This window comes from Lissotriton helveticus, chromosome 3_1, assembly GCF_964261635.1.
Source record: "Lissotriton helveticus chromosome 3_1, aLisHel1.1, whole genome shotgun sequence".
Taxonomy (NCBI): domain Eukaryota; kingdom Metazoa; phylum Chordata; class Amphibia; order Caudata; family Salamandridae; genus Lissotriton; species Lissotriton helveticus.
Window position 1 is genome coordinate 949,536,218 of NC_136061.1, and position 72,089 is coordinate 949,608,306.

At 44.4% G+C, this 72,089-nt stretch overlaps 1 protein-coding gene across 1 annotated transcript; it reads left to right on the forward strand.

Annotated features, from left to right (window-relative positions):
• The first annotated feature begins 34,109 nt into the window (after positions 1–34,109).
• LOC144823119 (putative methyltransferase DDB_G0268948) lies at positions 34,110–47,395 on the forward strand. Its single transcript, XM_078681313.1, has 7 exons — positions 34,110–34,228; positions 35,558–35,686; positions 38,477–38,637; positions 39,043–39,256; positions 40,903–41,003; positions 41,583–41,720; positions 46,860–47,395. Exons 1-7 carry the CDS (start codon positions 34,154–34,156, stop codon positions 46,948–46,950), a joined length of 909 nt encoding a protein of 302 aa, XP_078537439.1. The 5' UTR covers positions 34,110–34,153; the 3' UTR covers positions 46,951–47,395.
• The last annotated feature ends 24,694 nt before the right edge of the window (positions 47,396–72,089 follow it).

Sequence of the window (72,089 nt, forward strand, 5' to 3'; positions counted from 1 at the left end):
TTGGTGGAGTCCTTGTCTAACACTAGGATCAACTCAGTATCATCAACATAAGAGGTGGTTTCAATGCTGAAAGATGATATCAATGCTATAAGGGTGGGGGGGCATATGTATATTGAACAGAGGGTGGATCCCTGCCAAAATCCTGTGCTTTTTAAGATTTCTGGTAGTGTCCAAGAGTAAGTACTTGCCTATGGATGGTAAGGAAGGTCTTTAGCCAGGCCAGGGCTAGGCGGGAAATACCCCAAGTCTTCAGACAATGCACTAGAATATCGTGGGAGGTGGTATCAAATGCAGCTGATAGATCTAATAAAATTATTACTGCATTTGGACGGGATGTATGTATATGATATGTAATGTTATGTAGCGTGGTAGACATGAACTTATGAGTTTAAAATATGACTACATTTCTCACTTTTTCAGGTCTGTGAAACATCAAATGTCTCATGACCATAGCATTTACATGTGGACACACAGACCAAAGGAAGGGAATCCTTTACTTCAACATGGTGTTTGGACATGGCATTTCACATTGTGTTGTATTAGTGAGGCTCTTTCAAACAAATTAATTCACACACAGGGCCTCATGTAGCAGTTGTCACAGGGTAGCACTGGAGGTCATCTGACTATGCGGACCTGCATCCAAAGTGAAGAGCTGGAATACAGCATATTCCTAACTTACAGCACATCCATGGTTCATCCCCATACACGCAATCATATATTACTGACTAGCACCAACACCCCTCCTTGCACCATCGTGCACATGTGTCTTCAAATGACTCAATGGTTTCAGGACACATTCCTGACACAAAAGCAAAATATCTATGCAGTTTCCTCATTCTATGGGTCCTGTGGAATCATGACACAGTAAATGGACATGACAAACAGACATGTAATTATATATCCGCATTTCAGTCCCCCTTGGAAGGCACACTATTTGCAAAGTCCCTGATCCTTTGATATTTCAAAATATGTGAGATCTTCATTGGTGTTACATAGGAAAAGCCACCGCAAGGCCCATAGAACACATACTTAATGTAAGGCGCATCAATACTGCACTATGCTCTGGCTTGCCTTACTACAAATCTATGAGGCCATGCAAGGGTAAGGAGACAGACTTTGCATTGCATCATTGATATGAGTTGGAGACATGCTCCAGAATAGCATCATGACCAGTGATACTCCAGCAGAGCAGTTCAGTTGTACATGTGGCCCACAGTGGCCTAGGTGGTCTCAACATGTGACTTGTAGGATTGTGTTGCACATATGCCACGGTATGGCACAAGTATGTAGGCCCACAACAACTACGTATGCACTGTCTCATTCAACCCAAGACTAATATGTCAATGTATTCAAACATATTTCACTGTCATGTGGTCTGTTTTGTGCTTGAGAAGTACTTACCAACCGAAAGGCCATTCCCATATGTCCCATTCTGGAAGTACTCATTGATGGTGGAATGACGGGAGATGAAGGAATCATGAGCACTGCCTGGCTACTTTGTGAGGACACTGATGAAGAGGCACAGATGGTCCACGATTGCCAGCACATTCATGGAATGTGTGCACTTCCTATTGCAGTACAGGAACGTGTTGCACATGTGTGCAGTCCATTGCCCCCAATGAGTAGAAATCCTGCAATGGCATAAAAGCCTTGCTTGTTTTTTGGTTGGTTCTGAATTGTGCTGGGGTGTGTGGCTGCTGCTCCTGGCCTCCCCCGTGCCCTACTCTCCTGGATTTCCCTGGCCCGGGAAGCCAATAAGCAGGCAGAGACCTGAAGAGTTGAGTCAGCTGCACTGCATAAGAACCCCTATAGTGCTCTGTAAGCTGGACCCATACCAGCCTGCGCTGGAACGGGTGGTGTGGTCTGCGGTCGTGGGGGCTGCCGCAAGGCTGATTCCTTGGGTGAGTTCCTGTGGGGCAATTGACTCTGCCTCCTGATGGGCACGAAGCGCGGTGCTGTGCTCAGGCAGGAGATTGCCAGACGGAGCCTTCAATCAGGCCCCCGGCTTGGAGCCATAACCGAGGCACAGGGGCGAGAAACTGGGCCACCACGCTTTTCCGGTGGGGGCTGTAGTGGCACTCCTAGGTAAGAAGCTAACAGTCTGGACTACCCTCTAGGCCCGAAGCAGCACCACAATCGAGGCGCGGGCGCAAATCCTCTACTGGAGGGCTTGGCTCCTCTACATCCCAATGCCTATCTGCCTTCTCCTTGCCTGGCCTCACTCACAGTGGGGGGTGTTTAATGCTGGCCCTTCCCTGGAGGTGGCCCCTATTGGCATCCTGGAACATAACCGAATAGATATCATACTATAAAGTGCGTAGTGCAGAGAGTAAAAAAATCTTGATACAAGCGCAGACTTTAGACAGAAATAGAATCAGATTAGCCATAGCAGCAAATGGGAAACACAGGGCTCAGGCCTCACCAAGTTCAGTGCTTCGCATAGTGACATAACACAGCACTTACAATTTTAACAAATCTCATATGAATATCTACCCTCACAGGGCAGGGGCAGATTTAGGGACCTAGAGCATAGCCACATAGCTATCATACTATAAAGTGCATAGTGCATCACAAAGTGCTAGCTGCAAACAATTCTGCTGCTGGCCCTGATATTTGTGTATCTGTCCGGTGGCCCGTAACAGTGTTCGACCAAAATAAATTACTGAATTACAAAGACATAAACATGATAAAATAACACAGGCTAGGGTACATCTGACCAATCTTAGCAGCAGTTAGTGTACAAAGGGGTTAGGCCTTGTCATGTTAAAACATCAAAGGGATCTCTATCGCTCATCATAGCATGGCCGCATAATAATTAAGGCATAAATTGACAAGTGACTAGATATAAAAGATGACCAGCATAAAGGGTTTAAGAGCGCCCAGTGGATCTTTGCACCCCAGCAGACAGAAAAGGGGCCACAGTTCCTCTCGCTCACCAGCCTCACACGCCCCTAGCAGCCCATCATTCAGGAGTCTGCAATGCCCCTGCTGCACCAGGCTGTTGGTGCCCTTTCTGGATTATGGCATACCGGGGCCCTGTTTGAAAAGTACCTTTACCCTTGTCAGGTCTTCACAAATGTCAAGAAACTCCACCAGCTGAATGTTCAACTTGATGTTTTGGGGTTTAAGGACTCCACAGTCACTGGCCTGCAGGTTCTTATTCCTAGGGCTAAGAATTCTTGATGTAGCAAGGCCCTCAGGTGCCCCAGTAAACTAGGGCAGAGGCAAAGCATTTGCTAGAAAGTCTCCTTTGCCAGGTTACATAAACTGGGAAACAAAGGACCACAGCTCCAATAACTGTATGAGACATATATTTCACACCTGGAGAGATTAAAAAAGAAACTAGTTAGAACAGAATTACATGCCAAATTTCTAACTGGTTGCCTGACTACAAATATCATCCCTACAGGGCCCCAAATTAGAAATATCACAATAATTTTTACGGAAGACGAAGACTTTAAAGTGGGTTTCAGTTTTTCAGCAAATAAGTGTTCAAGGGCATGGATGGTCCTGAGTATTGAAACAGCACTGAAACTCATTAAGACACTATTGAAAGAAATCGAAGAACTTGAAAAGAAAAATAGCTCCGACTCTTCAATTCATAATTCTAAGAGATTACTAGGCAATGTTACATCAACCATAAGAGAATTTCAATAATTCAATATAAATAAAAAGACAGATAAATTACAAAAGGATATAAAAAGATATAATAAAGAACCCACATATCCTTATTTAAGAAAAAACTTCTACGAAGCATCTGGCCCGAATTCTATTTTCACCAAAAGAATTACATTCTCAAATACAGTGTCTGACACAGATAGTGACAAGCCCCTAAATAGGTTTTATCCATCAGAATACCAAAACCAACCATTTATTTACCCCAATCTTTTTTAGGATTGCCCCACAGAGGATCAGGTTGGTTTCAGAACCTATAAACCCCAGGTCAAGGACAAATCAGAAACCAATATTACGAATGGTAAATGACAATATGACTATTCCAATACTTAATGACAACGGGGTCGATTCACAGAACTAACTTACAACAAAATCCTAAACTTACTACTTTTGGTATTCACAGAAGGCATTTAGGGAAACCGCAAACCTAGTGGGGTATTTAAAAAAAAGAAGAGAAGCAAAGTGGGGAAAAGAAAAGGAAAATACAACCCAGAGGGGGGAAACCTGAGAAGTGGCCTAAAAGACAAGAAAGAAAAGAGAGAGAAAGAGAGTGGAGAAACTATTCACTCCTTCCATTTACTGTGCCAATGACCCTAATATGCACTTCCCCTGCACAATAGCATAAGTACAGCACAGATCTCACAATACTAACCTACGATTTACATTACACAGGCACACTTACCTGCTTTTCTGTTTGCATCAAGGGTGCTGGCAGAGCGAAACTCCAAAGGACCTAAAGAGAAGATGCTGTGATCTGCAGGTCTAAACTCTCATCTTTGCCAACAAGAAACTCATATTCATACTATCAATAAAGTATATTATTGAACCCTGTACCGATCTTTAGCACTCCTTTAGTGTTGAGACCTCTGGCCCAGTTACAAGCTGTGGAGAATGGGGCATAGGCCATCCAATTGTAAAAAATAGAAGCCTTAATTGAACATTTGGTTTAAAGACAATGTAAACTTGAATGGGTTCTAGAACGCCAGATGACTTCCGCTCAGGCTGACAGACAACTGCTCCACGATACCCTAAAAACCCAGACAGAACAGTTGGCTAAGTTAGCTCAAAAACATGTTCAGGTGACTTTGGGTGGACTGAGCTACAAAACAGTCCCACCCAATGCCCCAATGATCTTGACGCCTTTCTTACAAACTTTGAACGCATGGCGAGAGCATGTGCATGGCCTCTAAAAGTGGTCTCACTATCTTGCTCCATTGTTAAACGGGGAGGCACAGGCAGCATATCAAACTATCACAACAACACTTCAGATAGTGTCAAGCTTCGGTACCTGATCCTGTGCTTCCACAGGAGCTGAATGACTGAAGTCTGACTTAGATGAAAATGTCCCAACTCCCCTAGGTCTCTAACCCCAAACTCTCTGACCTCAGAAATGAGGGGGAAAGGGGAATGGGACAACAAGAGAGACTGCCACACAGGTGTCTTCACTGGTATATCTCGGAAGGATATCTGCACCTGTAATAAAAAACAAAGGATTACTAACTTTCTAATATTTCAAATGAACCCATAAAATGTTACCTAAAACCTTACCATCTTGTTACCTGACTAGTTGTGGAAATGTGCCTCTCTCTTTTATTGGTTGCAAAATAAACAACCAAAATATTAATCATGCAGTCTTTTCTTTATCTTTCAGAAGTTCCTGCCAGATTCCGACGATGTAGCTCCACCGCTGGTTGAATATATATATATATATTATATATATATATATATATGGGTAGGAGGAGCCCTATAAAGACTTGATGGGAAAAACTGGCGAACTGTAGCATTTGAAAAAGGCTCCATGCCGAAACCGGTCATGCCGATCGCTTTTTTTAATAAATGTTCTGATGAGCCCCGCTGTGTCCCTCACTTCTTTTGATGGACGGAAGTTCTCGTGGCATATTATGGTATACACCCGTTACGACGCAACTTTTACTCCGCACTACCATTACAACGCGGGCATTACAACGCATGACATTACAACGCATTGCGCTGGGGGGCGCTCTAGGATAAGAGGTAAGTTTAATTTACTATCCAACACCTTCCCTAGGGTCCACGGGGACTGGAGTTAGAATAGTAAATTATACTTACCACTATCCAGCACCCCAAAGCGCTATGCGTTGTAACGGTATTCGTTGTAAATACCGCGTTGTAATGGTACGCGGAGTAAAAGTATGTGTTGTAACGTCATACATCCCATATTATGCGTGCAACCTGTAGCGCGCTATGAGGGACCCTTCCTACAAGTTGCTGTGAAGCTTACAGGACGTCAGGAAACTGATTTATCTCACCGAGTTATCGGATCTGCACAGCACGCCTCCCTGAGCATGTTTTTCAAGCAACTGCTGCCAGCTGACATTCCGAGACTTCTCGGAGGGGCGCATGCACTGTCATTGTACCTCCAGTCTTGGGGACTCAGGGAAAAGGAGGCTTGGAAGTAGGGGACATATAAACATTTATTCCCCAGAACTTTTGTAAGATTTCCCCCACTGCAGCGCATTGGATACCAGCTAGGTGCATGATGGGATCAGCAGTCCGTGGTAGAGGCTGTTGAGCATCGGCACGTAAATGAGCTGCAGCTGGGCCCTTAACCACTGGGTAGGAGGAGCCCTATAAAGACTTGATGGGAAAAACTGGCGAACTGTGGCCTTTGAAAAAGGCTCCATGCCGAAACCGGTCATGCCGATCGCTTTTTTTAATAAATGTTCTGATGAGCCCCGCTGTGTCCCTCACTTCTTTTGATGGAAGGAAGTTCTCGTGGCATATTTTGCGTGCAACCTGTAGCGCGCTAAGAGGGACCCTTCCTACAGGTGGCTGTGAAGCTTACAGGACGTCAGGAAACTGATTTATCTCACCGAGTTATCGGATCTGCACAGCACGCCTCCCTGACCGTGTTCTTCAAGCAACTACTGCCAGCTGACAGTCCGAGACTTCTCGGAGGGGCGCATGCACTATCATTGTTCCTCCAGTCTTGGGGACTCAGGGAAAAGGAGGCTGGGAAGTAGGGGACATATAGACATTTATTCCCCAGAATTTTTGCAAGATTTCTCCCACTGCAGTGCATTGGATACCAGCCAGGTGCATGATGGGATCAGCAGTCCGTGGCAGAGGCTGTTGAGCATCGGTACGTAAATGAGCTGCAGCTGGGCCCTTCACCACTGGGTAGGAGGAGCCCTATAAAGACTTGATGGGAAAAACTGGCGACTGTGGCATTTGAAAAAGGCTCCATGCCGAAACCGGTCATGCCGATCGCTTTTTTTAATAAATGTTCTGATGAGCCCCGCTGTGTCCCTCACTTCTTTTGATGGAAGGAAATTCTCGTGGCATATTTTGCGTGCAACCTGTAGCGCGCTAAGAGGGATTCTTCCTACAAGTGGCTGTGAAGCTTACAGGACGTCAGGAAACTGATTTATCTCACCGAGTTATCGGACCTGCACAGCACGCCTCCCTGACCGTGTTCTTCAAGCAACTGCTGCCAGCTGACAGTCCGAGACTTCTCGGAGGGTCGCATGCACTGTCATTGTACCTCCAGTCTTGGGGACTCAGGGAAAAGGAGGCTGGGAAGTAGGGGACATATAGACATTTATTCCCCAGAACTTTTGTAAGATTTCTCCCACTGCAGCGCATTGGATACCAGCTAGATGCATGATGGGATCAGCAGTCCGTGGTAGAGGCTGTTGAGCATCGGCACGTAAATGAGCTGCAGCTGGGCCCTTAACCACTGGGTGGGAGGAGCCCTATAAAGACTTGATGGGAAAAACTGGCGAACTGTGGCCTTTGAAAAAGGCTCCATGCCGAAACCGGTCATGCCGATCGCTTTTTTTAATAAATGTTCTGATGAGCCCCGCTGTGTCCCTCACTTCTTTTGATGGAAGGAAGTTCTCGTGGCATATTTTGCGTGCAACCTGTAGCGAGCTAAGAGGGACCCTTCCTACAAGTGGCTGTGAAGCTTACAGGACGTCAGGAAACTGATTTATCTCACCGAGTTATCGGATCTGCACAGCACGCCTCCCTGACCGTGTTCTTCAAGCAACTGCTGCCAGCTGACAGTCCGAGACTTCTCGGAGGGGCACATGCACTGTCATTGTACCTCCAGTCTTGGGGACTCAGGGAAAAGGAGGCTGGGAAGTAGGGGACATATAGACATTTATTCACCAGAATTTTTGCAAGATTTCTCCCACTGCAGCGCATTCGATACCAGCCAGGTGCATGATGGGATCAGCAGTCCGTGGCAGAGGCTGTTGAGCATCGGTTTGTAAATGAGGTGCAGCTGGGCCCTTCACCACTGGGTAGGAGGAGCCCTATAAAGACTTGATGGGAAAAACTGGCGACTGTGGCATTTAAAAAAGGCTCCATGCCGAAACCGGTCATGCGATCGCTTTTTTTAATAAATGTTCTGATGAGCTCCGCTGTGTCCCTCACTTCTTTTGATGGAAGGAAATTCTCGTGGCATATTTTGCGTGCAACCTGTAGCGCGCTAAGAGGGATCCTTCCTACAAGTGGCTGTGAAGCTTACAGGACGTCAGGAAACTGATTTATCTCACCGAGTTATCGGATCTGCACAGCACGCCTCCCTGACCGTGTTCTTCAAGCAACTGCTGCCAGCTGACAGTCCGAGACTTCTCGGAGGGTCGCATGCACTGTCATTGTACCTCCAGTCTTGGGGACTCAGGGAAAAGGAGGCTGGGAAGTAGGGGACATATAGACATTTATTCACCAGAATTTTTGCAAGATTTCTCCCACTGCAGCGCATTCGATACCAGCCAGGTGCATGATGGGATCAGCAGTCCGTGGCAGAGGCTGTTGAGCATCGGCACGTAAATGAGCTGCATCTGGGCCCTTCACCACTGGGTAGGAGGAGCCCTATAAAGACTTGATGGGAAAAACTGGCGAACTGTGGCATTTGAAAAAGGCTCCATGCCGAAACCGGTCATGCTGATCGCTTTTTTTAATAAATGTTCTGATGAGCCCCGCTGTGTCCCTCACTTCTTTTGATGGGAGGAAGTTCTCGTGGCATATTTTGCGTGCAACCTGTAGCGCGCTAAGAGGGACCATTCTACAAGTGGTAGTGAAGCTTACAGGACGTCAGGAAACTGATTTATCTCACCGAGTTATCGGATCTGCACAGCACGCCTCCCTGACCGTGTTCTTCAAGCAACTGCTGCCAGCTGACAGTCCGAGACTTCTCGGAGGGGCGCATGCACTGTCATTGTACCTCCAGTCTTGGGGACTCAGGGAAAAGGAGGCTGGGAAGTAGGGGACATATAGACATTTATTCCCCAGAATTTCTGCAAGATTTCTCCCACTGCAGCGCATTGGATACCAGCCAGGTGCATGATGGGATCAGCAGTCCGTGGCAGAGGCTGTTGAGCATCGGTACGTAAATGAGCTGCAGCTAGGCCCTTCACCACTGGGTAGGAGGAGCCCTATAAAGACTTGATGGGAAAAACTGGCGACTGTGGCATTTGAAAAAGGCTCCATGCCGAAACCGGTCATGCCGATCGCTTTTTTTAATAAATGTTCTGATGAGCCCCGCTGTGTCCCTCACTTCTTTTGATGGAAGGAAATTCTCGTGGCATATTTTGCGTGCAACCTGTAGCGCGCTAAGAGGGATTCTTCCTACAAGTGGCTGTGAACCTTACAGGACGTCAGGAAACTGATTTATCTCACCGAGTTATCGGATCTGCACAGCACGCCTCCCTGACCGTGTTCTTCAAGCAACTGCTGCCAGCTGACAGTCCGAGACTTCTCGGAGGGTCGCATGCACTGTCATTGTACCTCCAGTCTTGGGGACTCAGGGAAAAGGAGGCTGGGAAGTAGGGGACATATAGACATTTATTCCCCAGAATTTTTGCAAGATTTCTCCCACTGCAGCGCATTCGATACCAGCCAGGTGCATGATGGGATCAGCAGTCCGTGGCAGAGGCTGTTGAGCATCGGCACGTAAATGAGCTGCAGCTGGGCCCTTCACCACTGGGTAGGAGGAGCCCTATAAAGACTTGATGGGAAAAACTGGCGAACTGTGGCATTTGAAAAAGGCTCCATGCCGAAACCGGTCATGCCGATCGCTTTTTTTAATAAATGTTCTGATGAGCCCCGCTGTGTCCCTCACTTCTTTTGATGGAAGGAAGTTCTCGTGGCATATTTTGCGTGCAACCTGTAGAGCGCTAAGAGGGACCTATCCTACAAGTGGCTGTGAAGCTTACAGGACGTCAGGAAAATGATTTATCTCACCGAGTTATCGGATCTGCACAGCACGCCTCCCTGACCGTGTTCTTCAAGCAACTGCTGCCAGCTGACAGTCCGAGACTTCTCGGAGGGGCGCATGCACTGTCATTGTGCCTCCAGTCTTGGGGACTCAGGGAAAAGGAGACTGGGAAGTAGGGGACATATAGACATTTATTCCCCAGAATATTTGCAAGATTTCTCCCACTGCAGCGCATTGGATACCAGCCAGGTGCATGATGGGATCAGCAGTCCGTGGCAGAGGCTGTTGAGCATCGGCACGTAAATGAGCTGCAGCTGGGCCCTTCACTACTGGGTAGGAGGAGCCCTATAAAGACTTCATGGGAAAAACTGGGGAACTGTGGCATTTGAAAAAGGCTCCATGCCGAAACAGGTCATGCCGATCGCTTTTTTTAATACATTTTCTGATGAGCCCCGCTGTGTCCCTCACTTCTTTTGATGGAAGGAAGTTCTCGTGGCATATTATGCGTGCAACCTGTAGCGCGCTAAGAGGGACCCTTCCTACAAGTGGCTGTGAAGCTTACAGTACGTCAGGAAACTGATTTATCTCACCGAGTTATCGGATCTGCACAGCACGCCTCCCTGACCGTGTTCTTCAAGCAACTGCTGCCAGCTGACAGTCCGAGACTTCTCGGAGGGGCGCATGCACTGTCATTGTACCTCTAGTCTTGGGGACTCAGGGAAAAGGAGGCTGGGAAGTAGGGGACATATAGACATTTATTCCCCAGAATTTTTGCAAGATTTTTCCCACTGCAGCGCATTGGATACCAGCCAGGTGCATGATGGGATCAGCAGTCCGTGGCAGAGGCTGTTGAGCATCGGTATGTAAATGAGCTGCAGCTGGACCCTTCACCACAGGGTAGGAGGAGCCCTATAAAGACTTGATGGGAAAAACTGGCGAACTGTGGCATTTGAAAAAGGCTCCATGCCGAAACCGGTCATGCCGATCGTTTTTTTAAATAAATGTCCTGATGAGCCCCGCTGTGTCCCTCACTTCTTTTGATGGAAGGAAGTTCTCGTGGCATATATATATATATATATATATATATATATATATATGTATATATATATATATCATTTGTTCCGCTTTCCTTATGCGCTCTGGAATCTCGCCAACCAGCCAGCAAAAAGGACACGGACCATTTAGGTGCTGAAATTTATTGCGTTGCAGAAAAAGTCATATATATATATATTTATATCTACAATAGCAGTCGCAGAGGTTGAAATATGCTGAAGCGAAAGTCTCTCAAACTCTCAAAGAACTACCAGGGCAATGTATAGATTACTAACTGCGTGATAGTATAGTCTTGTAAAGTCTAATGAGCAAATGAATGTTCTAGCAGAGCTTGGTAAGATACTTTTCACTCTCTCACACAAGTTAGTTAGCGATCCTGCAATTCTCGTACAATATCGTTCACAAAATGCTGGAAAGCTGCCAGGGCATTGCACAAGCCAAATGGCATGACGTGGTACTCAAACAGGCCAAATCGAGTTCAAAATGCTATCTTCCACTCCTCTCCTTCAGCCGTTCGAACCAAATGATAGGCCCCTCTCAGATCCAATTTAGTGTAGATTTTGGCATGTTTTACTTGGTCCAGAAGTTCTGAAATTAAAGGTAATGAGTATTGATTCTTCTTGGTTACTTAGTTGAGTGCGCGATAATCAATACACATTCTCAGACTTCCGTCCTTCTCGGGAATAAAAAAAAGAGGAAACTGGTGATTGTGAAGGTCGAATGAACCCACTAGCAAGATATTGATCCAGATACTCTTTTAAATGTTTGTTCTCAGATTCTGATAGCGCATAAATGGGACTACACGATAAAAATGCTCCTGGTTCCAATTCAATCTTGCAGTCGTACTCCTGATGAGGGGTCAAGGCCTCTTTCTTATTAAAAAGTGCATCCAGGTCTTGATACTCTTCAGAAATGCTTTGCACTTTCACGGTACAGATCATTCAAGTCTGCTCGGCAAAGCAAGAAGACGGAAATGCCCAAGATTCACTCATTACACGATGAAAACAGTGTTCCAAACAATACTCTGAGTTCAGTTTGATAGTTCTTTTCGCCTAATCAATTCTCAGATTGTGTTCTGTTAGCCAAGGTAATCCTAAAATCAACTGGAATTGAGGAACATCAATGAGACTGAAACTTGAAAAACGTTGATGTTTTCCAGGACCAATCAAGGTAATTTCTTCGGTATCGTAGGTAATGGGACCAGAAGAAAAGATTGGTGCCATCCACTGCTCTCACTGGTTCCGGCTTTTCTTTTTTGAAAAAACAAATTCCCAGGGATTTGGCAAATTTGAGATCGCAAAAATTTCCAGTGGCTCCTCAGTCAATCATAACTGAAACTTCTTCCACCTCAACTTCTCGAAACATTATCTTATTAGAAATTATTAAGTGCGGGGCTGACGCTTGCAGAGTGTTCACTAAAAGCTGAGTATTTGGAGTTGTCTCGTGAGCAGCTCCCACCAGAACAACTCCTTCTACTGGTGGAGCCTGTCTTTTACCCAAGTGTTCTTGGGTTTCTTTGGGCGCTCTTTGATTGAATGGCCTGAACCACCACATTATGTACACAATTTGCTTAAACGCCTTTTTTCTCTTTCTTCCTTAGTAAGAGGACGGGTTCCTCGCTCGGCCCAACTTCATTTGTCTTTGTCACTGAGGTTCTGCTCCTATCAAATCGAGGCCGAATCTGACGTGTTTCCTTCCGAAGCTCATTTCTTCTTTCAAATTGCCGTTGATCAATTTGCAGAATCAAATCGATTAACTCAGACACTTCTGTGGGTCTCTTCCGGATTTGAGCCAATTCACCCTTCAAGTCCTCTCTTAAGCCTCTGTAAAAAATTGCTGCTCTTTTTGCCTCAGGCCAATTTTTTTCTACAATCAATTTGTTAAATTGTGCCAAATATGCCACCAGCTCTCGATTTCCCTGTTTCAAGTCTAGTAGCGCTTTGTCTGTTGTCTGCGAGATTGTTCAGCGATCAAAAATTTGTAGGAATTCTAACTTGAACTCTTCAAAATGATACAGAACAGGATTGTTGGTAGTCACAAGAGGCATAGACCAAGCCACTGCATCTCCACTCAGGTAAGACAGTATGAAAGCAACCTTAGATTGATCCTCCTTAAAAATAATAGGCTTGCATAGAAAAATGTAAGGAACACTGTGTGAGAAATATCTGGGCCTTATGAGGATATCCCTGGAATCTCTCTGGAGGAGCTAAAGGAATAGTTGGGGACATGGCATGGATTACTTGAGTGGTTAATTCTGATGATGAAGGAGATGGAGAGAATGCTTGAGTCTTTTGCTCCCTAAAACTGGGACTAGGACTAATAGTTAGTTCATCTAACCTTTGGTGCAGATAACTAGCTTTTTTATTAGATTTTCTCACCTCCTCCCTAGTCTCACGTAATTGTTTCTGTAACTCTTCTAGGATAGACGCTAAAGCCTTGACGTCTAAACCTTCAGCCTGACAGGGTTACAAGCAGCCTTACCTGTAGGATGCCTGTAGAAGATTTCGCAGAGACGTTATGGACCAACTTCCCCAAATTCTAGGCAATACCTAGTGACTGTAAATTCACACAAAGGTAGTTAAATAGAAATCAGGGAGGTAGGCCGGATCGTGGACGCTACCTGCTTCCTTGATTGTCGACCTGCGAAGCAATAAGGAGAACTTTTGTAATTACTGATTATTACTCTATCTATCTTGTCCTAACTGGTTTCTATGAGTGACTTTGGGCTTTAACGAGTCCTACCTGCGACTGGTTAAGATTTGGCGTCGCGTCCGTGTTGTCGTCGTGAAGGGAGGGTTGGGCAAGATGTCGAGTTGTGTAGAAGATGGCTTGTTCTGCGTTAGTTCTCTGTAAGGAGAATATTCAAAAGGGAATGATGAGTTACTGCTTTACTATAATGTTTGCATTCTTCATACGTCCCTTCAAACTCTATTTAACTTACTCTGACTTAACACCATGCTGTTCTTCACCTTCACGTCACTAATAAGAATCAAATTAAAACAAAAGACAAGAAAATGGCAAAACAAACTTAAGTGTAAAATATCATCAACATTCTCTCTTTGATAATTCTCAAAGTCTCTATTTCTTTTCCAAAGTCCTGGTAATTGTTCTTATCCTCGAGATTTCTATAGATTTGGAAGTTCTAAGTCTTTCCAGGTAAGTTTCTAGCTTTTTCTGGATGCTTGCTTGCGTGGGGCGCCAATAATCCAAACAGAAAGAAAAAACGGTAACTTAGCTTTAAATGTTGTCTTCTTTCTTCCAGGTGCTGTGCGCGGTGAAAGGAGACCTTCAAAAAGACAGCAGACCTTCAAGCTGAATGCTGTCCTATCCGGAATGCAGGCCGTCGTGGAGGGAGCCAAGGAACATCCTTCGGTGATGCACGGAGACTGAAGGCAAAGCGTCAGTTTGCGCTGGGTGTGGCCTTTTATAGGGGAACCACACCCAGCCACACCCAAGGAAGGTTGACGCATCGCGCGCCAAACCATGCGTGCCGTTTTTCAGCGTGCGCGCTGAAAACGGCATCTCCACTCTCAGCTCTCTGTTTCTCCTGCGAGGCGAGTTCAAAACCCTTCCTGCAAAGATATCTAACATACCCTGGCAATAACGCTTCAGTACGAGTATTAGGCTCACAACAAAAACTCGTGCCATGAATCCAACAACCCTTGGTAAAGACAAAGAACATTACAGTTAAATACATGAAAGAAAGACCTGAATAAAAGTATAATCAGTTTCTAAGTTCTTGCACAATCACATATTTACATATTGGCGTGCTGGCTGCACGGGACAGGGGTGGGTTTCAAGAATGGGAAGTCTACATTTGCATGTGTGTGCATGTATGTTCAGATGAGGGGGGGGTGGAATCATGACAGTACTCCCCTCTCAAGATCCCTCCCAAAACTTGTGGTACAGGTTTTGGTTTATTGGGATAACGTAGATGAAAGTTCTTGATCAATCGAGCAGAATTTTGAACGTTGGAAAGAGGTTCCCACGTCCGCTCTTCGGGGCCATAACCTTTCCAATGTATTAAATAAAATAGTTTACCTCGGATTCTCTTTGCATCTAAGATCTTGTGAACCTCAAATTCAGGAACACCATCAACAAGGATGGGTGGTGGATTTTTAAGAAACCTAGTCTTAGAATTACAGGGTTTGATCAATGATACGTGAAATACCGGGTGGAACTTATACCTACCAGGTAGGGTGAGTTTGACACTGACAGGATTTATGATTTTTTCTATTACAAAAGGCCCGATATATTTGGGACGTAGTTTTTTGCAAATAGTCATTCTCAAATTTTTTGTAGATAACCAAACTCTATCTCCGATTGAGTATTCAGGTGATGGTTTTCTACGTAGATCTGCTGACTCTTTTTGACTCTCTTTTGCTTGAGCTAAATGAAATTGAGCTTGTTTCTGAACATGGACCAATTTAGTAATGTGTTCCTCTAGTGATGGTATGGCTGATGGGATGCTTGTGTTTTCTGGGACATTCTTAGGGTGGAAACCATAAATGCAAAAGAAAGGTGATAGACTAGTGGAAGAATTGTCTAAATTATTGAAAGCGAATTCTAAAACCCACAAGATGTCTGACCACTCTTTTTCGTTCTCTGCTAAGGCACACCTAAGAAACTGTTCTATAGTTTGATTCGTCCTTTCGGTTAAACCATCAGTCTGAGGATGATAACCTGAGGACATGCGAATGTCCATGTTCAAAGTCTTTCCTAATTCTTGCCAGAAATGAGAAATAAACTGTGGACCTCTATCAGAAATAATTACAGAGGGGATCCCATGTAACCTAATGATTTCCTTAGAGAAGGTGTGAGTCAATTCTCTAGCGGTAGGGATGCCTTTTAATGGTATGAAATGAGCCATGCGAGAGAAATGATCCACCCCAGTCAAAATGGTGTTGAAACCCTCTTTGGTCTCTGGAAGCTCCACGATAAAGTCCAGCGATATCGTGTGCCAAGGTTGAGGCGAGATTGGGAGTGGTAGCAAGAATCCACTAGGTGCTTGGTGTTGTGGTTTTTGTTGGATACAAATCACACAAGTTTCTACATAGTTCTTTACATCATTCAACAAGGTTGGCCACCAAAACCTTCTTTTGATTAACTGACTAGTTTTAACAACTCCTGGATGTGCACACATAAGAGGATCATGATGCAAATGTATTACTTTCCTTTGCAATTCTTGCGTTGGTACAACTATTTGCTCATTCAAATACATTAATCCTTCTCTATTTTGCATTAAAGGATACAATGTTTTCCATTCTTGAAGGGTTTTATCCTGAATTTCTAGTTTAATGTCTTCTACAACATCAGTGACCACCACTCCTACCTTGAAGCAAGTCTCAGGTAATACTGGTTGAATTTCTTGGAGAGAACTCTCCTTCTCTTCAATAGTTCCCAATCGTGACAATGCATCTGCTTTTAAGTTCTCTCTTCCCGGACGATAAGTAATTACAAAATTGTAATCATTAAAAAACATTGTCCATCTAAGCTGTCTAGCCGTGAGAGCTTTCACAGAGCGTAAAAATTGTAAATTCCTGTGGTCAGTGTAAATGGTTATTGGATGTCTCGCCCCTAACAAGTAATGGCGCCATTCTTCGAAGACTGCTTTTATGGCTAACAATTCCTTGTCAGCTATGGCGTAATTTTGTTCGGTGAGGGTTAGCTTTCTAGAGTAGTATGCGATCGGGTGCATTTGACCAGTGTCTTTGTGCCTTTGAGATAAAATGCCCCCTATAGCAAACTGTGAAGCATCAGCCTCGACAATAAATGGATTTGAGGGATCAGGGTGCATTAACACAGGTGCTGAAGTGAACTGATTTTTTAGATTTTGAAAAGCTTCTTCAGCCTCAGTATTCCAATTAAATTTTGTGTTCTTCCTCAGTAACTTAGTAATTGGGGTCACCAATTGTGAAAAATTACGTATGAAACGTCTATAAAAATTTGCAAACCCCAAGAAGCTTTGAACCTGTTTAACTGAAGAAGGGCTGGTCCAATCTAGAACTGCCTGAATCTTCTTAGGATCCATTTCAATACCATCAGGGCTCAGGACATATCCCAAGAAATCCACTTTGGTGGTGTGGAAGACGCTTTTTTCCAGTTTTATGTACAAGGAGTTATCAAGTAGTTTTCGGAGAATGGCTCTTACTTGTTGTACATGTTCTATGGTGTTTTTAGAATAGATGAGTATGTCATCTATGTACACAATGCAACAGATGTCCAAAAATTCCCTCAAAACCTCATTTATGAAAAACTGAAAAGCTGCGGGAGCATTACACAGTCCGAATGGCATGACCTGGTACTCGTATAAACCAAATTTAGTACGAAATGCTGTCTTCCATTCGTCGCCACTGCGGACTCTAACCAAATGATAAGCTCCCCGCAAATCCAACTTAGTGTATATTTTAGCATCTTTTAATTGATCCAGAAGTGTCGGAATCAGAGGGAGAGGGTATCTGTTTTTGATGGTGACATTGTTTAGGGCTCTATAGTCGATGCATGTTCTCAACTCTCCCCCCTTTTTCGGAATAAAAAAGAGGGGGGAGGATACAGGAGATTTCGAATGTCGGATAAACCCATTGGCCAGATATTCGTCCAAATATTCTCTCAAGTGCTCGTTCTCTTTTTCGGTTAATGCATAAATTCTACTACACGGCAATGTAGCCCCCGGTACCAAATCTATCCGGCAATCGAAATCCCGGTGAGGGGGGTAGAGTGTTAGCCTTCTTCTTGTCGAATACGTCATGGAGATCAGAATATTCTTCTGGGATCCCTTCCAATAAGAGTATACTCTTTGTAGTCAAAGGAAAATTATTTCCCAGAATCATCACTTGGGAGTCTGATGTGGTTAGACAAGAAGATACACAATGTTCCGAGTCAAATAACAAAGTTCTTTCTACCCAATCTATTTTAGGATTATGTTTGACTAACCAAGGTATCCCTAAAATCAGGCGAAACTGAGGAGCATCTATGACGTCAAATGTGATGTTTTCCTTATGTTTTTGTAAACAAGTCATTGATAGTACTTCTGTGTGAAATTGAATTAGTCCTGATGATAATTCCTTGCCATCTACAGCCTTAACCACTTCAGGATGTTGTTTGGCTTTAGTTTTGAACTCTAACTTCTGCAGAAACTTAGTATCTATGAAGTTGCCTGTAGCTCCAGAATCAATCAAAGCATCAACTGTCCATTCCTTCCCCTTATCGGTTTCAGATTGTAGGGTGACTGTAATACTAAGATGATGGGAAGTAATCTCAGGAGTTGTGGAGGCCAAGCTAGATACCTCACTCGACAATCTGACCTCTTGATTAGTCGAGCCGGTTAGTTTTCCGACTGTTGTACTAAAGCCACCTCCGAATTCTTGCTTTTAGGTTTATTTGGGCGTACTGGACATTCCTTAACGAAATGACCAGGTTTGCCACAATATAAACATTGATTCAATTTTCTTCTTTTGTCCTTCTCTTCCTTGCTCAAGGGCCCTTTAATAGTACCTATTTGCATTGGTTCGACTCCTGAATCACCCTTTGATGAACCTTCAGATCTTACTGAGTTGAACCTTTCCTTAAAAGTGAAGACCTTGACTTCTGTTTTACCTTTTTCTCCTCTGCGTTCTAAAAGTCTATGATTAAGCTTTACTACCAAATCTATAAAGTCTTCGATGGCGTCTGGTGGATCTAGGATCTGAGTAACCATATCCTTTAACTCATCTCTAAGCCCTTTGTAAAAAAGGGAAACTCTTTTTTCCTCTGGCCAGCGAGCCTCAATGACTAGTCTATTGAACTGGGAAATGTAATGTAATAAGTCCGAAGACCCTTGTTTAAGATGCAATAATTCATGGTCTGCGGACTGGACAAAAACGTGTTTAGCAAATAACTTTTTCATAGTATTCTTAAAGAGTCTAAGGTTATATAAAATCGGGTCTTCGCGTTCTACAATCGGCACAGACCAAAGGGCTGCATCCCCCCCTAGATATGACAAAATAAAGGCTACCTTAGAGGAATCATCTGGGAAGGCAGCGGGCTTAGCGATGAAATGCAAATGACATTGATTTAAAAAGATCGAAAACTTATTACTATCTCCCAAAAATCGTTCAGGAGGTGCTAAGGGCACTGTAATAGGAGTAACTACCTGAATCTGAGTTGGAGCAGAGGAAGAACTGGGGCCTGAATGTAAGGTCTGAAGTCCTGGCTGAAACGAGGCTGGTTTCAGTACCGGTTTTTGAGTTGAGGGATACCCCCACTGACTAGAAGCAGCTCGCATATTGCTCTGAATATCTGTGATATCTCTACGGAGGGCAGCGTTTTCGGCTTGAATAGCCGTTAACACGTTTGCAATATCTTGCAAAGAACTTGTGATAGAAGGATCCATAACGTCTGGGCGAAAATATCGTCGTGGGCTTTGCCTTCTGACAGGGTTACAAGCAGCCTTACCTGTAGGATGCCTGTAGAAGATTTCGCAGAGACGTTATGGACCAACTTCCCCAAATTCTAGGCAATACCTAGTGACTGTAAATTCACACAAAGGTAGTTAAATAGAAATCAGGGAGGTAGGCCGGATCGTGGACGCTACCTGCTTCCTTGATTGTCGACCTGCGAAGCAATAAGGAGAACTTTTGTAATTACTGATTATTACTCTATCTATCTTGTCCTAACTGGTTTCTATGAGTGACTTTGGGCTTTAACGAGTCCTACCTGCGACTGGTTAAGATTTGGCGTCGCGTCCGTGTTGTCGTCGTGAAGGGAGGGTTGGGCAAGATGTCGAGTTGTGTAGAAGATGGCTTGTTCTGCGTTAGTTCTCTGTAAGGAGAATATTCAAAAGGGAATGATGAGTTACTGCTTTACTATAATGTTTGCATTCTTCATACGTCCCTTCAAACTCTATTTAACTTACTCTGACTTAACACCATGCTGTTCTTCACCTTCACGTCACTAATAAGAATCAAATTAAAACAAAAGACAAGAAAATGGCAAAACAAACTTAAGTGTAAAATATCATCAACATTCTCTCTTTGATAATTCTCAAAGTCTCTATTTCTTTTCCAAAGTCCTGGTAATTGTTCTTATCCTCGAGATTTCTATAGATTTGGAAGTTCTAAGTCTTTCCAGGTAAGTTTCTAGCTTTTTCTGGATGCTTGCTTGCGTGGGGCGCCAATAATCCAAACAGAAAGAAAAAACGGTAACTTAGCTTTAAATGTTGTCTTCTTTCTTCCAGGTGCTGTGCGCGGTGAAAGGAGACCTTCAAAAAGACAGCAGACCTTCAAGCTGAATGCTGTCCTATCCGGAATGCAGGCCGTCGTGGAGGGAGCCAAGGAACATCCTTCGGTGATGCACGGAGACTGAAGGCAAAGCGTCAGTTTGCGCTGGGTGTGGCCTTTTATAGGGGAACCACACCCAGCCACACCCAAGGAAGGTTGACGCATCGCGCGCCAAACCATGCGTGCCGTTTTTCAGCGTGCGCGCTGAAAACGGCATCTCCACTCTCAGCTCTCTGTTTCTCCTGCGAGGCGAGTTCAAAACCCTTCCTGCAAAGATATCTAACATACCCTGGCAATAACGCTTCAGTACGAGTATTAGGCTCACAACAAAAACTCGTGCCATGAATCCAACAACCCTTGGTAAAGACAAAGAACATTACAGTTAAATACATGAAAGAAAGACCTGAATAAAAGTATAATCAGTTTCTAAGTTCTTGCACAATCACATATTTACATATTGGCGTGCTGGCTGCACGGGACAGGGGTGGGTTTCAAGAATGGGAAGTCTACATTTGCATGTGTGTGCATGTATGTTCAGATGAGGGGGGGGTGGAATCATGACACAGCCACTCCGTTCAGGTAGAAGTCTTGATAGAGGGCACTTCAATCTGTCAAGCTTCAGTACCTGATCTTGTGCTTCCACAGGAGCTGAATGACTGAAGTCCAATTTAGATGAAAATTTCCAAACTCCCCTACGGCTCTAAGCCAGAACTCTCTGACCTCAGAAATGAAGGGGAAAGGGGAATGGGACAACAAGAGAGACTGCCATATAGGTGTATTTACTGGTATATCTCAGAAGGATATCTGCACCTATAATAATAAGCAAAGTATTACTAACGTTCTAATATTTCAAATGAACCCATAAAATGTTACCTAAAACCTTATCATCTTGTTACTTGACTAGTTGTAAAAATTTGCCTCTCTCTTTTATTGGTTGCAAAATAAGTATTGTGAGTTGAATTGAAAGGGGGGAAAAATAAACAACCAAAATAATAATTATGCAGTCTTTTCTTTATCTTTCAGAAGTTCCTGCCAGATTCGGACGATGTAGCTCCACCGTTGCTATGTACAAATATATATATATATTTATATTTACAATAGCAGTCGCTGAAGTTGAAATATGCTGAAGCGAAAGTCTCTCAAAGAACTACCAACGCAAAGTATAGATTACTGACTGCGTGACAGTATAGTCTTGTAAAGTCTAATGAGCAAATGAATGTTCCAGCAGAGCTTGGTAAGATACTTTTCACTCTCTCACACAAGTTAGTTCGAAGTCTTGATCCAAAAATTCCTTAATTGCATAAAGTCAGAAAGCTATATAGAAACTTCAAGTTCAAACTTTAAACATAGCGTTTTCCAAGAAATGGTAAGACGCTATAAAACTTATTGAGAATACTTGAATGGTTGCACTGTCAAAGAGGATTGGGATTTACTTTGGAAAGGCAGCTATGAAGCAGTACAAACAACCGCTACGCTGATATTCTCAACACAGAGTCTCTGAATGAAGCGAGCGAAACTACTTTTTCCTCGCTAACAATCTTTCTGAATCTCTTCTGAAGCGCTGACTGGGGACACGTCTCCTCAAGACAATTCAACGGTTGAAGTGTGCCGCATCACAGGTGCGAGCGCACGATACCACCGAACTGCTAATGAGAAGGAGTAAAAAGACTAGAACCCTACTTACTGCAGACGTTCTCCATGTTGCTTATCCTCATTGTGAATGGTGTCAGTGACAGGTGAGTGTTGGAGAAATCACTTTGCTGCCAGCTGACTCCATCCAATTGGGGAATGTAAGAATGTATAACCCTGATTGATCTTGAAAATAGGGCCAGCATACCCTGCACTAGGTAAAAAAAAGTCTGCATCAACCTGACAGATAGAGGGTCTAAGAGAAAGGTTTAGAGACCAGCACAGATTCAATCCCCAAATACAATACATAAACAAACCAAAGAAAAGCATAGACAGTACAGGTTTATGAGTCCCTCTTAAATCTGAGGGGAGTCCTTATAGAGGACGGAATCCCATCACCCACCGAAGTGGCATGCTTCATCATCTGGGATCTCCTCTTGGTTGCAAAACCTAGTGCAACAAAGGGCTACAACCCCCTCCCTTGGAGGGAGGAGCTCAGGGATGTTTTCAGTGATCAAGATTTGGATCTACTAAAATCCCCTGGAAGCGAAACAATATGGATGTTTCGGGTAATGGTTGCAGTGCATAAAGTGATAAAGTAAAAGGTGATTTAAAATAGGCTACCAGGAAGAAAACTCCGTTATTTTGATCTATCCTGGTGTCAAATATAAAACCAGTGCATATGCAGCTTAGAACAAATACCTGCATTAGTCCGAAAAAAACAGCTCTGCATGTTTCAGCCGTATTGAACAGGATATGGTTTGGCCTTCCTCAGGACCTAGATATTTTATCGCTACTACAAAAAGAGTTGTGGAAAAGTATACAAATATAAGTGTCCAATAAATCAATATATGTGGTTGGATTCAATATAACCTACATGGTCCTGTGGCTTCAAAGGTTGGAAAGATGTCACAGGACTTTAGACGACAAATGTAAGAGAAGCACAGACACACCCTGACATCAAGGTCATGGCACAGTGGAATCAATAAAGTAAAATTAAAGCTAAAGTGAAAACTAGTACTGTGGTAATGTGCTCTACGATGGCGTTATATTGACATCGATAGATATCCATATGTATATCACATACCCATTGGTGTATGTACTCAAATGTAGTAAAACAAGTATATGCTTACCCGTTGATATACGGGTGCTCTCCTCACCTCACCTGGCAACAGCTCAAGACGTGAGGCACCACTTTATTCAAAAGAAAAAAAAAATAACCATAATCACAGATCCATCTGGCAGTCTGTAGATATGGCTAACTAATAGTTTTCTGCTGTCAACAGTTTGCATAATCATGATCAAATAAAAAAAGAATGGAAAATTTCAGGCCATGTTATGGCTCACAAGGCATAAAAGACACTATTGTTGGTGATGTCTCTAACTACCCATTGGTATCAACAATTCAAGAATTATTTTGGTTCAAAAACGGCTGTATAATATCAGCTTTTTTGCTCAGGGGCCAAGAAAAGTGTATCAGTGAAAAAGTTAGTGCCTCGTCTCTCATGCGGTCATCTGGTTCGAATGGCGCACTCAGGGAATCTTCGGCATCAAGCAGAGCTGAGGACAAGCAATGCATTGTCAGGTAAAATGCGCTGGTTCCGATTGGTGCAACGGCAGCGATGTGTCAGCAACGAGAGTTGCAGCACAGGAAATCTCACTTTCAGGGGCCCAGGAATGGATTGGCACTGTTGAAAATGGCAATGTATGTGTACATAAGCGGCGTTCATTTGTGTTCACTGTACCCCTTGTTGTAAGCAGAACGAATAATTACGAAACACTGACTGTGTTATCCCGCCAGCATAAGACCCATGCACATATGTACACGACAGCTATTTTAGGCACCATGGCCTCTCTGACCATTTGCTAAACCCCCGACACCCCTCCCCGCGCGCACTGCTCATGCAACGGCCACAAGACCCTCTCCCTCTGCGTGACCCTGCTCTAGAAGTAGCACTCCTGCTTGACCCACACCCCCCCATTTCCTCCCAGGAACACCCTTCCCCTCAGCTGACAACCCCCCCCCCCCCCGGCTGCACTTGACCTCTCGACCCGGTCCCAAGTCCTAAGACCAAGCCTTGTGGATGTACACCCCCCTTTTCCCTGCCCAGCATAACAAAACCGTGATACACCAACCAAGTGTCCGACCTTATCACCTGACCAACCTTTGACCTGATCATACCCTCCTGCCCTCGTGCCTTGTAGGAATGTCCAGCTGAGAGGTCACAATCTCTTGTTACATTCAGGAGGGGAGGATGACATCTGAGTGACTGGTATGGGAATAGGCCTGAAGCTGGGATTCCAAGCATGCCTTTTCCCACTTCAAAGCGTCTTTATTGTAATAAGGAATGTTTGTGCATCATAAACATGTGTATAAAAGACGAAGCCTCAGAGAACTTGTTAGAGCACCTCCTGAAGACACTATGCGAGTGTCCGAAATGACAGGCTCTCCTCATGAGAAATAAAACTCTATTCTTGTCTTCCTGCTTCCAGCGCCCGTCTCTTTATTTGGTAATTGTTCAAGATGGGAACTAAGAGGCGTCCTGCGCCAGCAGCCTGGGCATCAGGTGTGTTATGGGCTGACTTTTCCTCAGCACCGCTTGGCAGGGCAGGATCTTACAGCTGGCAGAGTCCAGGTGCTGTTGCAGGGTTGTAGGAAGTCGTTGATGTTCCTGAGATGTCAAAACAGGGAAAAAGCCATCAGAACCTTGAATTCATTCTGAGTTTCAAGTGAGATGGGTCCAGTCCTTCCCCTCAGAAGGGCAGAGGGTAGCAGGCAGCAGGGCAGCACCGAAGAGCAGAAAAGAAGTTCTTCCAGAAAAGCAGTCCAGCAGAGTGGCAGTCCCTGTGGTGGCACATTATTCCTTCATCCTGAGTTTGTCAGATGTTCAGTAGTGTCTGATTTGGTGGAGATCAGAGACCGAGTACTTAAACCCAGTTGTGACTTTTTGCTCGGGTGTGACTCCAGCTGGCTTGCTGATGGAATAGGGCGGTTCAAATGAGCATTTGAACAAGCACACCGACCGGAATTCCTTGAATTAACATGACCGCTATATTGTAATATTTTACTGGATCAATTTCTAGTGTCTGTATTATGCACACTCTATCTGGCCTGACTTCTTCTTCATAAATTACCTACCCCAACACATCTTATCGACTGTGATTTTTTGATATGCCATCAGAGTGCGATTTCATGTTTGAGCCTTGTACTCGTTGTGCCCTTTCCTAATTAAGGGGCCTATTAGGATGGCGGACGGACCTGCGTCCGTCCGCCACCCCAGAGGTGGAGGGACCGTCCGCAGGGGCAGCGGCGGTCCCTCCGTGCGAATTAGGATGGGACCGCCACCCTGGCGGTCACATCCTGTATTTTTAACATTGCGGCGGGTGCTGCTTCAAGCAGCACCCGCCGCAATGTTAAAACTGCAAGCAGTGCATTTGCATGCACAAAGCGGCAGGCACCGCGCGGTGCCTGCCGCTTCGTGCATGCAAATGCAGGGGGGTACCATAGGTACCCCCGATGTGCACCCCCCCTTCACCCTGGGGGCCTGCAACTGGCCCCCAAAGAAAAGACCGTATGCCTTTTCGTGGCGGCATTGCCGCCGTGGAAAGGCATATCACAGGGCAAATCCTAATATGGCTGGCGGTGTCTGATAGGCACCGCCACCATATTAGTGCTTTTACGCTGCGGTCTCGCGGCGGAAAAGCGGCGGACGGTCTCCCCGTTCGCCGATGACCCCCCAGCCATCCTAATATGGCAGGGGGTCTTTACACACACCACAGCGGTGAATCCGCATCCTCCGGGCCGGCGGGGGCTTCCGCCGGCCCGGAGGATGCGGATTCACCGCAATCATAATCGGCCCCTTAGTGTGGATGATTTTTCCTTGTGATACAGATATTTTATTGAAGTCTATTTGACGCTCTCATTTTTGATGTTTTGTCCTGATGATAGCCCTTCAAGTTCTAATGGGTCGAAACCCTATTGACGTTAAGATGTGGCTCTAATTGAAGAGGACGCATTTTTTCTGCTGTGTGTTTTTGTTTTGTCTTGAACTTTGCTTTTGTATTTTTCCTCAGCCACTTTTTGTTTGATTACACATGATATTGTTTGTATTTGTTTGTATTGTTTGTGCACCCCATGAGCTCCATTATCGCTGTTTGTATATATTTGTGAAAGATTATCTGAATAATACATTTTCTAATCGAAAGAAATTTCCTGTACATGGGTACTATGTGCCTAAACTTTTGGCACTATTCATTTCTTTCTTCCTTTTTCTTCTTCTCCCTTTTCAATTGTAAGCTCTATTACGTTAATGTTTATCTTCTTTATTTTTCTTCTTTAAATTCTTTTTTATCTCAAGTGGTTTACTCAGTGGAGTGGTGTGGCTCACTGGTTAGAGGCAGCAGACCCAGAAGCAGAGAACGGCCCGGGACCAGGGTTCCATTCCCGACGCGGCAGGGTCGTGGACCAGGGTCAGCGGACTCGATAATTCTCGCCTCGGTGCCTACTCTAACCAGGGATCACACTCGGCAACTCTGGGCATTAGCTTGCCTCATTTCTACAATGGTCCCCAGTAGGGACTATCTCACAGGGATAGCCAGGACGGGTTCCCCAGCGGTCTACAGCGCCACAACGCCTCAGGGCAGCAGTGTGCTTTACAAGACATTTACATTGAACCATTGTTTGGATTCTAGTATTATTTAGCACCTAGTTCATCTTTTAGGGCTGCCCCTGTTGTGTGCAATCATTTTCTAAAAGTGGCATTTCTAAAATAAAAATGTTAAATCCACCTTTTCCAGTAAAGAGGATTTATCATTACCTTTCCAAAGATATGACACTCCTCTCTAATCAGGAATCACAGCTTAAAAGTGTATTAAGGAATTCCCAATGTTAACAGCACCAGTGTCACTGCACCTTCAGCACCAATTAATGCTATGCCTATGTGTTACAGTACAGTGATTTGGTGGACAGCAATATGGTGCATCAAAACTATGGTATATTATGCTGGGTTCCTGGAACTGCATGCAATCCGAATGTTAGTATTGAGTGAGTGAAAACTGTTGTTTAGTTTTTTAATACACTATACCAAACGTCATCTTGTATTTGTTGAACACTGATGGTAATCACAGAAAAATACTATACAATTGATTATGATTACTCACTATACGAATACATGGCCATTTTCATCAACAGTCCAATAGACACATGCCAGACTGCCATGATACAAGGTGCCTGTGAAGCCCATCTGCTTCCTGATCTGCTGATACATTATTCGACTGAAGCAGCAATGTATGTGACTGTAGCTGGGTCAATATCTTTCCAGTCCAATCACAGATCAACTCCACATTTTGGTGAAGACCCATGCAGAGCTTGTCTTAATGAGGTTTCCTGTTCCATATTTTCTTCTGCCATTGGTTTAGAAGCAGAGATTCCAGAATGAACGGTTTGAAGGGCATGTTTGTTGAAAGTTGGATATTAGACAGATGTTCTATCTCCGATGTTCCGGAAATGTTTAAAACGTGTTCTATTTCCAGCACCAGTTGAGCAACAGATAAATCGAGACGCTGCTTCCGCACAACTATTTATTATCTCTCTAAATAAATCATGTAGTCAAGAGGCAATGCCCGCACCTGCAGCAACCTCAAGGACGCGCATCACCTAAACCTCCACCTATGTGTGTTTTACAATTCTAAATTTTTTGTGCAATGGTGTAAGAGAACTAGGCAGTGCTCAACAGATCGGAGGTAATAGCTTCATATTAAGAAGAAAGTATGTGTCGCAATTCTGTATTTTCCGGGAAAAGAAATCTAAATGAGTTTGTTGTTCATGTTTGTCTTCTTTAGAGTTACAGTGGGATGTATGATCTTATGGTATACTTAATATTAAAGAGTGTTGGATCAATGGGTGAGTTAATACTGTGGAGCAAGATAGTCTGTTTACTTGGGGACTTTCAAGCACACATGACGGGCCCAACAGGAGATGGATGTAGCCATGAGAGTAGCAGGATGCAGCTGAGGCAAAGAGCTGACAATGTTGATACTGCAGTGCAGTGGCCAGTGTGCGCAAATTCCCAGGTGAGGATCTGGCATGGATCAAAAACGGCCCCAACTTCAATCAGCCTGCGGCTCTCTGAGCCTTCCTGTAGTCTGTAATGAAGATGCTGCAGTCTGGATTGACTGATCTTGAGAAGCACAGATGCGAATGATAAGGGACACCATGGCAGTTGTTTGGGGAGGGCAGATATCAGTTGGGAATGATTTTGAGATTAGATGTCCCGCTCTCGAAATAGCAGCAGCCACTTCGGAACCAAGTGTGGAGAAATGCACGATATGAGATGACTGAGGAAGGGTGTTTTTCAAATGAACCTCAATACGTGAGAAAACAAAAACAGACAGATCATGATTTCAACACACCTTTAAAGGATGGAATTAAGGTCAATTGTGTTAATTGTAATCCTTGTTTTTTATGATTCTACACTCAGATTAATTAGAGTTCTGTTTCCTGGGGCACTTGAAGGCTTGGTAGATGGCGTCCAGCCCAAAAAACATCTACAAAAACAAGACGGTTCAGATTTCTCCTCACTTAAGAGAAAGCAACTTATAAAAAACGTTGCTGCTCTTGCCTAAGGGCGAACAAGGCCACGGTTGATGTCTGTTTAGGCCTGTTCAGGCCAGGAAGAGCCTGCGATCAAAATCTCCATCCTTCGGAGAAATCTATTAGCACATATATTGCATTACTCAACTGACCCATCTTCACACACAGACCATATAAAAATCAACACCCTTCTGCACACATACAACCAATATCCTAATCTATATACCGTTCACCAAAACATGCATATCATCTAGAGTAAAAGCACTGCAACTCTTGCTCATTAATGCACACTTGATGTTCTAGACATACACCGTAAAACCTATATACAATTTTCATAATAGAGGCATGGTTCACATACACCTCCAACGGATGTGTGACATCACAACGCATGCTTTTACTCCGCATACCATTACAACGCAGTTTTTACAACGCAAGTCGTTACAACGACTTGCGTTGGGGGGTGCTGGATAGTGGAATAGTTTAATTTTCTCTTCCAACTCCAGTCCCCGTGGATAGTAGGGAAGGTGTTGGATAGAAAATGAAACTATTCCCTATCCTACAGCGCCCTCCAGCGCAAGTTGTTGTAACGACTTGCGTTGTAATAGCTGCGTCGTAATGGTAGTGCGGAGTGAAAGTTGCGTTGTAAAAGATGTTCCCCCCTCCAACATACCCTCAACTTCCTGGAGACTATAGTATCCAACATTTAGCGCAGAAAAACAAAATAAACTTGATGTGTCACTTTTACACCCTGTTCTCCCTCCTCCACCTCTACATCCCAAAGGACGCTGTCCAAAATTAACTCAAACATCAAATGTCAACACATTCCACGACTCTGAAAAAGAATGTAGAGCTAACTCAATGCTCCATTGAAAAATTGGTCAGCCGAATTGAAACCCTCAGCACCATGGCACTTACAAGAACTCTCCATAAAGTGTGACATACCAGAAAAGACAAGAAACGTAGGCAACCTCATCCAAATCACAGGGCTATGTCCTGCATGCAAATCCATCCTCACCACAGCCTAATCCGCATGCTAGTTTCAACAAGACTTGCATCAATAAAATGATAAATAGATGCAAAGGATTCTTTAAGGTGGTCAAGCTGACCAGGCTTCATTCCCTTTATCAGTCACAACAGTGTCATTAATCCATTGTTTGATTGGGTCTTAAATGTTAGTGAACACCATTGGCTTTTATCGGTTTTTTTCTGATCTGCATAAGGAGATTCAGTTCCTGATCCCATAGAAAGTGTTTACTCAAACACGTTAAATAACAAATGAATGCTGTTACATACTAATAATGGTCCATTTCACAAAGAGGCTGCTGTGGAAAGCATACATTTGGGGTATCTCCGATGTTTCAATACAGTTTCTTACTGCCTGAACTATCAACGAAGTCTTAAAAACTACAGTAGTGCAACATTTCCTGGAATACATTTCTGCATAAAAATTATATATTTAACCTGGCGCAGAATTCTCATGCAGAAATGATACACAAATGTGGGGTAGATTAGGTCACTTAACTTTATTTGTGTCTTCATGAGGAAAATATTTTTCCATTACAAGAACCTCTCTCTTTGTCTCCTTGGAAAACCATCTCCACTAACCTCCATACGCACCCTGGAAACATTCTCCCCTGCCCTTTAGAGTAGTAAATTTATTTGAACTCCCAGAAATATAAACTCCTAGAAAACATCTGGTGATGATCAAATTCAATTTCTATAGATGGACACAACAGGAACACTTACTAAACTCCAACAGCAACTGCTTACTCAAATTCTACCCAATTTATGGAATATCTTCTGTCATAAATGCCATTTACACATGGAAAATTCAGCCTCGCCTGATCAGATTTGGGAGTTTTAATGCCCAAAGCAAAACCTGTGCCTATCCACGTTGAGTTAAGATTAAGTATGTGGTTGTAATTGTATATCCAGCAAGGTTAAAGAGACCCCGGCATGCTCACTACGCAAGCTGTCTAATACTCCCAAGAGTTTGTTCATGATAAAGACCTGGGTGGTGTACTAAAAGTAGTCAAGAGAGAAGATGTAACTAACTTGCCACCACACCTTGTTGTATGTAGGCTTTTTCCATGAAAAGTAATCGAGTTCAACCAAAAGAGGATGGAGTGACTCTAAACAAGGAGGGACCAGAGGATCATTAGATTTCAACCTCTTGCACTTCTTCTTTGAAGGGATGAGGATGTTCTGTGTGACCTTTAGGAGACACACTTTAATAACATCACAAACCCAAATTTTCCACTTTTGGTCCCAATGACTGAACGTTTAGCCACTACCCATGATAATAATAAAACTAAAAGAAATAAAGAACACTTTTTTGCATAGTGTTTACACCATATTTGTGCTGTTTCAAAATTCTGTGATCAACACTTTATCATTACTCACATTTATGGTGCACAATTAATCAATCTCAACATATTAAATGGCGAGTCGTTCTAATTGAGATTCAAGCATGTAGGTTCGACAAATCCTGGCTAAATGTGCCAGGCAGGGCTTCCCTTACCCAACAATGACTCCATTTATTCATAGGGTAATCTGGATATTAAAATGTGTTGTTTTTCTTAAAGATAAGCTTTATCTTAGTCTGTCTCTCTAAGATGAGCTCTCTCTGGCAATGGTAACAATGAATAGAAGAGAAGACTATCGTGTAGTGTGCAGCATACATTTACACAGCTAAAACCCCTATGCCACCCCTTATTACATGCTCCTACAGGTTGGAAACGAAATGAACACTTTCAGACGTCATGGACCCTGAGGTGGAAGGCAGAGCAAGAAGGATAGTTCATGTAAGCTTTGAGCTTTATAGGAAAAGTTTGTAGAGATGTATATTAAATAGTTTACTTAAATAAGGTACATACATGTGACTGTGCATGCATGAGAGCCATTCAGTGGCTTGTTTCATCACATGGTTCAGGGAATGTTCAGGCTTTTAGGAAGTTGCATTTATCAACATAGATTATAAATAAACGTGGCTGAAGAGTATTGGAGCGCTTTACATGAACAGCAGTTTTATTACACCAGGTCAGTTCATCTCTTTAGGCAAAGAGAAAGCAAGTTATTTGCCCAGACTATCATTACTCCTCAATCGTCCCTGCACTCAATTTTATTAGCAAATACCTCAGGTAACACACTCCTCCCTTTGGACTTTCCCACCCACCTTATAAACTGAGCATGACCCTATTCTCCAGAAGACAACCTCACCTGATTAATTCCATCCCTTGTACACCTAAATCAATAAAATGCACCTCCTCATCTCCATCTGTCTGTCTCATCATATATATATATATATATATATATACATATATATATATATATATATATATATATATATATATATATACACACATACACACACACACACATATAGGTCAAATAGAATTATGTGATTCTGTGGCTTTGATGTTTTAGGCATAGTTAGGAATGTGCTGCATTTGCAACATAGTCCACCATCTGCTGCATAATTTGCAGATTTTAACAACAAAAACATTGTTTCTAGGTAAAACGGATAAAAAATTACGTTGACTGTTGATCTTTCAGTTGCTTATTACTGTATTTGGGCTGTTAAAGTGATACCAAGAAATGAAAAATTTGCCCAGACAGTGTTAACATGTGTAAATATAGAAAAATAATAAAATTAAATTATTACAACATGTGCCACCTTACACGACACCATTTAATTTTTGGTGCTGCATAATTTATTCCATCCTGCCACATAATTTGGTTCTTCCCTGTCACATAATTCCAGCAAGTATGAATGCTCTACGATTGGTAAATCAAAATAGTCTCTTTAAGCATTTGACTTTCCATGGACTTGTTGACCGCATTTGACAGTGTCAACGGAACTAAACTCTGGTTGATGTTGCAGGGAGGACTTGACTTGGCAGTTCCGTCTAGACTGTTCACATGGGGAGCAGGGTCAAGACTGATTTGCATATGGCAGGGTACAAACTGGGTGAGCAAAAAAAACGATGGGTTCAACCCAGATTTGTGACTGGGGGTGCATGTTTGACAATTTTTAGCATTCCATCCACCATCTTTTTGTGTTGCTACACTGGTGATAATTGACTGTGCCCACCACGAATACTACTCATAAACCAGGGACAGTCTCAGGGAAACAAAGAAGGAAGGCCTCACAGTGGCCAAGGGCCTGGGTGGCCTGGACAACAACTTCAGTGTGAGGGCTTAATCTACTGAGTGTCTATCCGAGGCTGTGCTTTGGTGCAGCATTCCTACCACCTTCAATCTAGAAGTCAAAAATCCACTTTAATACTTCCATGTCCTCATTATATCACAGTATCCCAAAGTATTGAAAATGGCTACTAACATTTTAAAATGTCAAATTCAACTTGCAATATAGGTGCCATCTAAAATACATGGCGTTTTCTAATATTTTGAAATAATACTTCTCTGCAGTGGATGTCTCTTTGCATCCTTTATAAGTGATCAGACATAACTGGCATCTGAGACTTTGAAACTCACTTTACTACATGACTGTTTTCAATATATAAGTTTGTATGAGCTTATGGGTGTTTATATAGTCAGAAAGTATCTATACAGCAACAGAGCACTGTACAATAGGAGAGGTCGGGTAGCACTGGTTATCAGTTCTTCCCGTGATGGGTACGCAGTGGATCTGCTTATGGATAAGGCGTCTGTGAATAGGAGAGTCTTCACCCTCTTCCAGAAGTGGAGTGAAGCTGTATGCTAGGTCTATGCTGTGATGGTGTGCAGCATGGGGGAGCTGCCTTCTGGTCTCTGCTTTCTTTGCTTCAAGCCTGGCAATGCCCAGGCTTCTTGTGTGTTGTTCACCATCAGAGATCTATCTGCTAGATGCATGGAGTTTGGATGTGCAGCAGTTCTTGGAGGTACTCAGGTTTGTCGGGGGGTCAGTAACATTTTTGGAGTGTGTGGTAATCCAGTTATACTTTCTTAGTCTCTTGGTAGTTGTGCTTTCCGTGTGACAGACACTCCTCAGCACACAGTGTGATGAAAGATTTATTTGAAAAGAGCTGCTCCTATACACAACACTAGATTCAATACCTTCAGTCACTCAGGAATAGTATCTCACCCCCAGGCTGCCATCACCTCCAGTAGCTAACAGGAGATTATCTAGAGCTCTGTAACTGCTAGCTAATGTCTCCAGCATGTTTCCAACTCACTGAGCTCCCAAAGAGCTGAAATAGGATGCAATAATGAGGTTATAGCTTCTCCTAGAACACGCATAATCACAGCGTATTAGGACCAGGACTGATTGTTTCCACTACCATCATTAAAATGCACATTAACTTTTATAGTATCATTCATTTATTGTCATGAAATAAAATGATCTTTATCTTCTTTTGCACTCTGACATCTCAATAAATTTGCATTAACAATATTAAATACATATGAAGAGTGTCTTTAAAAAAGACATGGAATGCCTTAGGACAAATCTATGCAGAGCATGTCAGCGGAAGTGAATACAAGCACAATGTGAGCTGCCTTTCCTTGTCAGTAGCCCTGGCAGCGTGTTGGGAAAGCCCCGGTTTGAGGGTTTGTTTTCCTGGCCGGGTGCCTAATGCTGATCTTCCCAGAACCACTGGGGCCCACACCCAAGTAATCCCACTCATTTTGCGGCCCGCCCTACCTTCCCTTACCCATAAATACCTGCAGGGGCCGCAGGATGGCACAGTCTCACCTTCTAGCGCCTGGCAGACACCACTTGAAGCACTATCTCTCCTCAGAATGCAGAATTTGGGCGCTGAGATCCGAGCACATCCAGATCGCTTCTTCCCGCAACCTGAAAGCTATGTACCAAAGGTAAGCTGTGCTTTGCATGCTGGAAGAAATAATAGGGTAATGCTAATAATTTATATCACACACAAAGCCAAACTATTGCTGTGCCATAGCTCTTTGTTGTGTACAGCACAGAGCCCAAAACTGTCCTCCCTCATAGCAGGTGCTTCAACGGTAGGTAATATTGTTACTCGTTGCAATGCTATTCATTTTTTTGACTTTGGAAGGATGAAAGCCTGTCATATTATGTCATCTTACATTTTTAGCTATCCATTTCCCACTGGGTGTACTTCATATAAATATACGTTACGAAGGCAAAAGAAGACCCCAAACCAGGTCTACTCATTTCAACTGTTTTTCCCATTTCTGGTATTTTGACAAGAATGAGTAGGATACGAGGGAGGAGTATATAAATGTACACGCTTCAGATCTTGTTCCAAAAAAGGCAGATACATGCATTCATTATTGACCAACTAGTCCGATAATAACAATTGTGCATCACTGAAAAGTTATAGTTCTAACATAAAAGTAAAGATGAATCAATGTCAAGCCTTTGCGAGAACTCATGCATCTTATGCATCTTGCCAGAGGGTGGAGAAGCCATCTTGGTAGGATACTTCTTCTACAGTGCACTGCTTTATATAGTTTAAAAAGCTACTATAACCATGGGTAATCTCAGGTTCTAGTGTGATTATGTGTGTGCATCCGTACAATGCAGGAACCAACAAGATTAAATACTCCTTTGTCGAGAACAATATTTGTAAATTTGTTGCAAAATCTTTTGCAAAAATGACAAATGCTGAAAATAAATGGAGTATTTGTTTTAACACGATTTTTTTCAGTAGCATGTAGATGAGGACGAGCAAGAGCTCATAAGTTGAAAGAATGGAGACATGCTATGCTGGCAACAAAAAACACTTGTTTATGCTGAACTACTCCCATCAACTTCACACCCAAGAGACATATGGGATCTCCTCCAAAGATACTTAATGTCATACCCAGTAGATATTACTATCAACATACGCATTATATACAGAGAGAACACGAATGTTTGGAAAAACAGGGCGGGGGGACAAACGGTTGACGATATAAAGATTCAATTCTGGCTGATATCGAAGGAGCTATATTTCAATGTCAACAAATACCAACAATCTAAAACAGACCTATACAATATCTTATGTTGTAGATACTATCGTACATGCCGTATTCATGTACAGGATGTATAATTATATGTCTACCTATGCACCGTATGTATCATTATTGATTAATGGTTAATAATAAAAATAAAAAAGTATTTGTTTTAACTGGTAAAGCATGAAACACAAATAAGACTAATTATTTGAACCTTTCCAGGAGCAGGTAATTTCAAACCCAAGCATCCACTCACACAAGAGTGAAGAGCATGCGCAACTCTACCGCAAGTACAGGTTTGCTTCCTCCCCGGAGATCCCTGAAATGGTCTACAATTACCTCAAGGAAAAGGTGAGCTAAGGATGAGTTCGAAAGGGCAGATGAGGAAAATCAAGAGGGGGCTGAGACAAACGTCATTTCGGGAAATCTTCACATTTCCCTGTAGAGCAGACCAATGCAATTTAGTGTTTCAGCCATTAAAATGATTGGAGGGCAGCACTAAACTCTCAAACTGAAAACCTTGGCACATTTTCTTTCCAAAAAGACTCTACAGGTACTACAGCTGTATGATGTGACAACAGGTGAAGCTTCCAAACTCATCCAATGAGCCCTCTTGGTGCCTGAACGTCACAGAGATTTGCAATACATGCGTTGGGCACCTATGGGGCTCCAAACAGTCAAAATAGCACAGGTCATTGACTTATGAGCTGCAACACATTACCAAAGCTTTAATGAACTTGCAGCAAATGGAGACGGGAGAAGAGAGAAATTAGGGCCTGATTACGATGGCAGTGGGACCACCACCGTCATGCTATCGGTGGTGGTCCCACTGCCATGCAGCCCATTGGATCCTACTGCCACATTAGGATGCAGGCGGTTGTATCTCGACTGACAGGGGGAAAGACCGCCGTGTCCGACAGGATGAAGTATCCCGTCAGTGCGGCAGTCAGACTCCTCTTCCCTAAAATGGGGCAGTGCCTCCTCAGGCACTGCTGTAGGGATTACGATGTTCCTTTCCACCGGCTGTTTCACAGTGGTTAACCCGCCATGAAAAGGCAGGCGGACAGTGACTTTGCGGGCCCGTAGCAGGACCACCTTCCCCCCTGGCCCGCCACTGTGGGCCCTGGAAGGCACCTATGTTGCCCCCCTAAACATCCCTGCTCCATGCATGTGACAGGAATCGCATGGTGCCTGCCACAATGTGCAGGGATGTTTAAAATGTGTATATTTTGTACTGCGGCGTTTGCTGCTGCCGACAGCCCAAGACGCAATCCAAACTATACACATTTCGACCGCCATGAAGGTAGTTGCATCGTAATGCGGGCAGCGGAACTGTCGACTTCTAGTCAGGCGGTCCTCTTTCCGCATCTCTGTCGTAATCAGGCTGTTAATGTTAGGAGAGGACTCCTGGTTACTATGGACACAATGCTTCAGTTTTAGGTTTCATTTAAGAGCCTGATGGATTCTGGAAGGTGTAGTCCTGGTTAATTTCTATGGAACTAGCACTCCTAATTGTACAAAAAATCCCCAGAACAACAGCATAGCATCCTTGGTCACAGGAAGGCACTGGTAGCCCCAAAGAAATGCTGAACACAAACAAAAATGGGCTAACCACTCAGCGCATAGTCAGGCTATCTGGAGCTGGCTGCAGTGAGGATAAGATCACAGCCAGAGGCTCAGACATTTCCCCCTAGTGGAATAAGTGTTACTTTACATGTGTAGGGCCATGGCACCAGGGAACTCTCTCTCCTGACCTGTGCATACCTACTATAAAATGTATTTTCTTACCTGTTAATCCAAGTAGTTCAATTGAATTATACTATCACTACAATCCATTGTAGGTATTTGGCTGGAAATAGGCCATTGGTGTCAGTGAATCATGAAAAACAGGGAGATTATTACTTTTGAGAATGTTTCCAATTCACCGTTGATCCTCTGCTGATCATTTTCACACATACATTACACAACTCAAACAAAGGGGTGTCTTATTTTACATTGTCCAACAGTATTTCCAAATGTATTTAGAGTTTCCTGATTACTCTGTGCCACTGGGACAAAACCTTTACAGACTTACTCATCATGTACTGAATCACTACATTCCTGATTTGACAAAGGCATTGTCCCCGAAATGTGTTTCCCCGTTTGCCTGAATAAATGTAACTCAAGAATAAACCCCATTGGAGTACCGACTGTATAATTACATTTGATTGTTTACGGAATAATGAAATAATCTAAATATAATAATTCCAATCCATAAATATTAATTTTCAACAATAATTAGAAAATGTGCTTGCCCTCACTAACATTTTAATTTCATATTTGGTAGACTTGGTTAAAAGTGATATATTTAATTTAAAATCGTTTTTACATTTCTTTTTTAAACTTAAAAAGTTTAATTTAATCAGTCTTAATTTAATTTCTTAGCATGTCCCTCCCAACGGATGTACGTTGTTACAACTCATGCTTTTACCACGCATGCTTTTACAATGCAGGTTTTTCAACGCAAGTCGTTACAACGACTTGCGTTGGGGGGTGCTGGATAGTGAATAGTTTAATTTACTATTCCAACTCCAGTCCCCGTGGATAGTAGGGAAGGTGTTGGATAGTAAATTAAACGATTACCTATCCTAGAGCGCCCCCCAGCGCAATTCGTTGTAATGACTTGCGTTGAAAAACCTGCGTTGTAAAGGCACTGCGTGGTAAAAGTTGCATCGTAAAGGATGTTTCCCCCTCCCAACCACTTCCTTAAACTTCCCTATCCACTAGCTCCTCCTCAAACTTTCTTAACCCCTTCCATTTAGTAATACTTATTCCACATGTTCACACCCTTACAACTGGTGTCCCTAACTAATATTACAATCCACATACCTATGCATACGGAGATCACAAGTACCGTGATGGAAATCTCCACCCAGAATAGAGAGCAGAGGCGGAAGTGCAGTTCCCAGACTGTAGGGTTGTGATTTGCATCTTGCTAGCACATGAGAAGTACTACTATAATACTACTTGACAAACTACAGTATGCAGTTTGTGAATTGTTTGAAAGAATTTAGTGTGTATTACTGTCACAGCAGAGTAATGAAGGTTAAAGGGCAATCAGAGGGGAAAGAAACTTAATGGAGTGTTTTTTTCCATATACAGCGACAGCCTCCCTTTGCTCTTGTAGCTGATGTCGGCTGCGGCTCCGGACAGAGTTCAAGAGGCTTGGCACCATACTTTCAGAAGGTGGTTGGAGTTGATGTAAGCAAAGCTCAGATCTCAGAAGCAAAACAAAACACCCTGGAGTCCAACATTTCTTACTGGTAAGTACAGTCTTACGATGGAACCCTCAAAGCGCTATAAATGAGACAGTAAGAGGCTTATTTAGAGTTGGGCGGATGCAGAATGTCCCCCAAGAAGTTGCAGATCTCCTGACTTACAAGTGTATTGTTGTCCATGGTATTCTAAATACCATAGACAGGACACATGCCACTTTTTTGAGGATGTTCTGCTCCGCAAAACACTAAATAAGACCCCAAGTTCTCTCATTGTACTGCATGTGCATTTTTATATACAGACTAAGACTTGGAAGTTCTTACTTTTACCTCATCCCTGTAGATCATCCAAAATGTGAATACAAGAATTCTGTTTGTCTTGTTACATTAGAAATAATGATGGGTGTAAATGCTCTTGTGTTCACATTCAGAGCTTCTTGACTCTTCTTACAGCATCTCCACAGCAGACCAGCTGCCATTTGAAGATGAGTCTGTGGATTTGGTCACGTCTACGACAGCGGTCCACTGGTTCAACTTCGAGAAGTTCATGAAGGAGGCGGATCGTGTACTCAAACCTAATGGCTGCCTAGCTCTGCACACCCTGTCAGGGTACATTCCGCTTCACTATAAGGACAGATCAGAGCGTATATCTGCTGTCTTCAAAGAGGTGAGGTCTAGAACAAAACTCATTCTGCATATATTGTTTACAAACATGTATGGCAGGGTCTGTGGTAAAGGATTCTGACCAACTATTTCCATTTTATAATAATTCGAAACAAGTTAGCTTACCCATGTCACATCCTTAAGTGCACAACAATGCATTAAGGCTGTGTTATTGCGTTGAAATGCCAGTCTGGAGAACCCTCTTCTCAAGCTGAGCAACAGACAACTGTTCATCTCCAATGGCACAGAATAAACTGTCAATTATTTTGGCATATCGATCCATACACATAGTACACAACAAAGGTCTCTGACAGGCTTAGACACATTATATTTTGAATACTAATATATATGAACTATTACTGCATAATATATTGACTCACCCAAACTTCACTACTCAAATATAACTACACACAAACAAACTCACCTGTCCAATTAAAAGCCCAGCGCCTTATGAATATGAAACCCAGAAGGTAAACAATAGAAGTGTACAGTCAAAGGTTAATAACAAATGATGAAACAGCATAACTTCCTGTCTCCCACTCAAGTTATATGAAGTCCTTTGTTAATGAAGACTTGACAAAGAGGTGAAAATTAACTGTTTTGGAAGAAAGTCTCAGTCCATTTTGCTTGGAATTAAATTTCTATCTGGTCCTGAAGATCTGTCATCAGATGAATCTAACTTCTAGACTAAACCAGGCATTATGACAGATCACACAATGCAGTGCGCATACACTCTATCATGACCCAAATTATGACGCAAGCTTCAGATGGATAGGTCATAAATGATCTTGCTTTATACAGTTAAACTCTTTTTTAAGGAAAAAAAGGACCTTCTTTTCCCCACCAAAATATTAATCTATTCCAAAATGCATGTCAATAGAAACTTCAAATTGGACCACCGTGTCAATGGCATGTGACCGTCGTTACAACTGTTTAAGAGGCTTGCACCTGTCCTGTTACTTTAATTTTTATTTATGGAATGTATTTTCAAATATAAATGTATTAAATATATGCTGTGTTCTCCCACACAATGTGCACTCAACTGTATTATAAATATCAACCCTACTGGGCACAGTCCAGGGCTGGAGCGCATCTGAAAAGGCTCTACCTTGTGACTGTGATAATTGCTCCACCCAGGATACCACTCATTTTATGTTAATGTGAAACCATTATTTTGTAATAAGGAGAAAGTACATCTTCTCACTTTTGAGGGGTATGGGGTTTCGACAAGTTAAACCTGCTTTAATGTATCTGCAACTGATGCATAATGTTTGGATCATCTTGGTGGCAGCTGTAAGATCTCAGAAGTTAAGATTATCAGGCATTTCTGAACCATGATAAATTCATGTACTAGTCTAGATTTGCGTATTCCAATATGAACTGTGTAAATCAATAATTTTAAGGATCCTTGTATGATTTTACTGATTGATATTAAACTGTACCTATTTATTGATTGTAATTGTTTCTATTGTGTCCTTTTATGATTTTAATTAATCGAATAAAGTGCTTTGACTTAGTATTATAATAGTAAATGTGACAACATGTAAACTCAGACATGTAGACTTAGAATGTAGACTTATAAGTCAAGAGAAAGCGGAGGAAATGCCATAAGGCTGCAGCTCACTGACTGTATTGCTTTTTCCTCTACAGGCCATGGAGTTCCTCTTCAAGTATGCCCATGAATGCTTCATCCATATCCGAAACAAATACCAGCTGATATTTGAAGCTGTACCATATACAGACAAAAAGAGGTTTGCAAACTTTCGTTGTGTGCCCATGTATGTGTGTCTGAGTGTGCCAAGGTCTGTACATGTCTGTTTGTGTTTCTCCGCGGGTAGCCACTATGCCCTGCAGTTCATTCTAGGCAAATCTGCTAGTGAGCATGCATGTAACAAATTCTCAGAACAGTAATAGTCACAAAATAATTGAACGGTGTAAAGATGAAGCTGTATGAGCTATCTTTGAATGGCCCTCAAATATAGGTACCATCTTCGATAGTATGGAGACCATTTTGAAATGGTACTCAGTCTCAGCAGTCATTTTGTAATTCTGTGCCTGTCCTGTTTGTTTCAACCAAGAATGAAGAGTAAGAGTACCCTTTTGTTGAAATCATATAATAAATGACTATGAATGTATATTTTGTCTTACATTGTTTAATTATATATTATGGAAAAAAATTTTTAAATAATAATAATTGCCTTTTTCAAACTCTGATTTATATCACTGAAATTTTGTGCATTCTATTTCTCTTCAGTAGCGCACCAACCTATTGTTGTTACACTGCTTTTGTTGACTCAGCCAATAGCCTTTTACGAATTTCTTTCTTGCAGAGTTGATGACATTTCTGAGACATTTCCTATGACAGTGACAGAATTGATGGGTTTCCTTGAGTCTCTTTACATGTACCAGACCTACAAGGCTCTTGACCCAGAGGGAGCAAAGGAGTTCTTGCCAAAAACACAGAAAAGGTAAGAAAATGAGCATTTCTAAACTGTGTTTTTAGGTAGTGAGTTGGAGTAATGCAACAATTTTAAAATAACAAAAAGTAGATTACCTTTGTTGTCACCTTGTATATTTTTTTGTACCCAAATAAATCCGAATTAATCACTTAAAGAGTTCAACATTATAGAAAAAAAGCTGTTTTGGGTGCCACATAACTTTCAGCAACAAAGGTTTTCTGTATTTGCATGTGGTCAATTTTCAGGTGGATACATGGACTTTAGTATGTGAATTGATTGGTGGTGTAGTTAGCTTGGTAAAGACAAACTATAAAAATAATTGTCCATAAGTCTGTTAAGGCTGTCTAAAAAATCGATATTTTGAAACACTGCACATTTGAAAAAAGTAAGAATCTGGATTTCAGCTCTACTGTATGCAGTGCTTTATGTGTAAAAACATATATACCATGGCCCTTGTCATTTTGTCCCACCTATTGCCCCAGCCAGTGCCGCCGGTGACAATTCAGACCATTCTAGGGCCCCAAAGCTATACAAATGGCTTTGGCGGCAGGTATTAGTCATTCTTGAAGTATATTTCTAGTTAGTTATTTTTATTAATGTTTAGACTCAAGTCTTTAAAACATAAATACGTAATTTAATTTTACATCAAAATTAAAATGTACAATTTTCTAATACAGATTCAGTCTTTATGTCCTACCCTAGGCCCTTGGCCCTTGGCATGGGTCACAATATTTAAGGACACATCAATAAAACACTTCTTCCCACAGTGATCTTATATTACTAGCCTAACCATGTGTTTAAAAATCTTTCCAAGGCAAAAGTGACATCTAAAAATTCCATATTCAACAAAAGTGCAAGTGCATTATTACGATGTTTTACACAATACTATATAAAAAAGCATTTTAAAAATGGCACAACGTGCCTATAAAAATGATGACAAATAATTAAAAATTGCACATTCGAATTTTGAAATTTCAGTCCACATGTACATATATTTTCCATATACAAAAAAGTTTTACATTTCTCCTCCCTCAGATACCGTACATTCAATGTCACCTGAAATTTTAAGAGAAGTGAACATAAATTGGCACCAGGTAAAGCAGCTATGTAGGGAAACGCTCTTCTATTTTCACATGAATCTAACATATAACTTGCAGAGGATTTCTTCTCAACATATATCATGTCAAGCAATTGATACTGCCTCATGCTGTCCATGTGTACCTCAGACTTTGAGTGGAGTGAAGCCTCAGTCACCACAAATGTTAAAATTTTTAAGGCCCCAGCAATGATGCCTAATCTCTCCTTGACCTGCACTTCTCACCTTAGCTCACTTCTTCCCATTTCAGTAGCACAGAGAACTCTTATCTTCTGAACCTCCGAAGACCAGAGTTTATCCCAGAATCTCAGGGTTGATTTGTGAGCCAAGAAATCCCAGGCCTGCAAATTCCCTTCAAGTCTTATTGCCTAGGCCATCGCAGATTTGGGGAGACCAAACAGTTTTTTCAAGCACTTATTCTCGAATCTCTCCCAACTTTCCGCAATACTTAAGGACAATACCTCGGCCCCATTAAGACATTGAGTGGGAATCATTGCACTATCTGCTGTTAAGAGCTGAGACCAGGATGGACCACCAAAAGTATTCCTAAAGTGGACGGGGCCCACTACAGTTGCGATGCCTGGGTCTCAACCAATTCTTTATGTAGGATTCAGCTCAGCCTTTGTAAACATCACACCTAAGTATTTATATGAAGTCATCACCTCCACTATCTTATTTCCCAGAGACCACTTTAAAGGTTTTTCTTTTTCCTAAAAGGGATTCGTTTTGTTTTACTCATATTCATCTGTAACTTATTTGCCATACAGTAGCTGTTAAATGTATTCAGTTTCCTCTGTAGGCCAATTTGGGTCAGGTCAAGAATCGCCAGGAAGACCCATTTTGGCGAGAATTACTGTGTAGCAGCCAGCATCCCCTGAAGGTCTGCAAGAAACAAGGAAAACAGCGTGGGGGCAAAAACACAATCCTGTCTTAGCCCGTTACCTAGAGGCATTCTTTCTGGAAGGGACCCATTAAGGTCAAGCTTCACCTGGGCCCAATTTTGGGAGTGAAGGTCCTGCAAGATTGCCAATAAACAAAGTGGGATACCCTGTTGTCGTAATTTAGACCAAAGCGAACTTCAATCTACCAAATCAATAGCCAAACTAAAATCAACAAAACAACTGTATAGGCTCCCTGTAGATTCCATTGCCTTTTGACCCAGGTCCTTCAAACGAAAACAATGATCTATCGTTGAGTGCCAGAATTAAAAAAAACCTTGCTCCATTGGTATTATTTCATTACAATCAGTCCAATTCTTTCAAGAGATAAGGATGACCTTTGAATACAATTTTGCATCCACATCTAGTAAGCTTATCAAATGATAGTTACCAGGTACATCCATCTTCCCATTTTTTTATGGATTGGTTTGATTTCTGCACCTTTCCAACTAGGCGGGAATATACCCGACTTGGTTATGGCTAAAAAAAGCTTTGAAAAGAAAGTTGCCCACCACAGAGGGCTAGTCTTAATCACAATTGCAGGGAGCTTATCTGGTACGACTGCTTTAGTTAGATTTAGAGAGGTTATTAACTTGACCACAGAATGGACGAAGGTGGTCTCCAATGCCTCCTCCTCCAATTCTGACCAGTTATCCCTCACAATTTCCTCCCTGGGCTTGTAAATATCACTTAAGAAGGTTACCCAAACTGTTTCTGGAACCATGCATCTTACCGGAGATGTCAAATTTCCACATCCCTTCTTGACTAACTTCCAAAATGTCCTCATGTCCTTACCCTGGAGGGTGCTAATCCTGAGGTCCCAATTTGATTGGTAATAAGCCTGCTTCTTATCCCTAAACAGTGACTCATTGGCTCTTTTTTATAATTAATGCTCTCAAGAGTAATCATGGGGTCCTTGAAGCGCCTGGCTTCCTGCTTTCCTGAACTCCTTCCTAACCTGCAGGCACTCCTTATCAAACCATGACTGTCTTGGGAGCCAACTAGACTTTTCCTCTCTTGCTTACTTATTAAGTAGCCTTACTATTGAGGTCAAATGCTTAACTACCTCGGTAATGGTCATAGTGTACCATTCCAAGACTGTCAACCTTGTATCCCTCCCAAGATCCAGCTTTCAAAGGATTTGATACTGCATCAGTTTAGTCATGTGCCTTTCCTCTATTCTTGGTATTAGACATTTTGTGATGGCAACTTCCATCAATATCACCCGCTCCCTTATTAATAAGTCTGCGTCAATAATCATTTTCAAGACCCAATGATCACTGCCCCTGATTCTTAACACTTCAAAACCTTTACAGTGGTAAAAAAAAAACATGCCTGTATAAGCATCTAGTCAATTGGGCAGTGCTGGTTCCCATGCAGATATGTATGGGCTGCCGGTGAATCCCCCTCAAAATGCCCATTTAAGCAGGCAACTCTGAGAGAAACTGAGTACATTTCTTTTCTAATTTAGATTTAGTGCACTCTGGGAAGATTGCCTTTGGTATACTGTAGGAATCTTTTATAAAGCCTTCCAAATGCAAATCTGGATTGGCTGTCTCATATGACACTCATTTTGGTAAATAAGGTTGAAGGTTACCTTTAAAGTAAATATTGGATATCTGCTCAGCAACTTAGTAGTCCATTTGGCCCATTGGGCTCTGTATAACGTTTTGTCATAAAGCAAAGTAAGTAACCCAAAGTGCCCATACTCTCCCATCGCTTGGATGCAAATGCACCACTCCTTACCACGCATCTGTAGCCCACTGACTCTCCCCACGGTTTATTAGTGCTGTGAAGTGGTAGAAAAGCCATGTGATGGCACTATACAAACTAGCCCAAATAAAAGAATAAAACATAAGTTCACAAATATGCTTTAAGGGGACCATGGTGCTGGAAAGGTATTTAGAGTAGAAGTACAGTTCAATAAAGTCACCTCACTAAAGGTCCAGGGGATACTTGACATATTTTATTTTATAATGCAAAAATGTTGCCCAAAGAAAAATCTTTCAAGGGGCCTTTATTGTTCATTCTCCATCTAAACTCCTTCAAGTTTTATTGCACCTCTAACACCCCTAGTTCCGAAGCCACGGAAAAGAGACCTATATTTGCTGCTGGTTTGTATTAGTGATTTCAAGTTGAACAATCCAGTATGATACAGCCAGCTCTCTCTCTACGTTTGTGAAACTCTCAATTACTTTGTCTCTATAATATGATAATTAGGGCTCCCAGTTTTATTGATTTATTTTTTTACTTTTATGTCTGTATTTAGCTACATTTATTTTTTGCTAATTTGATCTGTATTTATTCATATTTATTTTGTGGTTTTTGAAAAAATGAAGTTACACATGGTATATTTCTATCTTTATTTAACTGATGAGGGCACAGTAGCACTTCAATCCCCGAAGGGCTTTAGTGATAAAAGAAGACATATATGATGCATCACTCATAGGCAATATTATCATAGAAAAACATATACATAGCAGTACAAATGCTTGCACATCTGAGGCTGTTTAAACTTGCATTCGAAAACCTAATATACTCCCCTCTCAGTCAGCAGAGCCCTTAGCCTGGAAATTATGACTGACAGATCAGAATAATGCAAAAGAAGAGTTATGGTCTCATTTTGACTTGAGATTCATGCCTGTCCACCTTAGGCTATAGGCTATAATGCACTTGTTATTCCGCAGATGGGATATCGACCTCATTTGTGACAGAGTATTCTGTCCACCAAACTCTATAGCAGACCATTACTGTTTCCACATTTAAAAAAAACAAATACAGACAAAGAACAGGTGGTTGTATGTCTGTATTAATCTGTAAAAATGGGAAACAGGGAGCCTTTATTGTGATGTGTGTTCATTTGTCCTACTATCAATGCCAAAGTTCTCCAGAGCTCCTCAGTCTAGGTATGAGCTCTGTTAACATGAATTCTTGGAGTAGGGTTAATTGTTTTGTGTTCAGTTTTCTTAAGACGAACTCTCAGTGCAGGGCCCCTTATTCTGTTTGAACTTTCCCTCCAGAAGAGCTTTGTCTGTCTGGTCTGGAGTTCGATCTCAATGCCATGGACCCAAAAGACACATCTTGACGCTCATTTGTGTCCTTTTCTTATCACAGGATTCTGGAGACCTTGGGCGTCACTTCCTTGGACACGAAGGTGGACTTTGTGGCCGAATACTACTGTGTGCTGGCCCGGAAACCTGCATGAGCACCGGCATCACCTCCCTTTGCCTGGACTGTGACAACCCATCTCTTCTCTGCCACCCGGAAGTGGATCCTCTCTGGGCCCCCACTAAGGCCTCGATAGGCTGCTGCTCTCTAGATGGCTGTAGGTTGATTTAGCTGTCTGTCCGTTGACAAACTGCAATCACTTGAGTAAATACTCATCAGCGGGATGATATGGGCCACCACTCCCATTAGTCTCCAGGAAACTCTACCACGCTGTGACTCTCGCAAAAGCAACTGAAAAGCTCCATTTTATAGCTCCTCCCACTTTCAATCTCTCCCGTGGCTCGAGTTTTTTTTTTTTTCTCCTAATGTTTTTTAGTTTTGTACAGTTGTAAATAAAATACTTGTGGATTGTTTTGTGCCATGAACACTCGTGTCTGTTTATACTTTTCTTCTGCTGACAAAATAAAACAAAAGTCCTCTAAGCCAGCGTTTCTTTGACTTCTGTGGAACCCCAGTGAATCAACACTAGAACCCGGGGACCACCACTGAATCATTATGGGAAGCTGGGGACCCGCGGCCTGCACACTTTCTGTGAACCTCAAAATAATACAGAAAAATAAAATACAAAAACAATTATACACAAAACAAAAGCATATTATTGAAATATTTTGTTTAATTCATAATCAAATATAAAACAGGTTTTACAATTCTGAATGTTGCTTCTTTGTTTCTATGTACCACATTAAATCTAATGTAACTTTAATATAATTTAATTTTGTTAAACAGTTGTGGACCTCCTAAGTAGTCCTCTCTGACTCCAAGGGCTCCTCGGACCACAGGTTAAGAACCAATGCTCTAAGCAGGGGCATAGCAATCAATAGTGCAGCGGGTGGATTGGCCCTGGGGTCCAGATGTGTGAGAGGCCACTGGCCTTCAAATTTTGTCTCTGTTTTGCTAGGTAACTGTTGCTGGGAAAGCAGTGCTTAATTTGTGCAGGTGCTTTCCGGTGCTGAGCACCTGCACCTATTTCTCAGGGCCGGGTCTATTGAATTTTTCTCCCATGCACAGCCAGCACTGTGCACAGGCCATTAAAATGCCCAAGCCTCGGAGCGAGGCTTGTGCAGCTGGACGTTCAGATTTGGTGCATGCTGCTAGTGTGCTTGCTTTGGCGCAAACCAGTGCCTGGTCTTCAGGGTGGGGAAAGGGCGGGTGTGTTGTGTCATACACAGTATAAACTGCACACACAATGAACTAGGAGCATAATTTCGGATGCACCAGCCAGCGGTCGGCGCTTTCCAGTGTAGCCATAGCTGCAAGGTTAGGTGAGTTGTGTGTGTGTTATTTTACACACAACTGTTATCCTACAGGCAACAGAATAGTGCTTGGCCATGGGACACCATCGATAAATTCCTGCACATTGGAACCCGCAGGAGCCTGCACAGTAACTGCCTGCCTCAGGATCCCAGACAAGGCCTTGTGGCGTAATAACAATATACGCGAAGCAGCTTAGGGTGGTCAGAGAGTGAAAACATTTCTTCCTGCCAGTCTGTGTATTAGTACCACTCTCCTACCTGTCTCAGCACTGTCTCGTCTCTATCACACCCATCCTCTCCCTTCTGCAATGGGCACTGTTGTAGCCACAAGCGCCTTGAAGAACACCGCTCATCCCTGCTACTGTGACTGTGCCCTACCGCTACCTCCGACAGTGCCCCTCTCTCCACAGTGGCCTTCTCCCACTATCCCAGTACCCCTCTCTCCACAGTGCCTTTCTCACCTGTATCTCAATGCCGCTCTGCTTACCGTCCCCGTCCCCTCTATATCACAATGCCCCAACACTCGCTCACTCCTGTTAAAGTACCCCTTGGCTCCACCCTCACTCAAACAGCACCCCTCCCCACCATCGCTTTGTATTAAAGCATGCACTGGGCCCTGAGTATCCATACTTTAAGAGTTCTCACGTGAGACCGCAAAGCCCTCCTCAGTCTTGGCCACTCGAACCAGGAGGCTTTCCCAACCAGAGAGAGGATACATAGGGAATTTCTCAGCTTCAACCTGGATAAAAATAGCATTGATTCAAAACCTGCTATCAAAGGGGTTAGGCTGTGTTGGGCTCTCTGTACCTCCCCTCCATCCCCACAAGCCTTCTGAGATCTATCTGCTTTTCTTCCTCCCCTTCACAACTCACTCCTTCACTTCTCTCCAATCTTCTGTCACTTTCTGCCCTACATCTGCATTTTCACTTAATCGCCACCTCCCCTTGTTAAATGCTTTTCATCGTTCATCTTTCCATCTTTCCCTTCCACTCTACTCTCACATGCTCCCCACTGTTCACTCTTCTTCCCTTGCCTCTCTCCTCTTTTCACTTTTCCTTCTCATCACATTCCACTCCAATATTGCAATCCCAATCTATGCTTTCCACATCTCTCTTCACATTCTTAGTCTACCGTATCTATCTTTGCCTTCGGACCTTTCCTCCTCCCTCACTCTCCCTTTTAATGTTTTCCTTCTTGCACATATGTTTATATCTACTCCAGGAATCTATGTTCTATCTCAAGGTCATAAATTGAATTCTTGGTGTGCCACTCAGTCTTTCATCTTTAGATAACATTAGTGCAATTGAGCTGGATAACAATATTTTAATTTGGTGTCAAGGCCCCCTCTAGAGAATATGTGCATTACAAACATACATGGTGTGTTTCTCCCTCTATCCCTTCATTTCTTCCTTTCACATTCTTTTCTCATTTCCTCCTTCTTTCATCCATTACTCATTTATTTCCTTACTCCAGTGCTCCTCTTCCTGTCTGCATTTGTCACTGCCTTCTTTAATGCATTCCTTCCTTCATCCTTTCCTTTCTTTTAAACAGCACACTGCAAGCACATTTTCTTTCGTTTGCAAATGATCAAACAAACTCAAATGTATGGACTATGTAAAGTAATGATCATGTTCATTGATAGTAGTCCATCTCAACAATAACTTTTATTCATATGACAACATAACGGGCACGATTCACAGATCTATGCGTGTCGTGTCATCCCTTTATCAGCCCCTCACGACACCGTTCAAGCCTTACATTTCTCTATTAATGCATCGTATGCTGTTCCATTTATGGGCATCCTTATATATAGACCTCCTGGGCCCAGAGCAGATTTTGGACAGCATCTGCTTAGGATTTTAGAACCCTACTTTGGCTGCGATCATGTCACGGTTCTGGGAGATTTGAATTTCCATCTTGAAAATCTAGAGGTGAATGAAACCCTCTCTCTCCTTGATACCCTATCTGCTTGTGGCTTGCAGCAACTGGTTAAGGGTTCCACCCACCACGCGGGCCATACGTTAGATGTTTTTTTTTCGAATGATAGCCGGTTGACCACTGATGCCCCTATCCCGCTCACCTGGTCAGATCACTCTGCAGTCCCCCTGAAATTGGATATCACTCCTATAAATAATATCCCGAAGGGCCCTAGTAAAATGCAATCCAGGCGAAACCTGAAGAGGATAACTAATGATTTATTGGCCCCCTTAATTTCCACCACGGCGATCTCTATGGAGGAGGATGTGAGTTCAGCGGTGTGTAAGCTGGAAAGTGCCATCATAGTGGCCATGGAGGAATTAGCACCTGCCTCCCTCCGTTACTCTGCCAGAAAAAGGCCGTCGGCCCCCTAGTATTCGGAGTCGTTAAGACATCTTAGACAGGGCTGCAGGAAGCAGGAACGACTCTGGAGGGCTAGTTGGAATATACAGGACAGGGAAACCCATAAAACTCTTTTGAGAGGATACAAGGCTGAGGTTATAAAATCTAAACAGGAATATTTCTCGAATCTTACCACTGCTCTTACCTCGCCAAAAGAGCTTTTCAAGATTGTGGACTCATTGACCACCCTGCAGACCCCGGACCCCGTCACCTGCACTCAGCAGCTGTGTGACGATATTGCCCTTTACTTTCATTCCAAAATTGCTGATATTGTCTCGGCCTTAGAGCTACAAAGGGCCTCAATTTCTCCCTCCACCGTTCAGGTTATTCCCCCTCAAGTATCTGCTAGACCTGTTATCACGGTCCAATTGTCTAGTTTTCCTCCCCTGTCCCTCCAGGAATTGTATGCCCTCCTGACCAAGACTAGGTCGGGTTCTCCTCTCGACCCTTGCCCCCTTAAACTCCTCAAGCAGTGTAAGGACACCCTTCTGCCCTCTCTTCTGGAGATCATGAACAGGGCAATGCGGGATGGCATTTTCCCCTCCCAGTGGAAGAGAGCGGTGGTTAAACCCCTCTTGAAAAAGCCTACCCTAGACCCGGAGGTATTTAAAAACTTTCGCCCCATTTCATTGCTCCCAGCCCCAGCAAAGATGCTGGAAACCCACCTTAACCAGCATCTTGCATCCTTTCTGGAAACCTCGGGTCTTTTGGATCATTTGCAGCACGGATTTCGGAGGGGCCACAGCACGGAATCGGCCCTTACTGTGGTGCTTGATAACATCCGCACCACAGTTGATAAGGGCACGAATACCCTGCTGATCCTGCTAGATCTCACGGCTGCGTTTGATACCCTATCTCCCTTCGTGTTAACATCTCGACTGAGGGAGATAGGGGTGGAGGGGCCTGCTCTTAGTCTTTTGGCCTCCTTCTTGGACCAGAGGGAACAGAGAGTGAAGCTGGGGGAGTTCCTATCTCCATCCCTGCCGGTCAAGTATGGGGTCCCACAGGGGTCGGCGTTAAGTCCGACCCTGTTCAACATCTATGTGACCCCACTGGCCAGGCTCATTAGATCATTCGGGATGGAGGTAGTCTCCTACGCCGATGACACCCAGATCTTGCTGTCTCTCGCACAGTCCGTCAGCTCCTCTACCTCCAATTTTAGACACTGTATGGAGGCAGTTGCACAATGGATGATTAACAATTCATTGAGGCTGAATGGCGAGAAGACAGAGATCCTCGTGTTCGGCGGGAAGGATGACATCTGGTCGACGGAAAGGTGGCCCTTATCTCTGGGGACTTGCCCTGTGCCTACCTTCCTAGCACGAAACTTGGGGGTCATGATCGATCCGGCCCTTGCGATGGGTCATCAAGTTAATATGACAATCTCTACTTGCTGGGGCATCATTAAGATCTTGCGGATGATCAAGCACTATTTGTCCGTACAAGCCCGTAAGCAAATTGTGGTTGCATTGATAGCCTCTCGGCTTGATTATTGCAATGCCCTATATGCTGGAATAAATAATTGCTTGCTGCAGCGACTACAAACTGTGCAGAAAGCCGGAGCTAAGTTTGTACTGGACCTGCCCAGGAGGTCATCAGCCACTGCCGCCAGGAAATCCTTGCACTGGCTCCCAATTGAAGCCAGGATTTCTTTCAAGGTTCTATGTTTGGTATATGGGGCCCTGACTAGAAAAGAGTTAGGAGGAATAAAAGACCTGTTGATTCCCTATGCTACTTCTAGAAACTTTCGTTCCTCAAAGAAGCTTCTTCTATCAGTTCCCCGAGTTCGAAGAGCCAAGTGGGGAGGCAGAGCCTTTTCCAGCCTTGCTCCTAGATGGTGGAATACTGTACCCTGGGATATTAGGACTCTGCCATCAATGCAATCTTTTAGAAAGGCTTTGAAGACCTGGCTTTTTGCCAAAGCTTACCCTTAGTTTTTGGGATCTGCCTTTTGTGATTTTTTTTTTCTCTAGGCGCCTTGATGCCTTTTGGTAAAGTCGCGCAATATAAATTTTCATTCCATTCCATCTAACTTAAGACAAAATCCCAAACTTACTACCATTTTGGTATTCACAGAAGGCACTTACTCATTTTGGTATTCACAGTAGGCACTTACTCATTTCGGTATTCACAGAAGTTAGGAGTCCTAACTTTAGGACTCCTAAATGCCTTCTGTGAATACTGAAAGTCTTAAAGTTAGGATTTTTTTATCTCATTATTTACAAACTGACGATAGACCCCTCTAGTGTTACTTTTTCACAGCTAGCAGCTATTTACAACTGTGCCAGTTCAACTAAAGGCACTAACAGAAAAAGATTTGCAAGGTAGGCTTTTTCTCATACAAAACACCTGCAAAGCACACTTAGGCCATATGAACAAGGATCTTCTGAAACACCGCTAAAAAGACAAATCTGCCACTATGTTCCATTAGCAGCAGTTTTTTACCTCTAAGAAATAGTTAATCTTACAAATGACGCTGCTAACACACTTGTATAAGAGTAGAACAGATCCAAATCAACTTGGGAAGCTCAAAAACGCCACGGATTAATGCTAGACCACTATCACCATCACCACTACAGAGGCAATGCCGGAGAAGGAAGTGGACATACCGTCAGAGTATCATCCTCATTGACCTCAGGGAAGAGGAGGTCATAGCTCATTACAGGCTCAAGAGCGAGTCCATTGTCCGCCTCCTGCACCAGATTGCGCCAAGGCTTCAGCCTGTATCCCAGCGCTGCACCAACATGTCTCCGCAGGCCAAGCTACTCACTGTCCTGCACACGCTGCCATTAGTAACTTTTCAACCCACCACAGCCAGAGTGGCAGGAGTATCCCTGGCATCCTTCTCAAGGATTATAAATGTACTTGTGAAGTACCCTGGCAGTGCTCATGACACCTCGTACGCTGACGACACTCAACTGATCCTCTCCCTCACCAAGGACCCCATCACCGCCAAAGCCAACCTCCATGAAGGAATGAAGGCTGTCAACGACTGGATGAAGATCTGCCGTCTGAAGCTGAACTCGGACAAGACAGAGGTCGTCATCCTTGGCTACAACCCAACAGCCTGGGACGACTCCTGGTGGCCAACAGCACTGGGGGCAGCCCTGACACCCACAGACCACGCACGCAACCTGGAAATCATCCTCGACTCAACGCTCTCAATGACCAAGCAAGTCAACGCCATCTCCTCCTCCTGCTTCAACACCCTCCGCATGCTCCGCAAGATCTACAGATGGATCCCGACAGATACAAGAAAGACAGTCACCCAGGCCCTCGTCAGCAGCAGACTTGACTACGGAAACGGCCTCTACGCGGGAGTCCCGACCAAGCTCATCAATCGACTACAAGGCATCCAAAACGCCTCAGCACGACTGATCGTCGATGTACCATGACACGGCCATATCACCCCCCACCCTGAGAAACCTGCACTGGCTTCCTGTCAAGAAGAGGATATCATTCAAGCTCCTCATCCATGCACACAAGGCACTCCAAAAGACCGGCCCAGCCTACCTCAACAGACGGCTCTCATTCTACACCCCCAACCGCCAGCTACGCTCCGCCGACCTCTCACTCGCCACCGTCCTGTGCATCCGAAGAACAACCACTGGCGGTAGATCCTTGCTCAAAGAATATCGTCATGTCTGGATGACAAGCTGACACGTGTACCATGGTGCCGGGGTGAGCGGTGGTTTTGTCATTGCACACCATTATGTCATGAGTTGAACGTTGAACACCACGGATGTGCTGTATGTAAAACAAAAAACCGGGCCGGTCCTCGGATGCTTGTTTCCGTTCTGGGAAGGACATGGCTTTTGTAGTTCGGACTGGACTGTTCCCATAGGGCACAGGGTCAGCGCTGATTTGCATATCGCCATTGTCTAACCCAGGGTGGTGTGGAGTGGAAAAACGATGGATTTGGGCCCAGATCTTTGGACTGGGGTGAATGTGTGACATTGATCCACATTCTGTCCATCATTGTTGTGTTTGCAGTTACCGCTCTAAGTGTACTGGGGATGCTCAGACGTGAGTCCCAGGCACTCCACACCACTGGAATCAAGCTAGCCGGGCTGAAGAGAGGTGTTACCTCGAAACCGGGCCGGTCCTCGGATGCTTGTTTCCGTTCTGGGAAGGACATGGCTTTTGTAGTTCGGACTGGACTGTTCCCATGGGGCACAGGGTCAGCGCTGATTTGCATATCGCCATTGTCTAACCCAGGGTGGTGTGGAGTGGAAAAACGATGGATTTGGGCCCAGATCTTTGGACTGGGGTGAATGTGTGACATTGATCCACATTCTGTCCATCATTGTTGTGTTTGCAGTTACCGCTCTAAGTGTACTGGGGATGCTCAGACGTGAGTCCCAGGCACTCCACACCACTGGAATCAAGCTAGCCGGGCTGAAGAGAGGTGTTACCTCGAAACCGGTCCGGTCCTCGGAGGCTTGTTTCCGTTCTGGGAAGGACATGGCTTTTGTAGTTCAGACTGGACTGTTCCCATGGGGCACAGGGTCAGCGCTGATTTGCATATCGCCATTGTCTAACCCAGGGTGGTGTGGAGTGGAAAAACGATGGATTTGGGCCCAGATCTTTGGACTGGGGTGAATGTGTGACTTTGATCCACATTCTGTCCATCATTGTTGTGTTTGCAGTTACCGCTCTAAGTGTACTGGGGATGCTCAGACGTGAGTCCCAGGCACTCCACACCACTGGAATCAAGCTAGCCGGGCTGAAGAGAGGTGTTACCTCGAAACCGGGCCGGTCCTCGGATGCTTGTTTCCGTTCTGGGAAGGACATGGCTTTTGTAGTTCGGACTGGACTGTTCCCATGGGGCACAGGGTCAGCGCTGATTTGCATATCGCCATTGTCTAACCCAGGGTGGTGTGGAGTGGAAAAACGATGGATTTGGGCCCAGATCTTTGGACTGGGGTGAATGTGTGACATTGATCCACATTCTGTCCATCATTGTTGTGTTTGCAGTTACCGCTCTAAGTGTACTGGGGATGCTCAGACATGAGTCCCAGGCACTCCACACCACTGGAATCAAGCTAGCCGGGCTGAAGAGAGGTGTTACCTCGAAACCGGGCCGGTCCTCGGATGCTTGTTACCGTTCTGGGAAGGACATGGCTTTTGTAGTTCGGACTGGACTGTTCCCATGGGGCACAGGGTCAGCGCTGATTTGCATATCGCCATTGTCTAACCCAGGGTGGTGTGGAGTGGAAAAACGATGGATTTGGGCCCAGATCTTTGGACTGGGGTGAATGTGTGATATTGATCCACATTCTGTCCATCATTGTTGTGTTTGCAGTTACCGCTCTAAGTGTACTGGGGATGCTCAGACGTGAGTCCCAGGCACTCCACACCACTGGAATCAAGCTAGCCGGGCTGAAGAGAGGTGTTACCTCGAAACCGGGCCGGTCCTCGGATGCTTGTTTCCGTTCTGGGAAGGACATGGCTTTTGTAATTCGGACTGGACTGTTCCCATGGGACACAGGGTCAGCGCTGATTTGCATATCGCCATTGTCTAACCCAGGGTGGTGTGGAGTGGAAAAACGATGGATTTGGGCCCAGATTTTGGACTGGGGTGAATGTGTGACATTGATCCACATTCTGTCCATCATTGTTGTGTTTGCAGTTACCGCTCTAAGTGTACTGGGGATGCTCAGACATAAGTCCCAGGCACTCCACACCACTGGAATCAAGCTAGCCGGGCTGAAGAGAGGTGTTACCTCGAAACCGGGCCGGTCCTCGGATGCTTGTTACCGTTCTGGGAAGGACATGGCTTTTGTAGTTCGGACTGGACTGTTCCCAATGGGCACAGGGTCAGCGCTGATTTGCATATCGCCATTGTCTAACCCAGGGTGGTGTGGAGTGGAAAAACGATGGATTTGGGCCCAGATCTTTGGACTGGGGTGAATGTGTGACATTGATCCACATTCTGTCCATCATTGTTGTGTTTGCAGTATGTAAAACAAATGCACATTCCACCACTTTGTTTGGATGCAGGTTAGCCAGCCTTTTCCACACTCATCGATGTACAGTGGCAGAAAAACAACATGACGACCTATGTGCCCATCCAATTTTTACAAAGCCACTCACATAACATTAAATCATTGTTGTTAGACCTGGCACCTTGGCGTGAGTCTCTCTCCCATGTTTTGCTGATGTGCCTCAGATGTTTTGCTGGTATTCGATGCTCAGGGCACTGCGCCACGGCCAATCCGTGCCGTAGTGCAAGTGCTCCCAATGTAAAGTGTATATGTAATTGATTTCCACAATTGCCTTATTTGGTTTACTGTCAGTCCCCAGTAAAGTGCACGAGGAGTGCCGGGGCTTGTTGATACAAATGCTGCTAGTGGGCCTGCAGCGCTAGTTGCGCCACCCACAGAAGCGGCCCCGTAAGATGTGTTTCGGGTCCGCCATTGCAGACCCCGCGTACGGTCTCGTACTGTCACGCTGACTGCGCAAGTGCCCACACTTGCCAGTCCCTGAACCTTCCCTAACCTTCATATCAGTCACCCCTATGGTAGGCCTACGGGCAGGGTGCATTGTAAGCGTAAGGTAGGGCAAGCCTAGAGTGTGGTATGTTCTAGTAGTGAATTACCGCCCTTTTCGTTCTTCACTATTGAAGGGCTACCTGTTCTCTTAGGCCAAGATGAGCTGCCGGAATTATTACACGCTATAGTCCGGGCAGGCTCAGGGAACACGGTAGCGCTTCGAGTTTAGTATGCCTGAACTCAGAATAATAAAATACTTCCTTTAGTAAGGTTTATTTTAATATCCTGTGTTTGCAAATGCTACTTTTAGAAAGTTAGCCTTTGCTGGCCTAACTGTTTCAGCCCGCCTCTGCCAGGATGTGTATCTGCTGTCTGGGTTTGTGTGAGTGACAGGGCTGGGAGATTCCCGGGGACAGTCTGGGGCTCCAGGTGGTGAATAGGGTGCTTGCTCCAGGATGGGTGGGCGGAGTAGTCCTTGACTCTGAATAGGGTTGTGCTCCACCACCACAATGCTGGCTCCACCTCCTGCGGAGCGTCTGATGTCTCTGCCCTGCGCCCTGAAAGAAGACGGCAGCGTCCTGTCAACAGAGTACTCCAAAACCGGGTTGAACTAGGCCCAGGCCCCCTGGCCTGCAAAGACAAAAGAAACGCAGTATAAATATAGGAGCTCCGCTCCTTACAAATCAGATCCAGTTTTGACCATGACGAACCTCTGCCTGACTAGAAGGACCAAGAGACGCTAAAGGACGGAAACCAGTCTGTATCCTGTAAGACTGGCCTGCAGTGGTGCCTTGCTGAGAACAGAGAGGAAAGGACCAGAGAGGACTTTGTAGACTTGTGTCTGAAACGATCTCCAAGGGCTTGATCGAGAGCTTGTCCCCTGAACGGATCCCCAGGACCATTGGGTTCTATTCGGCTTGTGCCCGTCTGCTGTTGGGCCTTAGTTCTTATTCCCTCGCCAGAGTTGTGACTCGGGTGCCTTCGCCCCCTCCCAGGTCGTGACAGCTCGGAGCCTGGTCGCCCTGCCGCAGAGAGCCCCGCTCATCCCTGAGTCGCTCTCCGCTTCAGTGTCGGGCCGCCTGCTCTCCTGTCACCTCGCCGCTAACGGAGAGCGTTGTGCGCCTCTCATCTTCTCCAGCCGGAACCTGCACGGAGCGCATTCCATAACCTCGGACGGTCCGTACGTCGTAACGTACCCGACTGTCTCGCTTTGCCCTCCTGCATACCAAGGTTCGTGCCGCACCTCAAGAAAGGCCTACCCGTACAGTGGTACCGGAAGCCTGGTGCTGCACCCGTCTGCCCGAGAACGCGACGCCCCTCACAGATCCATGAGTACGACCAGGCGTGCTAAGAAGTAGTACGTCCCGCAGGCCTGAACGGCGCCTCGCCCCGTGAGCTGCATCGACCCCGGATCGCCACAACCCTCCACAGTCCTGCTCCCCCGCCTCGCTCTTCGAGGGGAACCGAGCCGGAGAGATCCTCTGGAGAACCGTTGGCCTCGTCCCGGGTACACACTCACCAGTAGCCACGCCAGAAACGCCTCGGACTTCCAATAGCAAGGTACACTTGAACTCCGTCTCGAGTTCATATCGGATCCAGGGTCCGCAACGTTTTTATTTCCCTGTCATCGTACCTTGCTGAACAACGAACATTCAAAGACTAATTGCCTATTGTAATCTGGTGGCCTCAAATCGCTAAACGTTATATGGTCTTGTGATAATCCTGCTTGAATCTATCTTTTATATAAAGTATACGTATTTTTGATACAACTACACGACTGGTGTCCATTTGTGGTGGGTCAGTGGGTTTACTGTGTGTTATCATAAATGCTTAACTTACTATCGCCCTGAGGATTAGCCTTGTCTGCTCGCGCCACACTACCTAGAGGGTGAGCAGGGGTTATTCGAAGGAGTAGTTCCCTTGCCCTGACTGGAAGTGAGGGTCCCTGCTTGTCACAAGTGCATACATGTGCCAACCAGAGTCCTCCGGTTCCAACACTTGTGATTGGGAACAAATACACATTGCTACAGCAAAGCATTCCCTGTGTGAAGTCTGTGTAGTACAGGTCAATCCTATGGGCAAGTGGACAGAAGATACATCACACTTCTGTGAGACTGAAAAACATGGCCATTGATAAACACTGCAATGGTTACCTTCAACAATGCAGCATCACATCACAAATCGTAGACACATTTCACATCCAATGTGCACAACTTCAGCTGTCAGCCAAGGTTCCAGACTGTGTAGCAAGGTGCCCCCTCATTCACAAAGTATATCCCCCATGACAGCCAACTACTACATTTCCAGTGACATATTGTGACTGTCATAGATAAAAGCTGCACTTCTTCTGCCTGCACAGGCACACAATGAATGGATACTGACTAATGTCAACTCTGTGGCCTACACTATCCCCAAGATGTGTTGCATTTTAGTGTACGCAATCTACTTGTTCAACTGTTCTGTTCAACATCACAACCCATCTACTAACTTCTATATACTGTTCCCACGGTGAACTCTGTGCACTACCATGCATAGATTAACATGTCACATATTCACATACATCTACTTTCATGTCCATGCCTGTTAGACCTATTATCTTTTGGTCTGTTTCCCCAGTCTTTTTGCTTCTGACTTCTTGGTTTTTGTGGTATTCTGGATCTTGTTTTTGCTGGTTTAATGTTTCTGCGCACTTTAATACTGCTGATCAATACTAAAGCGCAAGTGCTCCAACTGTAAATTGTGTTTATGGATTTGGTGTTTCCATTATTGGCTTATTTGATTTACTCCTAAGTCTCTAGTACAGTGCACTATGTGTGCCCAGGACATGTAAACCAAATACTTCTAGTGGGCCTGCAGCACTGATTGTGTCACCCACACCAGCAGCCGTTCAAAGGGTTCTCAGACCTGCCACTGCAGTGTCTGCCCACAATTTCTACTGCCATGTTGACCTGGCAAGTGCACCCACGTGCCAGGCCCTAACCTTCCCTTTTCTCACATATAAGACACCCCTAATGTAGGCCCAAGGTACCCTTGTGGGTAGGGAGCAGTGTGAGGGAAAGGTAGGACATGTACTTGTGTTTGTTACATGTCCTGATGGTGAAATACTAGGTTTTTGTTTTCACTGTTGAAAGGCTGTATCTCCCATAAGTTAGAATGGTAGCTGCTTTGTAACAAAATAGAAAAGTGGAGTTTGGTAGGCCTGAAATCCGGATTTAAAAAGGCGTCTTTTAGTAAAGATGATTTTGATATTGTGTGTTTGGAAATACCACTTTTAGAAAGTGGATATTTCCTTGTTTAACCATCCACCATCCATGTGCCTCTGCCTTGTTTGTGTATTAGCTGTCCTGGTTTTAGCCTGACAGGTGCTGGTTTGTGCATTCACACTAGACAGGGACCCAATGGGGGCTGAGGTATGTCCTGCCTTTCCTGGGTGACTCATAGCCTGGCTGATGGGTCTGTCCTACATCCAGAGTGGTGAGAAGAGTTGACACACGCACCGGAATGGACTGTGTCTAGCTTCCACAATGTTGTCTCCACCTCCTCGAGTGAACCTGGCCTGAGCAGTAGAGAAGTAGATTATGTAAGACAGGAAAACTTTGTTTGTGTAAACACCACAGAACTTCAAAGGGAAATGTGGTATAAATATTGGGGCTCAGACCCTAGGATTTTAGAACTCTTTTGGATCAAGAAACATGTCAAGAAGAAGAGCTGGAGAAGCTGTGAGGAGAGACTACCACTTTGTTGTATTCCTGCGTTCAGAACCCCCAGTGTTTGATGATGCTCTTCCTAATGAATTGTATCACACTCCATTAGGAGGAGCATCCTCAAAGACTCCATTAGGAAGAGCATCATCAAACACTGGGGTTCTGAACGCAGGAATACTTATTTTAGAACACCCTCAGTTCGAATTCCGAAAAGCAAAAAACATCAAAGATCACATAGTACACGCGGCACTACCATCCACCAAGAGCACAGGAACCCTCAATGAGCTCCGGGGCCTGCTGCCGCTAACAGGTCATGCCAAATGAGGTGATTGTATTGTTTGCCAATTTACAATTGATGGTAACAAATTTGTATTTGATAAAATTAAGATTGAATTGAAGACCTTTTCAAAATGCAATACCAACAATGTAATTTATGCAATTCTTTGCCCGTGTAACAAAATGTACATTGGCCAAACAACACAAAAGGCAAGAATACGGATCTGCCAGCACCATAGTAGAATACGCTGCAACACTCCAAATGCCGGTGGACCATTTTCATGCAGCAGGTCATAATAAAGATATAAAGAGGGGCGCAGACATGGCTCAGCACCTTAACAAAGAAAAACTGAAATGGATATCCAGAACTGGAAGTATCCACACAGGCCTCAATCTTCTGGAGGATTGGACTTCATTAATCTAACTGTGATTTTTTTCTGAGGTTTTCTATGCCTGTGATTTTTACAACAGACATGTATTATTATTTCAACTGTCCTGTTTTGCCCTGTTGATAATGTCTAAGGTGCTTTTTTAACTCCACTACTGATTTTGCCGCTATTTCACTGTATTGAGGTTCGTTTTGCTCTTTTATTAGAAGTTCTGCCTTTTCTGGTACATTCCCCTTTCTTCTACTTCTCTTACTGGTTTTACTCTGTCTCTCTATTACAATTCACCATGGTATTTATTACCTACACACTCCAATGTGTCCTTGTTCTTTACAATTAGGAGAGTCTCTCTTCCATTTCCATGTCTTAATTAGGTTTTTTGATTGTATTTTTGATTTTTACTGGAATGTACTAAGGTTTGTTCTGCTCCTTTTTGTACTAGAGCTGTTATTCCTGGCAATACTTCTCTTACTTGGTTTATCCTATCTTTCTACTACGACTAGCTTTGCACCTTGATTCCTTCACACTCCAAGACGACCACTGTTTTGACAACCAGGAGTCTCTCTTCCATTTCCATTTTACCGATCACCTGACCTAGTTCTTCCAATTGGAAGTGCCTTAAATAGTGCCTGCTCCCGGCTGAGTCATTGCTGTGACGGGCAACATTCATGTTGTGACTGACGGAAGACTGGAGACGGTAAGCGCGCTCGTCTTAATTACTAGCCCTCATATCACAGGCTACGCTCCCAATCCTTATCTATCCCTCCACTTCCTTCCCACAGCATGGTTCCAGAACCCTTCTCGAGACCGCATAAGCGGCTTGGTTTAAATTGCTATATATACATTCTGGATCTTCCCTAACCGGTAAGCCTGGTCACCACACATGCTGTGGTTCTTCCCACTTGTTGTTCTCTCATCCCTAACCACCCCTACTCCTTCCCTTTAGCACTGGCACAAGAATCTAACTCAAACCCGCGCAAGTGGCTTGCTCCGACTTGAACTATCATCATCTTGGAACCCTGCTACCTGGTAAGCGCGCTCCCCCTGCACGCTGTGGTTACTTCCAACCCACCTATCTCTCCTTAGTAATATAAATTCTACCCATTGTAGGTCTCAGCCCTCCGGTACATCATGCCATCATACCTGCACCCAGACCTTTATTTAAATGGTCCCACGCCGGTCATTTTCTATCTTACCTCCATAGGCAGCTTGGCCATTAAACTAGGATAAGCCAATCTCACCCTACCTCTCAGGCCCCCCCATGCAATAGCTTTAATGCGCTTCTGTAACGGTTGGAAAATCTGTCATTTCTGTGTAACTGCCACATACCACACGGCTACAAATAGGGTTATTTTCACCCCTTCAAACACCCTTGCCAGATCCTGATCGCCGGCTTTCTTTTTTTCCTTTTATCTGTCTTCTCGCATCACCTTCTCTAGAATTTTTCACTGCGCGTTTATTTTCACGTGCTTTTTTCTAAATAGAGGAGCCTCAAGCATCGAAAACCGGAAATCTCACTATAGGCAATCTAACTAGCACCTTGACGTACGCTGAATTCCCCTTGTATGTAAATTAACTCCAAATTTCCATTCTTTTTTTCCTTCAATTTCTCCCATGGTTTTAGCAATTAAGTCATATGTAAACAGGCATACTTATTAAAATTTCCTGAAGATCCCAGTATTTTCTTACGGGATCGAACACCGTCGACACCTTTTACAACATATACGCTTGTTTAAAATGTCCTCATTTTTGTGTAATGGTGTCAGCTGTATATTCTGCTTGTTCTATGAGAAATGTGCTGAAAACAAACATTTCCCTTGCCTGAACCCTTCACTTTATGTTGTAAGTCTTTCTTGCTAACGTTGGATACAGGATTGTGTCCCACTTAAAACTGCTTCTTGTTTACTCTTTGCATATATTGAATTGATTGCACATTAAATATCTGTCCGGCTGGACAGATGTCTACAATATAGTACTGGTCTATATTTATTGTCTTTCAACTACATTTTCAGGCTTAACCTATGTTGCTTTAGCCCAATTAGCTCAGTTCAAACACAAACGCCAGTCTAGTGTTTGAGCACTGATAAACTATATGATAAGATATGTTTCCACTGAAAAGCCTTTCAGCTTTTAGCACTGTTCCTTTAATGATTGATTATGACATTGTTCTGCTCCACAAATGCTCAGGACTTCAAACATCTGTGCCAAGTACTCTCCATGCTACAGTAAATTTAGAATCAATCATTTTTGGTTGCGTGGTAGAAGAACATTAATACACCGCGTAGCTGCCTACATCAAGGCGCCGGCAGAGCGTAATCTTAGAAACATTACACAGCGTTTAGTTCTACATCCCAGAGGGCGACCCTGCGATAAGACTCAGTCCATAGCTCAATGATAGGGCACTTGGCTAAGATATCACTTTTACAGAACAAAATGAAACAGAGAAATAGATGAACAACCCTGCCTCCCTCCACCCTAGCCCCCCCCACACAGTTCAGGACCTTCACTTCTACCAATCCCTAGCTAGCGTCTTTCAGATCACTTATCGGAAGCACCTGGTGGTTCTAGTGGTATGAGCTGTAAGAATTGCAAGTATTTCGGGCATGTAACTTCCCTCAATTCTTTGGTAAGGAGTTGCAAGAATGGGGCCCATATTTTCGCATATTCCGTGCCCTTCCCATCTATAGTGAGCAAAAGACGCTCCATTGCTAAGAGATGCCACAACTTCTGAATCCAATCTCGAGGGTCTGGAGCTGACAAGGACCCCCACTGCGCTAGCAGTACCTGCCTTGCAGCAAGCAATGCCAGGGCTATCAGCTTACCCCTCAGTGATCACAAAGAAAATGACCCAGAATGCGGAAGTCCCAGTAATGTGTGCTCAGGTGCTCGTGGAAATGTAATCTGAAATGCAGCATCAAGGTCGTTGAGGATTGCTGTCCAATACTGCACCAATGTCGGGCAATGCCACAGTAAATGTACCAAAGTGCCACTAAGACCACACCCCCCCAGCAGAGGTCTGACTTAGATCTATCCCACTATTTGATGCGCTCTGGGGTATGATACCATTAAGCAACCACTTTATTGGGAGATTCCGTATCCGCTGAGCTGGAAGGAGTGTGATGTGCCCGATAAAAGATGTATTCCCATTCTTTTTGCGTTAAGGGCCGCCCTAATTCCATCTCCCAACGAACCTGTGCTTTTGTGCCTTGTTTCTTAGGGCATGCAATAATCATAGCGTACTGTTCAGATATGAGATTACGGTCATCCTTTTTACAGACCAGCCACTTTTAAAAAGTTATCAAGGGGCGGGACATGAGAGTGATGTGTGAGGGCTGCGTCACCCAGTGTGCAAACTGTGAGTAATGGAAAGCGTCCGTCTCTTGTAGATCATAATAATCCTTGCGCAGTTGGGGAAAGGGAATCAAGCCGCCTAGGTCGAAAAGAGTACCCACCCTTTTACAACCCTCTTCCCTCCAGCGATGAAAGACTGGTGATGAGCAACCTGGCGGGAAATTGGGGTTGTCCACAATACGGGGTCATAGGGGAGGGGAACGTGGTCCATCCCTTCTGGAGAGCTAGTTGGTCCCATACCTTAAGGGTTGGCGATGTAACCGGCAAGGAGTCTAAACCCCAAGGTCTGTGTCTACGCGGGAGCTACAGCTCGCACCAGATATTACAGCCAGCCACTGGTTGGTCCATAAAGTTCCAGTGTTTACTGGACAAGGGCCTGTTCCATTCCGTAATGTAGCGAAGGCAAGATGCTTGGTAATAAGCACTCACCAGCGGGAAGCCAAGGCCACCGCTAGCTTTCGGAGAGGTGACTATGGATAATGCAAGCCGTGGCTTCTTATTATCCCACAGGAACTTGTTAAGGAGTCCCTGCAATTTTCAAAGGGTGCCTTGCGGGGGACTCACAGCAAGCATTTTAAAGATGTATAGGATGCGCTGGAGCACAGTCATTTTCACTGACGCTAACCTCCCGTACCATGCCAGGTTGAGACGGGACCAGGCGGACAATGCCTTGGTCGTTTGCTCCAACAATATTTTATAATTAAGGGCAGTGGTTTTAGCGATAGACAAGGTCAGCCGAACGCCCAAATACGTGATGTCTGTGTGGGCCCATTGGAAGGCGAAATCCTTTTGCAGGTCCTGGACCTCAGCTTCAGAAATAAAGACGTTAAGAATCTGCGATTTCGAAAAATTTACTTTGAAGCCTACGACATCTCCAAAAGCAAGGAGCTCTCTGATAGATGCCGCAGTGTTGACTGGGGTTGTGTGAGTGAGAGGATGAAATTGTCCGCTTACATACTAATTTTGTGTTTGTCAGTGCCAAATTTGATACCTACAATGTCAGGATTGGATTGTATGCGTTGTGCAAAAGACTCCATATAGAGGGCGAATAGCAGCAGGGACAAGGGACAACCCTGCCGCGTTCCCCTGGCAATGGGAAAAAGGGTCGATTTACAACCGTTCACCCGCACCGCAGCCTTGGGGGAGGCATATAGGAACCAGACCCATCGGACAAAGTTATCGCCGAACCTGAAAGCACGCAAGATTGCGAATAAATAGTCCCAGTCGACGCAGTCAAAGGTCTTCTCCGTGTCGATTGAAAGCAAGGCCTGAGTACGGGACCGGTGAACTAAGTCTATGAGATGGAGGAGCCGTTTGGTGTTGTCCCTTCCTTGCCGCATCGGAATAAAGCCGGATTGGTCCGGATCAATAAGGCCATCCATCAAGGGACTAAGTCGCGGTGCCAATATACTCGCGAATAGCTTCACGTCGATGTGAAATTGGCCGGTACGACCCGCACTCCTTAGGATCCTTTCCAGGTTTAAGAATTGCAGAAATTGCCGCCTCGGACATTGAGGTTGTCACCTCCCCAGATTCAAGGAAAGAGTTAAAAAGTCTTGTTAAAAGGGGAGCCAGCTCCATGCAGAATGATTTGTAAAACAGTGCTGGGAAGCCATCCAGACCCGGGGATTTGGCCAATTTCAATTGTGCAATCGCTGAAATGACTTCCTCTATTCGAATGGCTGAGTCTAAAGTGTCAGCCGATAATTTAAACAAAGGAGTGATATCGCAAGAGTTTAAGTATTCCTCTGTGTCATGTAAGCAAGCATTCCCCCTTTTGTAAAGGCGTTGATAGAACTGGGGAAAGGTGTCGACAATAAGGGTGTTTGTGTTATGCTCCACCGCCTGTAAATCTCAAATAGATTGGATAGCTAATATCTGTGTTCGCGCCTGACAATCTGTGTGCCAACATCTTCCCTCCCTTGTCCCCGCTGAGATAGAATTTATGTTGTGGTCTTAGGAGGGCATGCTCTGCCCTGTCCAAGTCTAGGTGTTTCAGCATGCGTCGCCATGTTTCCAGTTCCCTCCAGACTCTGGGGGCTTCGGTCCAATTGTGAACTACTTCCAGTTCTCCCACCTCTCTTTCCAATTATGCAAGATTTTCTTTGTATAACCGTGCAAAGGATGCTGCGATCGCGATAAATTCGCCCTGCACTACTAGTTTCAAAGCTTCCCATACCGCCGCAAGAGGGGTACCCGCTTGGTCATTTTCCGCGAGGTAGTGTACAATAGTATTCCGAATTCGAGTAGTGACCTCCTCCGAGTGCAAAAGGGAGTGACGAAGGCGCCAGCCCGGTGGTGGTGAACGCTTGCCATGATATGTGAGTAGTACCGATATGAGGGCATGGTCCAAGAGGGAACGGGGAGTGATATCTGTTGTGTGCAAGCCAGAGAGGAAAGAGGGGGAGGCTAAAAAGTGATCTAATCGTGCATAGGTATTGTGAGCTGCAGCATAGTAAGTGTAGTCACGCTCATTTGGATGCTGGGTACGCCACACATCGCTTAGCCCACAGTCAATTAACCATTGCTTCCCTCCCTGCGACAGTGCCCCTGTTTGATGCGATCTTTGCTATGATCTATCCACCGCTGGGTCCATCACCACATTCAGGTCGCCTCCCACTAAAAGTGCTGCATCTGGGAAGGCAAGAACCTCAGAGAAGGCTAGCCGTAGGAAGGGTTCTTGTTGTTAATTCGGGGCATATAAAGACCCTATTGTCATTTGTGTGTCTCCCCATTGGACGCAGAGAGCTAAAAACCTGCCTTTGATATCTGCCACAGTGGAGATGACTTTGCATTGTGAACACACACTAAAGAGGATTGCAACCCCATTTTTCTTAGCCGACCCTGAGGACCACAGCTGCAGTGGGAAATATTTATCTCTCATTCGCTTAGTATCTTTGGGTAATAAATGGGTTTCCTGAAGCAGACAGACATCCCCCTCAGCATTTTCTAAGAGAGAAAGTATTGCAGAGTGCTTAACTGGGTTGTTCAACCCTTGAACATTCAAGCTTACAATTTCCAAATCCCTACCCATCGAATCTAAAGGGGGAAAAAAAGACATCAAACTGCCCAATCCCACCTGAGTCTGGGCCAGTGTAAATCACCTTCCTTGATCCAGGTGCCTGCCAAACCTGCCTGAGAACTGATGCGGAGCCCCAAAAACAACTCCAAAAACCCCACACACCCCAAATTGCGTGCAAAATATAAAAACAAGACAAAAGGAAAAAACCCAGAGAATCCGATGTAGTGACATAAGTTCGTCTCGTAGTTCAAATGTTTAGGGGGACATGGGGTATTTCCAATTTGAGTCATGAACGTAGTACAGAGCAATCCCTCTGTAGGAAGGGGAGCGATGGCACTGCTCACCACCACCGCTTCTCTTTCCAGCATTCTAGTGGACGTGTCCGGTTTTGAGGCGGGAGGTGATCTTCCCACCAGCTGCCATTCGGTGGAGCGCCGACGAGGAGGAGGTCCGTCACTCCCAGACTTGGGGGGGGGGCTGCTCCAACCCCAGTATATCATAAGATCCTCCAAAGAGCGGATCTGCAGACGTTTACCCTGGAGCTTGAAGATGAGGCAAAACGGATGTCCCCAAGAGTAGGGGTGCCTTGTTCACGAAGATGAGTAGTGATGGGTTTAAAGTCCCTGCGCTTGACCAGTGTGGAGGCCGCCAAGTCTTGGTAAAGTACGGGCTGATGTCCCCGGAACTGCACTGGGTTGAGATCTCGGGCCTTGCAAAGGATTCGTTCTTTTAGCTGAAAATCTATTATGTCCAGGGGAGGGGGGGGGGGTAGTTTTAGCACCTCGAGGGAGTCCCACAGGATGAACTCGGTCCATTTGAATTTCATGATGCCCGACGTCCCCCAGGATCTGATGGAAGAGATCGCGGAAGTAAGCTCGTAGGTCATCGTCTTCTCCCTTCCAGGGGATCACTCAGATTCTGATGTTATTACGTCTGGAGTGGTTTTCTAAGTCCTCAGCGTGGGCCTGGAGATCAAGATTCTGTTCCTTGAGGCGTATCAGGTCATGCTGCAGTTGATGAAGATCGTCCTCTCTCCCCAAATCGTGCTCCTCCAAGGTCGCCACCCGCTTTCTTATTGCATCCACATCACGCCGAACTTCTGTCAGGTCTGATGAAAGCTGGGAGCGAAGCTCCATAATATCTTTCTTTATCGCCGTGAACAATTTGACCATGAAAGCTTTGGTTGCTGGCACATCATCCTCGTCGAGTTGCGGTGTCCTGGTTTGCAGTGTCCTGGTTTCAGCCTGAGAAGCCGCGTGGCCCGAAATTGTTTGCAGAGAATCCTTCAAGGGTTTGTCCTTTCTGCCTCTGGCCGTAGACATGGTGCCACAAGCAGGGAACTGTGTGTGGTCGAACGCACTCAATGTAGGGCAGCAGTAAGTAGTGACAGAGGCATTTAAGAGGCTATCCCCGCAGGGCAATCCAGGCCAAAGCGTAAGAAAGAGGGCAGGTGGCAGAAAAGTCCGCGAGGCAGCGCAGCTCAGAGCCAAATGTAGTGGGTCAAGGTCGTTGTACCCCAAAGGTGATCCGTAAGCCCTCAGCCCCCCTCTCACAGTCAGTCCAGCACAGGAGTAATGATCACAGTCTCCTCTCGAATACTGGGTGGGGAGCCAGTCAGCCCACGTGGGGAGATACCAGTGGCAAATGGCACCCCCCCGACTGGGCGCACAATAGGGCCTTCAGTGGGGTGGCAGGGACCCCCCAGGGCAAAAGCAAAGCATCAGTGGCCCCACTGAATAGAGAGACAGGGCGCAGCAACAGGCTGAAGGACCGCCAACCGGCGCTCCGCGGGCCGAGGGCAGTCCTCGCGCACTCCAAGGCCAAGCAAGCCTACGAGGTCTTCTTAGCAGAGATGAGGCCTCAAAGGGAATACACAGGAGGAGAGGGGGTCTCCACATTCGCCGCTATCTTCCCCGTACTCCTCCATCAAAGGAGCACCGTGTGCGCTGCTCCCAGCCGGGTCGGGCCCCCATCATCCAGCTCAGCTCCCTCACTGCTCCGCAGATTCAGGCCACTCCCCCGCCGTCACAGGCAACAGCCCAAGCACCAGCCAGAGACCACTATCGGGCACACAAGAATGAAGGGAGTCCGCGGAGCCCCAGATCGCCTACCAGAAGCCTGGAGCAGGGCCCCCCACAATCGCCACTAGCTCCGTGCCATCCGCCGATATGCATACCGAACCATGCCACCAGAGGCCGGATGCCTGCCTGCCGCCCCTCTGCTCCTCACCTCTCTAGATCTGGGCCGCAGTCATCTCAAAACCAAGCAGCAGGGATATAGGTGCATGCGGCTGCTCACAGGGGGTCTGGCCGCAGCTGCGGCTGCAGGAAAGGTCGCTCGGAGCCTCCGACGCCGTGTCCCATCGCCTTCAGGGTCCCGGCTCATTATAGGTAGGCCGCCACCTCTGGAACGCCAAAATGGTAGTCATCGCGCAGGGCTCCTCGCTAAATCAGCACCGGCGACTGCCGCAACTTGTGCCCTCTCTTATCCGGCCTCCCAGCTTCTGTAAACAGGCTCCCGCCATCTTGGCCATGCCCCTACAGTAAATTTAGAGAACACTTTATAACGAACATTTGTTAACATCTAGTACATTTCTTTCTTTCCCCATTTGTAAAATTATAACAAAAATACACAAAACAATAAGGAATTATATGCTATTTTATCATAGATCAACATGAACAGCATGATTTTCTAAAAAGTCAAACTTCCACTTGTATTTAAATTCCTGACATAATACAACAGTGCATTTTTTAATTGCCAAACATTCAGCTCGCTACGCTACCTTTCTTTATTTTGCTACAAGGATGGAGCTCCCATTCCAAGCCTACAAAGCAGTATATAAAAAAGAAACCGGTCCTCGGAAGCTTGTTTCCGGTCCAGGGAAGGCATGGCTTGGCAGTTAGGGCTGGACTGTTCCCATGAGGCACAGGGTAAGACTGATTTGCATATAGCCATGTCTGAACTGGGGTGGGCTAAAGAACGGTGATGGATTAAACCCAGATATTTTGACTGGGTGTGAGTGTTTGATTGGTTCAGATGCTCCGTCCATCACCACCCCCTTTTGTACCGCTTTTGGCCGCCATAAGTGTGGCAGGGTATGCTCAGACGTGAGTCCCTTGCTCACTTTGCCACTGGATTCAAGCAAGCCGGGCTGAAGAAGGCTGTAATGCCAGAAACCGGTCTTCGGAAGCTTGTTTCCGGTCCAGGGAAGGCATGGCTTGGCAGTTTGGGCTGGACTGTTCCCATGAGGCACAGGGTCAGACTGATTTGTATATAGCCATGTCTGAACTGGGGTGGCAGAGTGGGCTAAAGAATGGTGATGGATTAAACCCAGATCTTTTGACTGGGTGTGAGTGTTTGATTGGTTCAGATGCTCCGTCCATCACCACCCCCTTTTGTACGAGATTAGATTTTGAACATACCAAATTATACAACATCAATTGTACCATATGATCTAGATTTCTGTTCAATTGAATATGTATTTTTTTTTGTGTATAGGTTTATGTCATGTTGTGGGTAATATAGATACAACTATGATGTATTATTGTTGAAATATTTAACAGAAATAGAAAATAAGTGACTGAATTACGATAACTAATTATCCCCCCCAAAAAATGTTTAAATTTTTTAATCAGAATGTTTTATCATGGTTGGACAAAAAACATGTTGTTTTTCTTCTTTCCTTGCTATATACTAATATCCGAATAAGAATTTAATGGCACCACATATATATCCATTCAGTAATGGTTACTTAAGCCATTATAAATAATACTCATTTACTAATGGTTACTGGAACTTCTTTTTCTCTAATTTTACTAATGTTTATAATCAAACTTTATAAGCACTCTTGTACATTTCAAACTAATACGATCATACTTTTTAGACTTAGACATTAGAGATAGATACGTAATATAATACGGAACGCACAAACAAATACTATTCAGTAATGACCGCTGCTGGTTTAACTGAGTACGAAAAATTTGGTTCTATCAGTCCATCCTTTGTTTTCATGAAATGAACGGAAGAGACAACCTGTTTGCATTTACGTCATACGTAATTGGCGGGAAGGTGATTAAAAAGAGTTCCAAGAGTTAGAAAATTGTTTGCTGACCTACTCGGAACTGCCTCGATACACAGCCGAATGCTCATGGACAGGTTAATGTGGGAACGAACCCGGAACTTTAGGGTTTGATTATTCGTAATCGCAAAAGACCTCCTTTTTAAATTTTAAATATTAAGGGCACCATTTCG

Excerpts from the sequence above, each read along its gene's own strand:
- LOC144823119 (XM_078681313.1), top strand. The coding sequence starts at position 34,154 with ATGCAGAATTTGGGCGCTGAGATCCGAGCACATCCAGATCGCTTCTTC. Across the intron at positions 38,638-39,042 it reads GAGTCCAACATTTCTTACTG|CATCTCCACAGCAGACCAGC; the intron begins GTAAGTACAGTC and ends CTCTTCTTACAG. Across the intron at positions 41,721-46,859 it reads TTGCCAAAAACACAGAAAAG|GATTCTGGAGACCTTGGGCG; the intron begins GTAAGAAAATGA and ends TTCTTATCACAG.